This window comes from Ictidomys tridecemlineatus, chromosome 11 (genome assembly GCF_052094955.1).
Source record: "Ictidomys tridecemlineatus isolate mIctTri1 chromosome 11, mIctTri1.hap1, whole genome shotgun sequence".
In the NCBI taxonomy this organism is placed as follows: domain Eukaryota; kingdom Metazoa; phylum Chordata; class Mammalia; order Rodentia; family Sciuridae; genus Ictidomys; species Ictidomys tridecemlineatus.
In genome coordinates this window covers 101,626,157-101,698,245 of record NC_135487.1, presented here as the reverse complement: position 1 = coordinate 101,698,245, position 72,089 = coordinate 101,626,157, and the positions used below count along the sequence as shown (strand labels likewise).

The following is a 72,089-nucleotide window of genomic DNA, read 5'->3' as shown; positions in this document are numbered from 1 at the left end:
ACAGGGTCTCACTGAGTTGCTTAGTTCCCCACCATTGCTGAGGCTGCCTTTGAACTTGAGATTCTCCTGTCTCAGCCTCCTGAGCTGCCGAGATTATGACATAACCACAGCGCCCAGCTTCTAAATCTCTATTTTAATGACACTTTTTCATAACATTGATAATAATATTTCTCAAATATAAAATTCATAATTTTTTTTAAAAAACAAAATACTTGGATAAATGTGACGTGTTTTACTTCCTAGTTAAATTCATATGGACTGATATAGATTCTATAGGCTTATCATAATAATCTATTTTGAAATTTCTTCATTGAATTGTGATATTTCTGGTAGTACAACAATAATTCTATCAAGATATTGAATGTGAAATTTTCTATTAGCATCAAACTAGTGGATAGAAGAGAATTCTTAAAATAGAAAATGTATAATTGTTGAAATTTTTAATCATGTAAAGGACAGGATAAAATTTCTGATTTTATTTTATTTTTTTAAATTTAAAAATGTGTATGAATATGACTCTTCAAAGAAGAAACTTATTTTGTACCAGTTGGCATAGGGAATGAAAATGTTCTCAAGATGGTTTCTTTGCCCTGTAACACAACATGTGTGAGTGCACAGTTGTCCTCTGGAAGTTATAAGTGTCCTGAGATTTAGCTATTAGATTTTTTTCCTATGTGAAGCAATAACTGGGCAGGTTTTCTCAAATCACAGGCTGAGTTAAGTGATTCATGAGAGGAACATGTCATTGGCTGTCTAGATCTTAAATCACTGATTGGGTTCAAACCATATCCATGTTAATATGATTAGCCTTGGTAAAATCATTTTAGAGACTGAATACACATAGGCAGAGAACTTTAAACATTAGGTGGCAGCTCACGTTTTTGCCTGTTAATCTTGTCAATTCCCTGTCCATAAGCAACCTTTGCTTCTATGTGCATAATAGAACCATTTTAGAAAAATGGTTAAACTGGATTCCTGTTTAGTTTTTTTCTTTAGTATCTTCACCTTTTTATTTTAACCCCATTCCTCCACAGTGGGGATGGAAAAATTACCAAGAAATTTAGAAAAGCATAACCTATTCAGGTGATAAAAAGAACAGTCATTACAGATTCAGAGACAGGTCATTCCTCCTGGAAATAAGTGAAACTAATATAATTTTTCTCTGACTCAATTCTACAGCCTCTACATTATACAGCCTACTTCCCACACACCTATTTTCCAGAATGGTTGTCAGAAGCATCAATAAAAGTGCATTAATATTCTCAGAACTCATGCTGCTAAAATATTTTGACAGGTGATCAACTATATAGAATATTGTGAAAAGCTCTGCATGTTATTAAGTATTAGTTTCAATCTCGTTTAAAGGCAATTTACCTTTATACAACTTCCTAATATTTAAAGTAAATGCCTACTCTTACAATAAAAGTTGATTCATATTTATTTTTCAAGAATTTGAAAATGGGGCTGGGGATATAGCTCAAGTGGTAGCATGCTCACCTGGCATGCACAGAGTGCTGGGTTCAACCCTCAGCACCACATAAAAATATAATAAAGAGTTGTGTCACCGAAAAACTAAAAAATAAATATTAAAAACATTCTCTCTCTCTCTCTCTCTCTCTCTCTCTCTCTCTCTCTCTCTCTCTCTCTCTCAAAAAAGAATTTGACAGTTTGCTTTTATTATACCTATGCCTGGGAAATTCTAAACATCATCTATTAGAAAATATGTCCCTCTAAACACAGTCATAGTTTATTCAAATGACACTGAGTTAGATAGATGTTTTTCAAAAGAAGACATAAAATGGCAAAAAAATGCTCAGTGTCTTTAATTATCCAGGAAATGCACCACAAAATTACAATGAAGTATTATCTTATCCTAGTAAGAATGGCTATTATCAAAAGACTGAAGACAACATGTTTTGGTGAGAGTGTGAAGAAAAGTGAACACATGCACACCATTTGTAGGAGAGTAAATTAGTACAGTTTGGTGGAAAATAGTATGGAGTTTCCTCAAAACATAAAAATTGAATTACCACATGGTCTAACAATCACTGGGTAGATAACAAAAGGAAGTAAAATAGGTATCTGCATTCCCAAGTTTGTTGCAGCAATATTTACAATGGCCAAGACATGGAAGCAATTTAAGTGTCCATAATGGATAAAGAAAACTTGATAAGTATACATGATATTTAAAAATATTTAATAATAAAGAATGAAATTCTGTAATTTGTAATAACACAAATTCAATTGGAGATCGTTGTTAGCAGTAATTTATAGTAAAGCCAAAATTAGCTTTTTATGTCTTTGTTTCTAGATGGCTCCCAATTCTAAGAGGGACTCAGACTGGGTTTATTACATCAAGTGAAATAGGCCACATAGACAAATCAAGTCCACAGGATCTCACTCAGATATGGAGTCATGGAATTTGTGAGTTAGAGTAGTGGTTATCAGAGGCTGGGGAGAAAAATGTGTAAAGAAATGTAGGTGTATAAGCTGGGATCAGGGTGGATTGGCAATAAAGAATAATTGAATAGAGCATTTTTAGTGATTTATTTCAGATTATTTGCTCACTTAATTCAATAAACGCAAAACTGTGTGCTGTTGCAAGGGGATCAGAGTAATGATGTGTAGACTGATTAAAGCAGTTGGGATGAACTAAAGTACTTATGTATAATTTCATAAGCTGTTAAAAATAGAACAATTAGTATCTACCTGCTTGGTAGATTTGTCTGTCATATATCACAATGACATTGTAAAGCAAGGTATCAGGCCAGTGTTGTCACTGCTGTTTCTTCAAATCTCTGGCACCAAGATCAAAGCACTCTTGACTATGTCTTCTTCCACTAGGAATAAAATCCTCAAGCTGCCTGCCTACAGCAACTGCATCAGATACAGGATTGCCTTAAGATTCATGGAGACCATAGATCTCTTCTCAATGAACCAGGGTGGGAAAAGAGAAAGTAAAAGACACATGTTATGGTCTGGACTTCTACTTCCCTGGACTCAGGTAAGACTCATTTGAAACTAGGATGAATACCGAGATGAATATGGGATAAAGAAGATTAAATAATATTTGAGTCTTTGTTTTCTTGGTGGGTCTACTTATAGTTATAGGAAACAAACTCAAGCCGTTTTGTTACTTTTGGTTGTTTTAACCCTGGGCAATTTCCCCTCCTCTAATAACTCCTGCATTACATGTAGTAAAAATAATCATCCTTCTCTACTCTTAAACAAAGTGACCTCCCGAAAATATCCAGCATTCAAATCTTTTCTTTCTCAAAGAGAAATAAAATCTGACAAGGTTAGTATTATATGATACTGCAATTTTTAATAAAAAGAAAATTAAAATAGGGCTTCATTCTGAGTTTCTAAGGCAGCAGGTTTGGAAGCATTATAGATCTTTTGCAAGAAGAAAATGTAAATAAATTGTGCAAAAGTTCAACTTAAGTGAGTTCCACCAGAATCAATACTTAATATTTATAATTTTAAGGGTATCAGGTTAAACTTTTAGAAAAACAAAGCAGATTTTCTCCAAAAGTCATTATAAAATATATATTTTCTTTTCTTACCACATGTTTAAAGAATATGCTGTCATTATTAATATATTATTAGACATTAATTTAATAACACTCATAAACAGTTTTGTTGATTGCTAACCTTACATAATATTCCCACCCTCAGTTTATGTTTTTTGAAACTCATTTTAATATATTTATTAAAATTATATAGAGTGTAGACATGAAACATGCTCAAAACTTACATCCAAGTTTTGCAAAATAAGTTTAATCCTGATCTTATACACAAGTTTTGTTAGCTTTATCCTTGTTTTATTTCTAATGCACATTGCTGCCTTGTATGTGTGTGTGTGTGTGTGTGTGTGTGTGTGTGTGTGTGTTTTGTACCTTGTATCTCTTTAGGTTTGGGGATAGTATTTATCAGAAGTTTGTTCTTCCACATACCATACTTTTTGCATGAGTCCTGTGAGATCTTGGTTCCTTAGATTCCCTCAGATTTCTATGAAATTGGAACACCCCACATTATGAAATGAGTGAGTTCCTCTGTCTTTAGGGATGAAAAGACAAAATTGTAAAATTACCCACAGGTTTTTCAATGCCTTAGCCAGAATGTATCAAATCCTACCTACTGGTATTCCAATGTCCAGAGTTAGCCACCTGGCTGCAACTCAATTGTCAGGAAGAATAGGAAAGGAAAGGGAGAAAAGGAGAAATTTGATGAACACCAATCTCTTTGTTACTGCTCCTTTTTACTCCTGTAGCAACTGAACTTCTATGTCTAAGAAAACCAGCACAGTGTTTTGGATACTGATCTCTCATCCCTGCTTAGGTTCCAAACATTGTCTGCTTCTGTATTCTTTCCTGAATTTTTGAAATGCTCTCTTGATAATCATAGATAACTGTGAAATTTTCTTATTGCCTTTTATAAAAACTAACTATTCTCCCTGAATGTCCCTATCTATTTTCAATATGAAAAAAAATCTCAGAGCGGACATTAAAATAAATTTTTTTTAAATGTGACCCTATTCTAAAATTTGGAAAACTGTTTTATTACCAACTACTGCCTCTTGTCTTAATGACTCAGAAACTCTTGGAAGATTTTGAAATCCTGTAGCAATAGACTCTGGAAGAGCCATATAATAAGTGAGATTCATTTTTTTTTTTTTTGGCGGACACAGCATCTTTGTTTGTACGTGGTGCTGAGGATTGAACCTGGGCCGCACGTATGCGAGGCGAGCGCGCTAACACTTGAGCCACATCCCCAGCCCATAAGTGAGATTCTGATTCAAATATTTTTCTATCCTTTTATGTAATTTGGTTGTCCACAATCTTTCCTGTCAAGAATGTTATTACCCTATTTATATGAGCTTTTAATGTATTGAGGAGAAATAAAATAAAATAGAGCAACAAACAAAAAATTAGACAGAGTTGTGAAAGTTGTGCTTGATAATTTTCTTTACTTTTCAGGAGCTTTGCTCCTGGGATTTTCTTAATACATCATGTAGTGAAGACTCAGAACCAGAGAGACTCTCTTTCTAAAGATTTCATTATGAAGAGTAAAAGAGTATGGTCATGTTCTGAAGATTAAAAAAAATAATAGGAGAAATGAGGCTTGATTTCTTGCACCTAAATGTACTAATCCAATAAAGACCCCTTCTGACATGAGAAAGTGATAAAATAGGGCAGAACAGCACAGCATGTCCTGTGCATCAATACCAAAGAGAAGGTAGAACTAATGTTACCCTGTGTTTTTTTCATTCTTAATCATTTAAGATTTGGCCATTAAAGCTAGGACTAATCTGTGAAGTAGTCAATACCCTTTAAAAACTCCTGTTCTTTATTCATGAGGCCAAATACCTGGAATGAACATGGTTTCCCCTATGTATCATGTGAAAACCAATAGGCCATAGCTTGAAAGATGGAGGGTATGTATTAACTTAAAGTAAATGCTGTTAGTGAAAAATAGATTCCTTTATTAAAATATCTTCTGAAAGTATGACCAGAAAGTTCCTCCTTTGATAAAAATGAAGTACAGAGACTGAATAACCGCAGTAGAAAACAGGATTTCTTAATTTATATTTATTTTATTAACACATGTTAAGTGCATATTAATTGTATATATAAATGAGAATTACTCTGATATTTCTGTACATCTATTCAGCTTGTATTAATAATTTCTTGTTCCCTATCTCCCTCCCTTTGGCACCATTTTTTATCCCTAGAAACCTGCTTTTAGATTTATTTTTATTTATTTTTAATTTAATTTAATTTATTGAGATTCCACATATTGAGATAACAAATGATACTCATTGTTTTATTTCTGGCTTCTTTTGCTTAGTATGATGTCCTTCAGTTCCATCCATTTTACTTTAAATAACAGGATTTTATTCTTCTTTTTCCAAAACACTGGCCCTTGATCATGGAAGGTTAGAGAGATGAGTATTCATGTGAACACTGTATTTACCCAGCTTTTTGAAAAACTTTCTAAATTACTGTGTACAGTGAAATCTGAGTTGAAGTCTAGCACATTCTCCAAGTTGAGATGTCAGGGCTGAGAGTCTGGAGAGGCATATAAATTTCAAAAGATGGAGAGGATATCAGACTGTAATTCTGATTTGTATTTGTTTTATTGTTAATGATGTTTAGCACCATTTTATTCATCTATTGGACATTTATTGTTTGTCTTCTTTAGAAAAATTCTATCAGGCCCTTTGACCACTTTTATTCTTATCTTTTTTTGTCTTAAGGAGCAATTATTTTATTACTCCTTAGTTTCATCACATTTCATCTTGAAGTGACAGATTCGGTGGGAATTTATTTTAATTTGATAGGAAGCATACTCCTTATTGTCACATAAAAAGATAATAAATTGGGAAAAACTGTCTTTAAATCAAACAATGATGCATAATTCAATCATTGATGTGTAGATCTGGGAAATAGCACAGTGGAAGAGTGCTTGGATTTGATACCCGGCATTGAAAAAAAAATGATGCATAGTTGCATTATTTGCATAAAATTAAATATACCTTGGTTATACACATTTAATTTTTAATCTTAAACTATATTAGTTAACCCTTTACATTTCTCTGTAGGATATATTTGAAGAAATTGTAATATATGTTCACATTTTATCAACATGTTTCCTAAATCTCTAATTTTTTACCACAATTAATGTGTTAATCCTATAGTACTAAAACAGCATTGAAATATGAACACTGCAATAGGTGAATATTTTGTTTTCTCTTTCCAGTATAGTAGCCACCAGCAACATACTGCTGATGAACATTTGAAATGTGGTCTGTATGGCAACTTCAATAAAAGTTTTATCCACTTTAGTTTAGTTACTTTATATTTAAATAAACACTTCATCCTGTGACCCCTACATTGAACAACACAGCTCTTAACTATTTGAAGATAATTCCAGAAATATTACCTTATTCATTGTTTTCATTCCATTTTTGAATTTTATTTGTAAATGTAAATGGTTCTACATAATAACTATGTTCAGAGAATAAATGGTGATTTTTCTTCTTGCTTTATCATTGAATGTCAACATCAACACAAAGTATATCCATCTCATTCCTTAAATGGAATGAGCAAGCTGCTCTTTCTAAAAACCAAAAGAATCAAACTTCTCACCTATACAATTACAATGAAATGATGTCATATAAAATCAATAACAATTATTTCATGCCTCAGAACTAACCTTTCTTTACATTAAGAAAGCAATTAATGAAGACTTGCTCCACTTAACCCACTCTAATAACTTATGAGCCAAAGGATAAATAGTAAGTTTCATTCAATCATTTTCTTAGAGATTTTATTTCAGAACAATATTTGGGTTCTGCCTTGATTCCCTAAATTAATAAAATTCACTTTACTTGTATCTTGATGGATATTTTTATATGAGAATGAGTCTTTTCACATTTCCAAATTTTGGAGGGTAATGAATATCTATTCTCTTTTAGAATTTCTTCTCATTTAAGTTTGATAAAAATAAACAACATCTTGATAAATTTTTTAGTTAGATTTTATGAATCCATCCTGAAAAAAGAAAATAATTATGTTAAAAATATTTATGTATTTACAAAATATATATTATATATATACAAAATATATATAAATTTATATTTTGGTGAAAATTATATGTATGTAATATATACATTTGAACAGAATCTTTAGATCTTATCCATTAAAATATCAATGTGAACTATTAAGAATTTGAAGAATTTAAAACCTAAATATACATAACAACATATTTTAATAATTTTTATCACTTGATAAATTTGTAATTAAATTGAATTTTAACTTCAAAGAATATATGTCATTGAATGATAACTTATACTGAATATATCAGTTAAAACAATAAACAATTTTGCTTTAACTATCTTATTTTACCTAACAATTTTAAACAAATTTTCCTCCAGTTCACAAAGTTAAACATTAATGAAACTATATAATATCCCAGGACATAGATTAGACTCAGCACAATTCTGCTTTGAACTGACGAATTAAATGAAAAATATTCCAGTTGAAATTTGATTATTGATCTGTAACGATGTTATACGAATATTGTGAGTGTACATTTACAAATTTCCCAATATGAGACTTTTACATACAACATTCAAAATATTCTCCCAGACAGGAAAGAAGGGGTGGTTTAGTACAGAAATAGGTGAAATCCAACAACATGGCTTCAGCATTGGGAGTAAAGGTAAAAAACTAAAAAACAGATTAAAATGAACTAGAAATTCAAAGGAAGAGTTCTAAGGGTCAAGTCTCTGGAAGCATTAAAGTTCAGAGTAGCAAGAAACCAATCAACATCAAAGAAATTGAAGTGGAAGCTAGGCAAGAGAAAGCTGAAGTGTTTAGTTGGCAGAACATCAAGAAGTTTCCAGGAACTACAGTAGAAACAGAAAAAGAGCCTAGGGTCTCCTGATTTGGAAAAACTAACTGTTATAGGCAAGTTTAGAAACCACACATATATGTTGAAAGTATATGCTCTTTTCTAATTCTTTCCACATCTTTTTTTTCTCCACAGTGTCTATGTTCCCATCTTGAAAACCATTTCCCTATCTCCTCTTAAATGCTATTGTCTTAAATCATTTTTTTTTATTTTAATTTTTCTTTGTTTTAATTAGTCAGTAGACTGCACTTATGTACTTTGATATATCATACATAGATGGGGTATAATTTCTTATTTTTCTGAATGTACATGTTGCAGAATCATATTGGTCATGTACTCACATATGCATACAGTAATAATGTCTGTTTTATTCTACCGTCTTTCCTACCTCCATATCCCCTATTGTGAATTGAGCTGCTATAAACATTGCTATGGCTGCATCACTACAGTATGCTGATTTTAAGTCCTTTGGGTATAAACCAAGGAGTAGGATAGCTGGGTCAAATGATGGTTCCACTCCCAGTTTTTTGAGGAATCTCCAACTGCTGTCCATAGTGGTTGCACCAATTTGCAGTCCCACTAGCAATGTATGAGTGTACCTTATTTACCACATTCTCACCAACATTTATTGTTGCCTGTATTCTTGATGATTGCCTTTCTGACAGGAGGAAGAAAAAATCTTAGAGTAGTTTTGATTTCATTTCTCTAATGTCTAAAGATATTGAACAGTTTTTTTTCTTTTTTTAAATGAAAATCATAGTATAAAGTTTTATTTAGTGTTTAAAATATAAAGTATATTATGGAGAAACATGCATATAAATAAACAAGAGTTGCAGAACAAAAAAATGGTCAAAATAAAAAGTCAGAAATTTCTGGAAAGTAGTTAAATTTTTTCAATATCTCAGGGATAAATTCTTTTAATTAACAGATTTTATTATTATTATTATTTGGTGGTGCTGGTGATTGAACTCAGAGCCTTGTGCATTGGAGGAAAGCACTCTATCAACTGAGCTATATCCCCAGGCCTGGATTATATGTTTTTAAGAACAGCTTTAGATTTGTTGATCAATTGTCTTTCTTTTTCTGTGAAGTGTGTGTTCAGTTCCTTAGCCCATTTATTGATCAGTTTATTTGTTTGTTTTTGTTTTTTTAGTTTGTTTTTTAGTGTTACATTTTTTAGTTGTTTATATATCCTAGAGATTATTGAAAGTGAATGTGGTAAAGATTTTGTCCCAAACTGTAGGTGCTCTCCTCACATTATTAATTGTTTTCTTTGCAAAGCAAAATATTTTTTTTATTTGAATCCATCCCATTTATTGATTCTTGTTTTTACTTCTTGCACCTTAGGGATCTTGTGAAGGAACTCAAATCCTAGGCCTATGGGGTTTGTATTTGGGCCTACTTTTCCTTCCATTAGGTGCAGGGTCTCTGTTCTACTGCCTAAGTCTTTGATCCACTTTGAATTGATTTTTGAGCATGGTGAGAGAGGTTTAATTTCATTTTGCTACAAATGGATTTTTAGTTTACCCAGCACCATTTGTTGAATATCTCTTTTCTTCAGTGTATCTTTTTGGCACTTTTTTCTAGTATGAGATAACCATATTTATGTGTGTTAGTCTCTGTGTCCTCTATTCTGTACCCTTGGTCTCCAAGTCTATTCTAGTGCCAATACCATGCTGTTTTTATTACTATAGCTCTGAAGTATAGTTTAAGGTCTGGTATTTTGATGCCTCCTGCTTCACTCTTCTTGCTAGGGACTGTTTGGGCTATTCTGGGTCTCTCATTTTTTTCAAGTAAATTTCATGATTGCTATTTCTATTTCTATGAAGAATGTCATTGGGGTTTTAATAGGAATTGCATTAAATCAGTATAAATGTTTTGGTAGTATGGCAATTTTGAAAACATTAATTCTGCCTATCAAGGAGGATGGGAGATCTTTCTGTCTTCAGAAGTTTACTTCAATTTCTTTCTGTAGTTGTTCTATAATTTTTATTGTAGAAGTCTTTCACCTCTTTTGTTAGATTGCATCAAGAATCATATGATCATCTCAATAGATGAAGAAAAAGCATTTGACAAAATACAGACATCTTCATATTCAAAACACTAGAAAAATTAGGGATAGTAGGAACATACCTCAACATTGTAAATGCTATATGTGCTAAACCCAAGGCCAGCATCATTCTAAATGGAGAAAAATTTAAAGCATTCTCGCTAAAAACTAGAACAAGACAAGGCTGTCCTCTTTCACCATTTCTATTCAACACCACCCTTGAAACTCTAACCAAAGCAATTAGAGGGAAAAAATTAAAGGGGTACAAATAGGTAAAGAAGAACTCAAAAAATCACTATTTGCTGATGACAGGATTCTATATCTAGAAAATCCAAAAATTCCACCAGAAAACTTCTACAACTAATAAATTAATTCAGCAAAATAGCAGGACATGAAATCAACACCCATAAATAAATGTATTCCTATACATCAGTGATGAATCCACTGAAAGAGAAATTAGGAAAACTACTCCATTTAAAATCACCTCAAAATAAATTATTCATGCTTTTTTGTTTCAAACCAGTCATCCAAAACTAATCAATCAATGAAGCTAAAGTTCAAATTTCAATAATCTTTTTATTCTGGACATTCCAACATTTCTCATTCTTTGGATTGTTTGAAAAGTTTTGATTTCTTATTTCATATCTCTGTTTGCTTCCTCTCTAGTCTGAGATATCCTTTCTCTTCATAACATTCAGTAGAAAAAATACTCCAGACATCTTTCTTGAAACTCTTGCTACGCATCTGTTAAGCTTCACAATTTCAACCATCATCTTCAGCCTGCTGATTTTCAAATTGTTCAAATCTTTTACCTTATCTTCCAAACTCCAGCATCCTGCTATGGTCTTAGTGTTTTTGTCACCCTCTTGGATTGTATGTTGAAATCCTAACTTCCCAAATGATGGAATTAAGTGGCTTGGCCTTTGGCAGAGGATTTGATCATGAGGATGGTGTCCTCATGACTGGGATTGATGCCCTTATAAAAGAGATCAGAGATACCTGCCTTGATTCTTTTACCTTCTGAGGAGACTGTGAGAAGTTAGGGTTTATGAGAAACGGAACCTCACTAAACATGTAATCAGTTTTTATTATCTATAAGCTATCCAAATTTATAATATTTTTCCATAGCATAGTGAGCAGAATGAGACATTCTCTATTTGTAAAGGACAGGTAATTCTTACCTTAAATCAGTACTTCTCTGTTTAAGGAAATTTTTGCTGTTAAGAAGATATTTCAGAATGTCTGGAGGCATTTTTATTGTCACAACATTGGGCACTATTGGCATCCCTTGTGTACCAGGCCAGGAATGCAACTAAGCGTCTTCCAGTGCCCATAACCAACCTCCACATTAAGCAATTACCCAGCACAAAATGTCAATAATACCAAGAATCTCTGCACTCATACTTTCCGGAGGACTCAAAGACAGTATATCTGCATTCATTTTCTTTTGAAAGTACCAGAAATTTAGTAGCTAATTTTTATTTACTACATCACAGTTCTTTAGGTTAGAGATCTATCCAAACACAACTGGCTCTTTGCTCAGGTTATAAAACATTCTAAGTAAATGTAACAGGCAAGCTGAGTTTTCATCAGAAGGCTTCAGAGAATCATCCACTGCAAGTTTGTTCTTATTGTTAACAAAATTCAGTTCTCTGTGGGTACAGTAATCAAAGTCCATTTTCCTTGCTGAATGACACCCACAGACTGCTTTCAGTTCTCAGAAGCCAACTGCCATCCTTGCCAGGTAGCTTAAAGCTCTCAGTCTTCAAGCCAGCAATTCCAACGTTCAGTCCTCCTGATGTGTTGAACATGCTGATTCCTTTTCTGCCCCTAGCCAGGGAGAATGCTCTCCTTTTAAAGACTCATATGATTAGGTCAGATCCACCAGCATAATCTCCATTTCTTAAAGTCAGCAGTTCATACAACATAATCTATTCACATAGATATAATCACCACCCTAACAGCCTGTGGGATCATGCACAGTCTGAATTTGAGGAAGACAAAAGCTGTCCTAAAATTTTTGCTATCACAATGAATAGAACTGAATTCATAGTGTTCTTTACCAAATTACATCTTACATCTGCTTCTATTAAACACATCATATCTTCTCAATCAGCCAGGCTCAAAATTTGTACCCAACCCTCATAAACAATTGACTTAGTTGTTTGAAATAGTGTTTAGCTAATTTCTGGTACCACACAGCTTGTCTACACTGTCTAAATCTACTGTTTACCCACCCTGTTCAAGTCCATTTTATGTACTGCTGCAGCATTAATCCTTTTGAGGCAAATCTGTTATCTGAAACTTTCACTGTATCTTATTTGTGTAAATGATGAAACTCAAATTTTATGAAATTAAGTCTAAATTTTTAAATGTTATTGACTTTAAATTTCTCTTTCTTTCACACAAATGAACCCCAATGTTCCTCATGGAGGCCTTATCTTTTTGCTTTGTTTATCATGCAATTTTGCTTGGAATTAAAATCTACCTATCTGGCAACTCAAAACCTAATGGAGTTGTCCTTTTCATGAGAAATCCTTTCCAAATATTTAGAGGTAAAATCTCCTTTTTTCCCTAAATTCTGAAACTATTTTTTATCACATTTTTCTTATCATGTTATACCTTGCATCAGTTGATATTGTGTATATATTATGTGTTTCCACTATGGAACAACTTCTTTGTGAACATTATCCAATAAGCCATATATTTTGTACATTATAGAACTAAGATAACCAGATTTCCTTGTGCCCAAAATAAAAAGGTAATTGTAATGGGATAAGAGCGAATCTGTGCTTAACACAGGTTGGCTCTTGAAAGTGTGTATAGATTCTTTAATAAAGAGAAAATGATAGCCATTGAGAAATTAATAGGCATTTAGGAGATCCTGGGAGTGACTGACAATGACACCTAGCACTCACAATAAATTAGTGAAACCGGTTTTGTTGCCTTTATTATCTCTACTTTTTTCAAAAATCATTTTTTTGTTTCTGGTGACACACTTTGTAGTTTCCATCAACATACTTTGGATGTTGTAAAACTCTATTCTGTTCAGTTATTAATTCTCTTCTACAATGTATGACAATGGATGTTTAGCGTGAAGCAACTACTGAATCCGATAAATAAGTTGTACTATTATAATAATATAAATTAAGTGTGGTACCATTTAAAACTTTCACACATATCCTTGTAGAAAATTTCCACAAAATTTATTATGGTGGGTACTGTAGGGTAGAATAAATCAGATTGGAAAAGTCTGGAAAGTTTGTCTTTCTTCCTTCCTTTTTCCTTCCTTCCTTCCTTCCTTTTTATTACATCTAGAAAGCCTTTGAAATGTGTTTTATGTTATCACTGAATTTCCCTTCTCTGGCATTGTTTATATCTAGGCTTACAATGATTTAAGGGAATTGTGTTTTTAAAATATTTATCAGTTTCCTGAGTTATGTATCACTTGACTTATAAAAAACATATATTGTAATCATGATTGAGCAACAATGGGAAAAGAGTAGCTGCTATTGGTTGATTGTATCACCACCCCAAATATTATTCTGAAGTCCTCACCTTCCATACCTCCGAATGTGACCATATTGGAAATGAAAAGGTCTTTATATAGGTAATTAAGATTAAGTGAGGTAATGTTTGTGGGCCCTAACTCAATATAACAGGTATCATAAGGATGCCAATCTATAACTTGCTCCCATAGATTTTGTGTAGAAAAAAATACTATTTTACCCTTATCCTTCTTGAATGTTGAGTTTCTCTGTAAGAATAAACCCCCAAATAAACTTTTCTAATAATAATTTCCAAATACAAAGAGATTTAATACTTTTATCCTTTAATCAATGTAAAAGTTTCTATTGTAAGATTTATTACAGTACATTATAATAATATCTTTACATGTTAGTATATTTTGAAGACAATAAACTTTTGAAAGCAATGACCCTTACTATATTCACATTTTTTCTTAATACCTGGCAGCATATAATTAAATAATCAATAGCATCATTTATACAAATGATGTTATCATTTATACAAATGATGTTATCATTTGTACAAATGATGTTATTTTGACCACAAAAATACAACAGCATTGAGAATCAAGAGTAATTACATTGTAGATTTATGAGGCTTGCCAATAACAAATTACTTAGAAACTCAATTGTCCTATAATTATCTACTTTGTAGAGTCAAATATTCTCTCTATGTGATCTTCTGGTCTGTTTGTGATGACATAAGCTGTAAGATTTTTCTCTGAAATTACTTTAATATTCTCAAGTTATAGAAAAGCAGTATGCATTACATCCTATGTAATATTGATATAACCCATAGTTGATTTCTAACTCCTCCAAAAAAAGGTGATGATATTCCATTGACTAGATTTTGTTCTACAAGTAAAGATTGTGGGGTGTAATCAACTATAAGACTCTTTCTCAGTAGTCGGCAGTGAGAAATTCTGTTGGGCTTGAAGAACAGTTTTTTTTTCTGAGTTGTATATGGAGACAGACACATGTTATGGTTTGGATATGAAGTGGCCTCCAGAGACTCACATGTTTAAGAAATTGTTTTAGTATTTTTTTCACTGCTCTGACTAAAGGACCCAACAAGAACAATTTTAGAGGAGGAAAGGTCTACTCTGGGCCACACAATTTCAGAAGTCTTCATCCATAGAAAGCTGGCTCCATTCCTAGAGGAATGAGAAGAGATAGAACACCATGATGGAGTATTTGGCAGAGCAAAGCAGCTCACATAATGATTAGGAAGGACAGAGAGAGAGGTATCCACTTGCCAGATACACAATATATACTCCATAGTCAAGTCCTCCTTGAACCACTTCTTCCAGCCACACCCCATCTGCCTCCAGTTACCACTTAGTTAATTCCATCAGGAATCAATTCACTGATTAGGTTAAAAATATGATCCGATCATTTCCCTCTGAAGTCTTCTTGCATTGTCTCACCTGTGAGCATTTGGGTAACACCTCATATCCAAACCAAAATAGGTATAAATTACAATTCACCAATGCTCAGAGGTGAGGATTTGGGGATTGATCTTGAGGGCTTTTATAGTATCAATAGATCAGTCCATTGAGAGTGAGTATTAAGAGGTGGTAGAAACTTTGGGAACCTAGTTCAAGGCAATGGGTCATTGGGGCCATGCCCTTGAGTAATATAACTTGTCCCCAGCCTCTTCCTCTCACTTTACTTCTTGGCCACCATGAAGTGAGTGGCTTTGTCCAATCACACCCTCATCATAGAAGTAACATGATGGTCCTTATCACTGTCCCAGAGTGAACAGAGCCAGCTGACCATGGAGAAAAATCTCTAGAATCTTGAACCAAAATAAACCATTCCTACTTTAGGTTGTTTTTTCCTCAGTATTTTTTTCTCATGTTGATGACACTTTGACTTGTACCTCACATATCAGGTAATTAATTAAGAGGATCTGAAGGTGGATGCCAAGAATCTGCCAATAAGAACTGATGGCACTCATTCATGCAAGCAAAGGAAATTAACTTACAAATAATCCTAATAAGCATGAAAGTTGGTGCACCTTGATTGCAGCCATGTGAGACCCCAAGCAGAAGACCTTGCTGACTTGTTTTAGATCCCATGAAAACTGTTATATATTTAATGTGTGTTGTTTTAAGGTGGTAAATTGTTATATAGCAAGCACAAATTAATAAAAATTAATTTAAAAATTATATTTAAAACATCATATTAAAAATAAATTACCTTATCTGTATTTGTAGTCTAAGTATTGGTTTAGCAAAAAAATTATTTTCTCCCACTCTTTGCTTCTTCCTCCCTGAAATTTTCTGAATAGTCCCATCAATCTCTTTTTCTCTCTCCAAATATGATAAAACTTCCATGCCAGTGAGTGGTAATAAGAAAGATGATATGCCATTTATAATAAGCCAATAGCAAATGTTATACTGAGTGAGGAAAGATGATAACTTTCTCTCCAAGATCCAAAATAGTACAAGAAGGTCCACTTCTGCCACTTTTCTTCACTGTAGTTTAGGAAGTTGTGGCCAAAATAATCAAGCAAGGGAAAGAAATAGGCATTCAAACTGTCAAAGAGAAAATTGGTTTATTATTATTTGCAAATATCATGATCATATATATAAAAAATCCCCAAAACTTCACCAAAATTCATCAGAACTAATAAATGAATTCAACAAGTTTCAGGATACAGAATCAATATAGAAAAATCTATAGAGTAGGGCTGGAGTTGTGGCTCAGCAGTAGAGCATTTGCCTAGCATGTGGGAGGCCTTGAGTTCAATCCTCAGCGCCACATATAAATAAATAAATAATAAAGGTATTGTGTCCAAGTATAAATAAAAATAAGTAATAACAAATATTTTTTTTTAAAAAAATCAATAGAGTAGTTATATGTTAATAGCAAATTTTCTGGCATACAAATCAGGAAAGCAATCCTACTTATAGTAGCTACATATCATTAAAACATTGAAGAATATGTGTATTAAGTAAAAGATCTCTTCAATGAAAATTAAAAAACATTTATAAAAGAAATTGATGAGGAGATAAAAGGTGGGGAGGTATGTTGGATTCATGGGTGAAACAATCAAAATTTTCAAAATTGCATACTACCCAAAGTTATTTACATAATTAGTACAATCCCTATCAAAATACCAACAGCATTCTTTACATAACTAGATAAAATTATCCCTAAATATATATGTAAATACAACACACACACACACACACACACACACACACACACACACACACACCCAACAGAAAAGAGGCAAATTTATCTTGAGGCAAAATAATAAAGCAAGAGGCATTCCACTTTCTGACTCCAAATATACTATAAACTGTAGTAATGAAAACAGCATGTTATTGGCATAAAAACAAACACAGAGACTAATGGAACAGAATTTAGAGTCTAGAGATAAATCCATAATATATAAGCATCAGATCAATTTGAAGCAAATTAAAGACATAAATGTAAGAACTAAAACTATGAACTTACCAGAAGGGAACACAGGCAAAGTACTTCAAAGTTTTGGAATGGGTAAGATTTTTGGGTAAACACACCAAAAGCACAGAAAACAAATGTGGAAAGGAAGAGATAGAATTATCTCAAACTAAAAAGCTTCTTCACAATGAAGGAAGCAGTCAATAAACTGCAGAGACAACTTACACAATTGGAGAGAATATTTGTACACTATACCATGTGGCATTGGTATATAGAGTATATAAGGAACTATATTTTTTAAAAAACTCAATAGCAAAAAAATAAGTGATTTTTAAAAAATGGAAAATAGTTCTATATAGACAATTCTCAAAAGAAGGCACACAAATTGACAGCAAATACATTAAAAATACTGAATGTCATCAATGAGGGAAGTTGAACATGAAACCACAATAAAATAATTCCCAATCCCACTAAGAATGGCTATTTTTGAAGACTAAGGATAACAAGCGCTGGCAAGTTTGTGAGGAAAAAAGAACGTTTGAGCATTGTTGGTGGGAATGTAAATTAATTCAGTCATTCTGGAAGACAGTATGTATTTTCCTCAAAAATTAACATATTATCATACAACCCCCAAAATCCCACTACTGAGTTTATGTGCAATAAAATGATATCAGTATGTCAAAGGGGGATGTGCACTCACATTTTATTGCACCCAAATTTATAATATGCAAGAAATGCAAAGTATCTAAGTGTTCATCTATTGATGAATGTATAAAGAAATGCAGTATATATGCACAATTTAGCCACAAGAAAGAATGAAAATTCGGTCATTTGCCAGAAAAATGAAGATCATTTTGTTAAGTGAAATAAGCCAGACACACAAAAAAAGATCCTGCATAATCTCACTCCTATGTGGAATGTAAAAATGTTGATTTTATATAAAAAAAAAGTTGAAAGAAGAATCGTGGTAACTAGAGGCCAGGAGAATAAGAGTGGGGTCTGGGGAAAGGTTGATCCTGGGTACCATGTTACACTTAGATAGGAACAAGAAGATCTGGTTTACTCTAGATAATAAACATATATTTCAAAGAGCTGGAAGAAATTTTATGAAAGTTTTCACCCAAAATAAATGATAAATGTTTAAAGATATAGAGCTGTCTAACTTGATTTAATATACTCCATATCTATTCATCAAAACATCACATAGTACACCATTAGTATATACAACTTTTCAGTATCAGTTAAAAATAAATTTCAAAAACGAGAAGGTGAATTATTGACAAAACAAAACAGAAAACAATTAGACATATACATTACTAAAAAAAATGATCAGAGACTAGTATAGGCAGAAAACTCACTCTCAAAGATGTCTAATGTTCTGATCTTTCCAAATAAAGATATGGTAAGTAACATAGAAAATGGACGTTTTCAGGTAAGAATGAACTAATGATCCTGAGAAGGTAAGAGTATCCTGGATTATTAGCTGAACTCAATACCACTGTAGCCATTTTCTTAAGCAGAGGTATAAAGCAAAAAAATTTGAATACCTTACTCTGCTGTCTTTCAAGATGGAGGAAGGATCCAGGAGCTAAGAAATGTGGGTAGCCTCTAGACAGAGGCACCAGACAAGGCAAGGATGAGATTCTGCCTTGAAGCCTCCAGAAGGAAGGAACCCCACTGAATCATTTTTACATTTTTGACTTCCAGAAATATAAAGCAATGCATTTTTAATGTTTTAGCTAAGTTTGTGTTGCCTTTTTTTGCATAGATGCAATAAGAAAGTAATACAATCAGCAAATATTGCAGTGGGTCTAAGAAATATATTTGTTGAACTCTACATTACTGTCATAGCAAACATGTCAATGAAGATGCTCTAGCCATGATTTAAGAAATTCTCTTTTTATAAATACATACAGAAAAATAGATTCTTTATCATTACAAGTGCCATTCTTCTGTTTTCTTTTTAGCATTTTTCTTAAACGTAATGATAATATTTTAAGTCTGCACCTGTCCTTGTGTAGGTCTTAAAGTTTATTCAGGGGTTTTTATGATGTTCCTCCAAGGCTTCTCATCTACATGGTAAGGGACTTAAACTTTCATTGAAGAAGAAAGTATAATGTGAAAATATGATCAGCCACAAAAAAGCATGGTTAAATCCCAACAAACAAAGAGCAAGATAGTCCTTAGCTAAGCCTGCAGTGAAGCTGTTCTGAGAACAGTATATCTGGAGAAAACTAGTACTACAGCCAATACCTTTACATAGTGGCTTTCATAAGGCAAAAGATCAGGAAATCTTTGCTGAAGAAAGGAAGAAAGATTAAATATTTCCCATTGATAAAATACAAGCCACGTGGTGTATCATTTAGAGATGGAAGTGTGTTTTGCTGGGAGAATGAAAGGATCTAACAAAAAGTTGATGTACTCTTCTCCCATTCGTCTCCAAACTTAAAGCAACCATCACATTTGATTTCAAGTCTTTGGGAAAGAACAGGAATGTGAGATTGCCATCCTTTCAATGGCCACCACAGATAGGAACAAAAGCAACAGTGCAGAAATTCATTATTCTCATATTGAACTTCTTCAAATCTTAGATGTTATTGCTATTTCCAAAAGGGATAAAAAGCAGAACTGTGGTGAATAATCAAGAGAACTTCACTGTTCATATCTGTGAAGTTTTTCTTGCTTATAAATAACTGAAAAACTTCCCTAAATTGATCATGGAAGAACTTCAAAGTGATTGAAGAAAATTGATGCTTACTTAAACTGCATAATTTTCCTGTGCTGAAATAGAAATGAATTCACCAGATCAGCCTCTACCTCCTTCAATTTTACATTTAAGCCTGTGATTCAGGTAGCTTCATTGTAGATCTATATTCCAAAGGAGGTTATAAAGCTCAGGCTCTGTGGCTCAGAAACCCAAATAATTCAAAAACTTAATTATATATGATACACACACCAGATAACTTTTCTTTCCAAAATAAAATTTAAAGAAAACAATGCATTCATTAATTATCCAGTGAGACCAACTATTACACCAATGGGAGCTTGCTAACAGTTTGCATGAATAAAGATATAGTTGAGATGGATCATGCATATGGAGCTTCTTTTAACAAAGGAACTTCGTTTTTTCAGAAATCCCTGGTATACCAAGAATACCAACACATGTAGAATGACTACACATGAAACTAATAACAAGAAAAGAATGAATCCTGGACAATGTATTCCTGGTAATTGGTCTGGCATCTTTTCAGGTTTACTCTTGAATGAGTAAAACAGTGAGCATTTTCCATTTTGCTATAGCTCTAGGATTGAGTTTGTCTTTGTTAGCATATCAGGGGAATTAGCAATTCAAAAAATTGCCAGCCAAAATAGTTTAATTTAATACATTTTATCTCTAAGCCCCAGTTTCTTTTTCATGTGCAAAATAGGGATGATCACAATATCTATCTCACAGTTATTGTGAAGAATGCAAAAGATTAAGTACATAGAGAACATGTGCTAACACAGAACCTCAATAGCTGTTAGGTTATACTCACATTCTTAGTTGTAATTAAACTCAGATTGTCAACTTATTTCTATCTCCTGTTTTGACTGTTTCTGCCAGGGCAGGATGGCCAGACTGAACATCAGCAGTGCACCTGCTATCACTTGATTGGTTGCTGAAATTTGCTTCCCCTGGATGCTTTCATTAAAAAAAAAAATTGTCCTTATCTCAGTTATTCTCCTCTCCACAGACTCATGGTAAGCTATACTGAGAACTCTGTCAGAGAGAAGCATTTCCCCAAATGTACCTCTTACCCATTGTTCTTTAATAGTGACATTAATTGTACATAATTATTTGAAAATAATAAAAGGTCGATGTGGCCCAATGTCACTTGTGTTGTTGTTAGTATTATTATTATTGATTTTAGGATGAACTTTGCAAGTTTGGAAAGGGGTTTTATTCTTTTTTTCTGAAATTTCTCAACAGTAATTGAAAATTTGGATCAGGTGTTCTGTAAAGTTCCATCCAGCTTTCAGAATCTAATTCTATGTTTTCTTTTTGTTTTTGGTTGTCTTCCATTCTACACTTGGCCAGATGCCTTCTTTGACCAAAACACCAAGATCTTCCTCTCAAATCAGTGAGCAAATGAATTGTTAAATAAATGGATACTTTGATGGATTTCCATTAAACAGTCTCCAATCAACTTTGCCCTTAATCCCTTCTAAATATAAGTAAACTTCAAGAAAAGAACAATTTTTAAAGTAGTTGTGTGGTAGATGTCCCATTGTATCAAGTGAAACTAATTTGTCTCCACTGATTTGCCAATGGAATAACTATCACCTCTATGAATGTGTACTCTTCAAATTGGGGGTGTCTGGTCTTTAGCATACTGATGACATAGAAAAAGGCAGGCCACTCAGCTGTCTTGTTTATAAAACCTATTATACTGATCATACACTGTAAGAGTAATAAAAACAAATTATGGGGATTATAAAGTGTTCATGCCTACATTATTCTAAAAATTCAATAATTAAATTTTATGACTCTACCTGTACTTCTGTTCCTCTTTCTCTCTTTTATTCTCTTCTTTCCTCTCCACATTTCTTCTTCTCATTCCCAACCCTCTTTTCTGTCCTGCTCTTTAACTTCTTAACTGCCTTTTGGACAACTTTTAATATCTACTTGTTCCCTGATTAATTAACAAATGAAATAAAAATATTTGAAGCATTGATTTTTACGTTTACTTTGCAGTTATACATAAAGTCTGGAAGAGTTTAAATGTTTATTTGATCATCTACTGAGATACTCAGGTGAATCAAACTAATGGGGCCCACTAAACTGCCATTCTGAAGAAGTGCATGCACCCCAGATTGGGCACAAGACAGAACAATGGAACTTCAATTCTGCTAATTGTGGGTCTCTCCAGGTTCCTGTTTTGGTCTTTTCAATTGATAATTTCATTTCTGTTTTTGTTTGATTCATGTGGACTGAATATTTACTTTGCAATGGTGAAAACAAATAAAAACTTGAGTCTCATGGTTGGCCATTTTGTACCCTTTGTTAGGTGAAGAATCGAGATCAAGACTATCACATGAAAGATAAGAATCTCCTCTGTATTTTATTTTTCTATGTGTATTTGCTTATTTCTATATTCAGGAGTTCAAGTGAATTTAGAATATTATGTTGGTTGGCAAGGAGAGCTTTCTTTTGAGGTCTTGGCTGGCTGAAGCTGTAATTCTAAAGCTATTCCTGCTCTTGATGTCTATATGTCCGTAATTGAGACTTTACCTTTTTTCAGGTGAGTGTGAAGTGTTTTTCTCTCTCTAAGGCATATTGATGAATCATATTATTATATCTTTTAAATTAAATGAATTCTTTTCTGGTTAATTTATAGAGAATATTTATAAAATTTTCACAAAAATAAAGAAATCAGAATATTTAATATAAAAAATACTGGACTAAAACATAAGACCACTCGAAGAGAAATTGCTCTCTTAGAAACACTTAATGATTTCTGATTCACTTAATTAAAATGGATCTTTGGATAAATGAGAATCTTTAATGTCTGTTTTAAGGAAGTTTTTAAAAAGCTGCTTCCTATCTTTTCACTGCTTCACCACTTTTAATATGGCACTAGAGTACATTTTATTTTTATAAAAATAAAGTTTATTTTGTTATCCATTTTGCTACTTAATTTGAATTTTTAAAATGTCTTATGTAGGTTTACTAAAAAATGTAGGTTACTTACTCATTCATGTTCACAAAAGGTAAACAATGATTATTCATCGAACAATCATTTTGAAAAGATGTACAAAGGCTTCACCAAAATTGATCAGAGTGAATATTCTGATAAATATGTTTGCAGTAGTGATTATATTTTTTAGTGTTTTAGCTCAAACAATATTTCTAAGATTTTTATATAACCCAAAACCTCGAATAAGTGTTAAACAAAAATATGTTAATATTTCTTGGATATTTGCTTAATTTTTCAATGATATTAAATGCTAACAAATTGATTACTATTTTAAATTGGTATTCTTGGCATATTTTTCTGTTTTCAAGGGATTTACCTTTGAGTCATTTTAAGGTTATGTTGTTTATTTTTAAAAATATAAAAGAAATACATGTGTCAATAAAAATTGTGTTATATAAATTCAAGGCTGTTGAGTCTGCTAAGATGCTCACATATGACAGATATTTCTCAACGATTCATTACCAAGGAACCTCTTAAAGTGATATCATTTCTTTCAGCTGAATGCTATATTTAATACACATCATTGAGTTACTACTGGAAGAAAAGTTAATAGAGAAGCTTAACTATTTAGTGTGTTTTTACTTTCATCAATATTCAAATAAGATAGTCTTGTAGCACCTATATCTATAATGTGAAAGAGGGTCATGAAAAGCAAGATCATTAAAATGTTCACAATGTTATGAAAAGGAGGTTTTTACTTGCCTTGAATTCTATAGTCTTCAATTCTATAGTCTTTACTGGATCTGTAAAGACACAAAGGGTTGTGTAAGTATTTTTTTCCAGAGTTGGCTTATTTGAAGTAGTTATTCTAAAAATGCTATGAAGCATGCCAAATATTTGGAATTTTGCTTTCTCATTCTTAAATGATAAACAGTCATTTTTTTACCTTCTGTGCAATCTGTGCATATATGAGAAAATCTGTGGATTAACAAAATAGTTTTATTTTCTTTGAATTGACTTCATCATATCATTCTTTATTAAAAATAGAACTAAGTTTATTTACAAAAGGAAGAACTAAGCTTCCTCAAAATTGCAGTGCTCAAGTTTTCAGGATCCTATCTTAATCCAATGGCCAAATAATTTATTAAAAAATCTAATATTTAACATTAAATATTATCTTAAAAAACAGATGCTCTAATATTAGACCCTCTATTTAGGACAAATAAAACTTATAATAAATATTTCTTTAACTTAAAACAATATTTTATGTTTTTCAGAAGGCCCACAGAAAATCATATAGCTCTGTTCCTTCATTTTGTAAAGAGACACCAGATTTTTTGTTGTGTTCTATATTTTTAAATTAGCTCAGTACAATTGTAAGACTGCTTAGGAATTGTCAAATTAAAAGAGATAACTAAACTACCCTGAGTTAAATTTGTAGTAATAAATAATTTTAATAAAAACACTTTCAGTAATTGTATACTTTATATGAATACCTAGGGAATTTGTTAATGATTCAGCATTCTATAAATATTTTCATCTCCAATGGAAAGAAACATTATATTCTAAGAAATGTGTACATAGTCTACTCCAGTAAATAATTTCACACTTTTTTTTCTGTTATCATTGGTGGCCATAATTAATGGCCACAGTCTTTTAGTTTCATTTTCAAATAAGTTTTTGCTTTTCTGTGATGGTTAAATGAAGCTCTGGTACAAGCAGAAGTCTAGAATTTTTGCAATAAAAAAGAACAATTACAGTATATATGGAAAGACTATCTCACGTATTTTGAACTCCTAAAATTAAGAAAATACATTATTGTGTAAGACTTCGATGTTGACTTTTATAGTTGACTGAGTCATCATGTCTAGACTTTTATTCAGTCCAGAAAGAACTCCATAAAAACATACTGGTGATCAATTATCCAGAAAAACAAGAATTACCCAGGATTAAGCAATTGAGAGTAGAATTTAAGTATAAATCTTTGAAATACTGTTAATAATATTTTTAAGAATGTATTAAGAAGTTCTTATTGCTAATCCTCAATTTGGCAGACTTGGGTTTGGGAAAATGAAATACAGTTTTTTTTAAATGTTAATTTTAGTATTGTTGATTCCTCCTTCCTCCTCTAGACCTTACTTAGAATTAGAAAATACAGACACCTTCTCCATGCTATCTTACATTTTAGGGCAATAAAATCATTCACATCCTTTCAATATTTTTTTCTTCCTGTTTATCAGCATATAATTGGACAAAGTTATTGTGAAACCAAGGCTGTATCTCAAGAGTCACACTTGAGAATGACTGTCATTTAATTAGGCATAGCAAGCCCACTATGTATGGAGAGTCCTGGTTGACTTAACATCATGGGGTTTGTGAAAGGCTTTGTCCTGTAGCAGATGGAAATGTCACTATCCTGGAGCATGTAAGCCCCTCTGGCTTGAAATCTCCTTTGCAGGGTTCTATATTCATGACTGGTCCTATATTTATTTCTTATCAGTAAAGGGATATTTCTACATTTGTAAAAATTCAAGAAAAAAGGAATTTACACTAATTTATGAGTGTTAAAGGTGAAATCTGGCTGAGCAAGTTTCTAAACACTGTTTTTTGTTTTTTTTTAGATTCTTGATAGAAAAGGTAATTTCCAAATGATATCTGAGATTTGGTTTCAAAATTTTCAGGCAGAAGTCAATTCTTTGGTATTTTGCTTGCTCGGTTCTGAAAGTCTAGATTTACAGAGCAATCCCAAGATTCCATGTATAATTAATTAATATTCGTCACAATCTGTATACAAAAAGTAGAACAAATCTAAATTCACTAACCTTCTTGTGCGACAGGACAATCTTTGGAGATTGCATTGATCACAAGATGAGAAATTCAAAAATTATTTGAAGTTTAGTTAAAGTTAAAAGATCTTTTTCAATGTTGTACAATAAAAGGGAACTTAAGGGTTATCTAGAGAATAAAGACTTATTTATTATTGATTTAGAGTCCAAGATTTAATAACCTTACATGTTAATTTGCAGAGTTTTCCTCAATGAAGAATCAACATTAACTCCTGTCATGTGGAACAGAAAATTCCAATATTTATAGATTATGGCCTTATTGAACATTAAACAGTTCTGAATGTAATGGAGTAATCACAGTCTAACAGTTATTTATTTATTTATTAAAGCACATATATCACTTCTCCTTCATTGTTAACCTACTTAAACAAAATTTTGACATGAATTCTTTTGTATAAGAGACCATATTCTAATATTTTTCAAACTATAGCTTAATATAATATTAATATTATACACACATGGAACTAGAAGGAAAAGAAGGACCTATTCACTAAAAGTCTCAAATTATACCAAATCTTTACCACTATTAATCAGGGAGAAGTTATTTTTGGTTTATTAAGCTTTTTGTATCTATTTTACACATAAAGTTAAGATACCTGGGAAAAGATAAATAAATTCAGAAATTTCCCTATTTAAACACCTTCAAGAGTAAACAATTTTGGTGGGAATTTTTTTCTAATAAATATCTTCATTCATAATATATGAATTGATACATTTCATATAATTTATATTTAATTTAAAATTTTTGCTTTTGTGTTTGAGAACAATGTTTATTCTCCAGAATTCTTGTTTTGCTTAGATATTTGGGGATATATTTAAAGCTTAAAAACTGGCATGCAATGTAATTTATTGCATTGTCTTGTCTTTTCAAGTTGTACGCTGATTTTTTTCATGTTGCTATGTTCTGTTCATTTTTCTATTACTTGCTAGTCTAGTGGTATTCTACACACTCAGAATTTAGTGACTACAAAGGCCTGTCTATGGCCAGCACTATTTCCAGATACTCAAGAAATGAGTTTTAATCCCTCAAAAACCTTTAATTAAAGAATGAAAAGAATTCATTCTATATTTAGTCCTTGAGCTCTTTGATTAACTGCTATAAAAAATATCAACCATTTTCTCTTTTACCAGTTTCATCTTTTGTCCTTGTTCTTTTTTTATCTTCTTCATAAATTTTGTCTCTGCCTACAATGATACTATTTCAATTGCCACCAAAAATGCTGATGAGGATAGTTATTTTCTTCTTAATGTTACAATATCATTTTTTTTCTCTTTCTGAAAAAGGTTATTGAACTTTATTCCTGCGTCACACTTATCAAAAGAAAAACTTAATTTTCCCTGAAGGTACCCTTTCATTTAATATGATTAGCACCCCAATGTTTTTTGTAGTAAAAATGCATTTAAATATGAAACTGGTAAAATGTAGTGTATAAAACTCCATGCTGAGTAAAAATAAGTCCAAAAAATTACCATATGTCCGCAGAAAGTTCCCATTGTTTGTTTCCTATGTAAATCATATTTGAATGCAATTTTTAGAACCATATTTAAATGTATTTTGCAATTTAAATGCAAGCATTCATATTTTTCTTCTGGCACATAATTTGTTCCTTTAAGTTGGCAACATCTGCTAGGATCCACAGAATGTACCCCCCCAAAAGTTATTACTTAAGGTTTGAAAAATCTGGTCCACATTTACTATAGTTTCCTGAGATTTCTGCTTCACTGAAGTCAAAACCAGGATTTTCTTTTTGGAATCTCTCTAGTGTAAGTTTTCTCTGCATTTGGTCTTGTACAGAAAGATCAACTGCATACTCAGATTCTAGAAGTCCAACAATTTGCCACCTCTCTATTTGTCTTTGAGAGAACAATAGGAACGATTTTTCTATCCTCCAAAGTTCACATTCCCTCATCAGCTATTGTACAATCAAAGAGTTTGCCCCCAGGGCTTTTCGCATAGAACTACCCTACTGCAGTCCTCAACTGGGGCTGATGTGCTCCAGCCACTGCTGCACTGAGCCACCACCTTCAATATCAATTTTGACTTTAATACTGAGCAATGGAAAAACATTATGAATTCATTACACTAATTGTTCACACACTTCATAATTCCAACATCATTTTTTTAATTAAGAAAAGAAAATTAGAGGGTATCTTTTAAAATCCCACAAAAGTAACATTTCTTATAGTTTCTTTAGCATAATCTCCTTTTTGAGTTCAGCTTCAGTTCTTGAAGATGAATCCCTTGAATGTTATAATTTTAGGATATTTCTTTTCTATTCTTTATGAGAAAATGAGACATTTTATTTTAATAATATTTCACTGTAATTGTCAAACATTCAAACTGAATCATCTGTAAAATTTTAAAAAAACACAAAACAGAACTTTTTTTTTAGTAATGCTGATGATGCACTGCCTGTAAAATATTCTAAAAATTTATGTAATGGGATATTATTACCACATTAATCTAGTGTTATAAGTAGTGTCTAATTAGAATGGAAAATGTTATAGAAAGGTGAGATTTTTTTGCAAGTTTTCTCTAAGAAAGACATAATTTGTATTGATACTAAATATTTTCATGATCATAAGAGGCTACAATAGTTCCATTAGGTTTTACAAGGGCTTTGTCTTCCTGTCTGAATGATGGTTAATTTCAAGTACAATGAAACATGCTATTTTGAGAATTGTTTTTGTAACAACAGTTTTATCAGCCCTATAATTTAATAAAATGTTGAACCAATCTGTTAGCAATCAGAGAAGAGAGGTAAATCTGCTGAAACATGTCAGTGCTCTAACTCAAGGGGCTGGCAACCTTTCACAACTGTGCCAGATGGTGACACCCTAGAACATTCTGACTGATGCCCAGCTTCTGGCAGCATCTTGACCCTCTCTGTGTTTACTACTATTTGGAGTCTTTGCCACAGACCCAGGCACCATCAGCATCAATCTTGAATCCCACAAAGTTATCATGGCCTCCAGCTCACTCTACTTTGTTTGTTTTAAACTCCATGAAGCAGCATATAAAGGATGTTATTCAACGGCAAATGGTATTAAAAGCAATTTTATTCTGTCATTTTTCATAATGTCCAAGGCATGAGAACTTCAATGTCTCATTGAGCAATATCTTCATCAAGGTGTCATCTTGTCAAAAGTGACAACAAGCACAGTTGTGAGGAGCACTATGACTATAGCAGTTCCTTCTGTCTTTTTATATACAGTAGGTTGACTGTAGTTAGCATGTAGTACATTTCAAAATAACTAGTTTTAAATATTCTAAATATTCTAAATATTCTTGCAAACAAGAAATGATAAAATTTTTTAGATCATGGATATGCTAAATATCATGTTTTGATCATTATACAAGAGTAAAAATTATGGAGAGAAAAATGAATATTTAGAAACACATTGTCAATGACCTCTGGTGAAATATAAAATCACATATGTAAATGGAGACTCAGAAGATGATAAAAGGGAAACTAACACAGAAAAAAAAATCAGAATAAAGACTGAGATGTTTCCAAATTTGAAGGAAAATGTCAGTATATAGGTATAAGGAACTAAAAATATTTCAAGTAGGAAATCTATACTGTCAATTATATCTAGATGCATTACACCAGGACTGTTAAAAGCAAGAATAAGGAGAAAAATCTTGAAAGCAACCAGAGGAACAATGATACAGTACATATGGGAGCAGCATTGGCTTTTTTCATCAGAAGCAATCCTATACCAGAATACAAGAGAATTACTTACTTAAAATCTTAAAGAAAATATTCTCCCAACTTAGAATTCTATATCTTTAAAAGTATTTCGCTAATAATAAGGGAGAACAAAGACATGTTCTAAAAATAATATCTGAGGATTTTTTTCCTGTAATTCCTCACTTTAAAAAATTCCACAAGTTGTGTTTCCTTTTAGAACAAACTGAATAAAGTACAGATAGATAATCGAACATTAAGGAAAAAGTTATTCTTTAATAGTATAATTAATACAATAAAATATGGACCATACAAAAAAAATAGAATTTAAGAATCAATTAAAACCAGTAAACATGGCTACCTGTGATAACATGGATTACCTTCACCAATACAGGACAAAGCATAAGGTCTTCATGAAGAAAACATTTGTTAGTATGCCACAAAATAAAATTTACAATCAGGCAAAATTAATTGATATTGTTACAAGTCAGCACAGTGTTTCTTTTCATTTTTGGAGTGTATGTGGGCAAAGTAGGGTTAATCAGTGAACAATTATTGGAAAGGTTTAACTTACATGCTGGTAATTTTTTATATTTGCCCGATTTGGCAATAACATTTGCTTTAGTAAAAATTTTAGCTGTGTGCTTTTAGTTTTATGCTTTATACATGTGCATAAGATTTAAATATGAGTTGAAATTATAAAAGTGTACCTGCAGCTTTCCTCTAAAATGATAGTTACTGCTTATTGTATTTATAGTCTTTCATCTTATATGAAATATATCATAAGATTCCTCTCAAGTGCTGGGATTGTAACTCAGTGGTTGAGCACTTTCCTCCAGTTTGTGAGGTACTAAGTTTGATCCTCAGTGTCATGTAAAAACATAAATAAAGATATTGTGTCCAAATAAAAAATTTTTAAAAAAGAGATACCTCTCAATAAAAGATTTTGCCCTGGGTAATGTAGATAATAATTCCTATGTGCACACTGGAAAGCCTTCTAAATTGAAAAAGTAGGGGGTATATTTTATAATCTTGGCATTGTCATTAATTTACCTGGCATGCCATGGAGACGTAAATTAGCAAGTAGTACTAAGGAGTTGGTGGACTTTGGGAGAAAGAATGAAAGGAGCAATAGGAAGTTCTGAGAGCTGAGGCTAGACACCATACCATGGAACTCCATCAGGTGGTGTTCTGTGAGAAATGTTTAAAAATACGTGATTTATCTAAATATTCATGAATAACAATCAAAATATTTAAAATTTTATATTATAAAAGATACACTCACCAGATAGTAGAAGATAGTTTAGAGTATACCTGAAAGCAGAATACTCATCACACTATGGAAGAAGACCACAAAAGGCATTAGTAGTGCAAAGACAGAGAAATGGTGATGATTTGAGGAATATGAAGAGATGTAAACTATTGGACTTGATGACTATGTATAGCAAGGCAAGACATGAGAAAAATGGATGATTTATAGACTTGCATTTTATGGACTAAATTTTTTTGTGCTTCGCTGATATGGAGAAATACAAGAAGAGTAAGGGCAGTGACACAGAAATATATGACATTTCCCTTAATTAGTTAACTAGTAATTCTAGTTTGATGTTTTACTTGTATTTACCTGAAGTGATGCTCTGATATTTGTTATACTGGTCTGATAGAGTAATCAATTTAGATCTGTAAAGGACTTGTGATGTTGTATCCATGCTTTGCAGGAATCTTCACAAATGGAGAGAGACTTTTAGGAGAACAGAGAAGTTTAAACTAAATGCACTAATTTCACAGCTGATGGCTTCAATAATCTAACCAAGCTTTGTATGACAGCCTCTTGTCCTACATTTCAAGGGGATCCTATAGCCTAAAATAAATTTTCTAGAGACAAGCTGTCCATCTTTCAGTTTTGCTTGTCTGTAATCTGTGGTAATTATAGTGAAAGATTGAATGTTAAGATAATTAAAGGATTCAATGTATTTTTCATTTGTTTACATATTTCTGGATAAAGTTACTATGAAATAAATTGTTTAGTAATTTCTGTATTTATCTTTGACACAAAATAACTTTCCATCAATTAAAATGCATATTGAAACATATCATTTAAATTCACTTTGTGCTAATTAAGTTTACTACTAATATCTTACTTTTTAAATTTTGCTCTCCTGTTCACATTTTTAAGAGTGAGGGGTCCAAGAGAGTTTGTCTGTATGTCTAGTCACCATCAGTTCTCATCTCATCTTCCTTCAAAAATATTTGTTTGACACTGTGAAGGTATTTGGATAATGATTTATGTTCAGTGAGCAGATTTCTTCCCACAGAGAGTGATTTTTTTCTATTATATATGCTATGGTAAATGCCAATTCTAAATTTTATGGAAGATAATATTCTATGGTATGATGTTGTCATCAATCTCTTCTATTTATTTTCTGCATTATCTTTCTATATTTTACTTTTCTTACTCCTTCTTTCAAGTCACAAGTACTCGAACATGTTGAATTCAAGTTTAATAATGCACTTTCCACTCATTATTCTTTAATTTTGAATATTTTTTAAGAATACTGAAATAAAAAAGAACTTCTTTATCTCTATTTATTATTATTTGTCTTTCTACTTATTGGTTTAAAATAATGGTATTATATTAAAATGTGTTTTTAAAAATCAAGAAATCATAAGAATTTCAAATATTCTCTAGATGATGAAATTGGTACTATATTCATGTGATATGATGTAATTTGTTTTTTCCTACTCTCCAATACTTAAAGTGCTCCATTTCTCTTCTATATTAGTAATGAAGTTATAATGATGTCTATTAAATAAACTGTCAAAAGAAATTCTGAAAGTAAATTTATCTTGGACATGTCTTTCCTTTTACATTTATTTTGCATAAATAAGTTTTTTCCTGCCCCCAATCCATGATTTAATCATCACTGTTTGGTAACTTTAAAAAAAAGTTGCACCTAAATTTCAAGCCAGAAAACATACTGTGTTCAATAATCAAAATGTCCACTAATGTTAAATATGAAATGTTCTCCAAAAGCTCAGATGTGAGATAATGTCAGAAAGTTTAGAGCTGAAATGGCAAGTAGGGTGTGACTGGAGAAGGTGAGTCACTGGGGTGCATGACTTTTGGTTTAAATTTTTTGTCTGGTGAGTTGAATTCTCTCCAATTCCTGGTGGCCATGTTCTGAGCTGCTCCACTCTGACATTCTGCATCATCTCAGGTGCAGAGCAATGGAGTTGGCCGTCTATGGGCTGAGACCTCTGAAACTGGGGGCCCCAAATAAACTTTCCTTCTTCTATGTTACTCTTGGCAGGTAGGTAGGTTTGTTTGTTTTGTTACAATGGAACGAATATGGGTGTTCATGCTCAACCTCTAAGCCACATCTCCAGCCCTTTTAATTTTTTTTCTTTAGAGACAGGGTCTCACTAAGTTGCTTAGGTCCTCACTAAGTGGCTGAGGCTGGCTTTGAACTCACAATCCTCCTGCCCCAGCCTCCTGATCCACTGGAATTACAGGTGTGCACCACTATGCCTAGCTTTTTATGAGGTCTTTAGCAGGGAGGAAGAGCATGAGGAAAAGATTAATATTAAACAGAGACATGAGGTGGGAGGGAAAGGGAGAGAAAAGGGAAATTGCATGGAAATGGAGGGAGACCCTCATTGTTATACAAAATTACATATAAGAGGTTGTGAGGGGAATGGGGAAAAAAAACAAGGAGAGAAATGAATTACAGTGGATGGGATAGAGAGAGAAGACCGGAGGGGACGGGAGGGGGCATAGTAGAGGATAGGAAAGGTAGCAGAATACAACAGTTACTAATAGGGCATTATGTAAAAATGTGGATGTGTAAATGATGTGGTTCTGCAATCTGTATTTTGGGGTAAAAATGGGAGTCCATAACCCACTTGAATTTAATGTATGAAATATGATATGTCAAGAGCTCTGTAATGTTTTGAACAACCAATATAAAAAAAAAAGAATCTAACCGAATGAACTGCTCCCAACCCGCTTGAACCCAGGACTTGGAAACTGAGTCTGATCATTCCACCACTGAGCTAAGGAACACCGTTTCCTATTTCAAGTATTTTCAACTTGTATGGAAATAGGACAATAGGTCCAAATAGAAGCAGGTGTCCTGGCAAAGGATTTGGTGGCCAGTGGCTTAGAGTCACCTGAGGACAGAGAGGGGTCTTGCAGGGAAAGAGGGCCCATTGACCATGGGGTGGAGACTTCCAGTGCCAGCAAATATGGAGCCCTCAGAGTCACCAGGGACAAAATGTCCCAAGCTTGGACACACAGATTCCATGTATCCAGTTTCCCAGTGGTCTCGGCCTCAGGCACCCAAATTAATGAGGAGCCAGGGACAGCATTAGGGGACAGGGCTGAGTGGGCAAACAGCAGGGGACCATGGAGGACTCAGGGAGCAGCCATTTTTTTGAGCAGCCTCTTTCCCTGCCCTGCATCCTTCCTGTCTCCTAAAGTAGAACTTGGAGGGGAAACCAAGTCCCACTTAAGGAGTGAGAGAAAATGGACTTTACCCCAACTAGACAAAAGATTCCACTGACACTTGAACTCTGATTGTTGGACTTAAAGTGTCCAGAGTGCTCATCATTACTGCATGGAACCACAGTAATGAACAAGTCCCAACTCGCCCTAGATTTGCAAGCCTTTTCTCAGGCTCCATCATGCCTCAGTTTTTCTTCCTCAGTTAAGTACAGATATTATTCAGCTATTATTCTGTGGGTCGTCTAATGCATAAACACATTATATCACCTAATTTTTTTATGCTTTTAAAACTCTTTGACATTTATACCATCTAATATGTTTTTTGAAGTATTTCATTTTGGGGAAAGCATTTTAAATGGTATTGATTTTAAAAGTTTGCTTTCTAGTTGAATATTGCTACTAATAGAAATACATTTTATTTTTGTTCATGTACATTGCACCATACAATTCAGCTAATACCACTCATTAGTGTTAATATTTTGGGGAGTTTTCCACCCAGAATCTTTGGGATCTTCTATATGGACAATCATATCATTTGTGATAGAAACAGTTTCATCTCTGCCTTTCCCAGAAGGGATACCTTTTCTTGTTCTGCACTATCTCATTGGTTAGGACTGACATAGAATGTTTATATGAGTGGTGAGGGTGGAAACCTTGCCTTTTTACCAGTGTGATTGAGAGAGTTTTTTGATAGTGTGATATTAGCTGTTCCATTTTGTAGATATCTTTTATCAGTTTGAGGATTTTTTTCTTCTATTCCTAATATGCTATATTTTTTAATCACCAGTAGATATCCTCACTGAATTGCTTTTGAGCCTTTGTCAATAATCAATTGGCCATACTGATGGGGCTCTATTTGTGTAGGCTAATCTTTTTGTTATTTTCATTTATGTGTTTATCCCTTTGCCCATAGTACAATATCTTTTTAACTGTAGCATTATAATAAGTCTTAAAATTGGGTAGTGCAATACATATTGTCAAATACAGTTTTTATACCAACTGATATTATTATGTGGTTTTAGTATTTAAACTATCAACATAGTAAATTACAACAATTAATTATTTACAGAGAGCCAGTCAGACATCCCTGGGGTTAACTTAGCAATTAGGGAGATCCTCCCCCAACAAAGAGAACCAATAAGATATATAGATATGAGAGGATGCGTTACGAGAATTGACTGACAAATGTAAAGGCCAGGAAGTCCCATGATATGCCATCAAAGCTGGAGAACCATATGTGATTCAGTCTGAGTTCACAGGCTTAAAGATCAGGGGAGCTTTCACTGCAGAGTTGAAGTGACGACTGTGCCAGCTCCAGAAGACAAAGTGAATTAGTTATTCCTCCATCTTGATTATTCTTGATGTTTTTATTCTTTACAGTATTGGAGATTGACCCCAGGGCTTTCTACATACTAGCCAAGCAATCTGCCACCGAGGTACACTCCAGCCATTTTTATTTTATTTTCTGACAGGGTCGTACTGAGTTTTCTAGGCTGGCTTTGAATTTGAGAGCCTCTTGCCTCAGCCTCTCAAGAAGTGGCAGTACAGGTGTGAGCCGTCATGCTCAGTTCTCTATCCTTATTTTTTATGGAATCATGGATGCATTGAATAATATGTATCCACATCAGTGAAGATGAATCTTCTTTTCCAGTGCTGAATCAAATACTCATTTTTACACTGGTAGAAAAAAAATGTCTCACCAGTTACTAATGCAGTTGAATTCATATTAGAAAAAAACACACCCTCTTTATTGTACTGCTCACTTTGTATATTGCTGGAATTAATTTGTTAATACTTTATTAAAAACTTGCATATGTATTCATGAGGGTTATTGATATATAGGTTTTGGCGTTCTCTGGTAGTGTTTTTTTTTTAGAAAGCAGGGATCTCTTTAGTATTGTATTGAGGTCATGCTAACTTCACAAAATGAATCATGAAGTATTTCCTCCTTTTTCCATTTTCTGAAAAAAATTCTGTAGCTTTTATAATGTTTCTTCTTTAGTTAACAGAATTATCTCATTAATCCATATGGACCTAGAAGTTGCTTTTTTTATTAATACAGTTTTAATAATAGAATACTATTCAGGTTATTTGTTTTTAGTTAGTATAGAAGCTTGGGGTTTTCAAGAAATGGGTCCACAGAAATACTAATTTTAATTCAAGATATTTTACAAATCTTCCATGTTAGTGAATTAACTGTACATTTTATTCAACACTCTTGGGGATATAAAATATGCTACTTTTTTCTAATATTAATGCACTAAAGTTCAATCTCCTTATTCTTCTCAAACATTATCCAACTTAAAAAATAATAAGTTTCATTCCCTCTATTTGTGAACCCATCCTCCAGGAGTACAAAGATCCTTGGAATCTCACAGAGAGCAGAAAGTTCAACCTTTAAAATATCATTCCATAGAGGTCAGCGGTGATTTAGTCACTTCTAAAGGGTAAAGTACCTTGAACCAGTGATTTTGATAATCTCTACTCATTGAGGGGATCCAGTGTAGCCTGGCAGTACTGATTGTGAGGGTTCTCAGGCAGCTCTTGCCCTCTGAGGTCTGTCTACCTGGGCTGTGTCATGATGAAACAGAATGTGCTGTTTCTACTTATGGTAATAAAGCCTCCTCCATTTCCTATCCCTGTGGAGTATTACTCTTTCCTGTATAGTTTACCTTCTACCTTACTAGAATAGAACACTTTTCTGGGATACCTTAAAAAATTTTATTTTCTAAGATTTATTGGGACTGGACTGAAGAGGATAGAAGGAATGGGTGAAAGAAAGCCCAGAACACTAAATCATTTGTAGGTATAATTGGATTCATCCATGTAAGAAGGACATTTTTGAGACCAAGGAACATATTTTCTTGGAGCCTCTTTTCAAACACAACATTAAGTAACCACAAGAAAAGATGTTAATAACTGAAATCATGAACATCCTCTTTTCAACAACAACAACAACAACAACAACAACAACAACAACAACGTCTCATAAACCAGAAATTATATAACTCACCTTTCGTATACATCCCCAAATCCTAAAGAAAAGAAAAAATATAATATTAATAATGAGAGAGAGAAGGATCATCTCTAGTATTTCATCATGCCTATTTACTCATTTGGTTTGGGTGACATTTTCTTTTCCTCAGTCCCCTCTAAGAAATCACCTCAGGCTATGTTAATTCCAAAGCCCTCACTAAACATAAAAGACAGCCTTGGTGTACACTGAGAAGATGGAGCTAAAAAGGGGTGGGCCCCAAATGTGGGGTACCAGCATCCAAAGAGCTGTGGTGGTGCCACAACTAATTGTGATAGTAGAAGCAAATGTGACTCCATTTTGTTTTATGAGTTCATCCTGTAAAACAACCATGCCAAGTAGAAGGGTCATGATTGTGGCAAAATGGTTTTTTTTCATTTTGCTATAGAAATCTTTAAGAACATAAAACTACCTTATGGGGTATTGTTTCTGTAACTAGGGTAAAGGGCTCTGTTTCTGTAACTACAGTGACTGGGATAAATGTGATTGGTTATACTTTCCTCCACCTGACTGCACTCTTCTGCTTCTGTAACCTAGCTTGCTTGCATTGGCTAGACCCCCAAACAACCTTTTTGCAGTTTGCACGCTTATGAGGAATGCCCTTGGAATTGTTAGGGGCTGGTCAGGGGAACAGCTGTATGTTCTGGTCAGTCACCACTGGTGTGCTTCAATAAAGGCTTGATTCAATTATTCATGAGTGGTCTGGAAGTCAGTTTATGAGACCCTGGGACACAGTTTAACTATAACACTATGGCTCTGAGAGTCCAGCCAAGCACGCTTGCTGTAAGCTTGAGGTGGGGGATCATGGGAGGACTCTCTCAGGAGACCAGCTCAGCTGGAATGTTTTCTTGGTTAGTGCTACAGAAGGAAATTCATTAAGGACTAGCCCCAAATTTGGACTGAGGTCTGTTTGTAAACATGGACAGAATGTTAAAAAATAAAATTGCCAAACTAAATTTTTGTTTGCATTGTCAGCTCCTGCCATCCACCAACTAGCAACTTCTAAGCAAACTTTATTTCAGGGTTTCTGGTTCTAAGATGTCATAGTAAATAAATAAATAAATAAATAAATAAATAAATAAATAAATAAGCAAATAAAAAACATGTAAGACTTTGGCAAGAACATTGTCATATAACAATTCAATATTATTCTCATTTCTGTGGTGGCAGTAGACACCAGTGAAGTGTTCAAAGAAAAAGGAAACATACCTGAACATTTCTTCTGACTCTGTTATCAACTTTCAGATCCATCTTGAGAGGATCTTGGATAGATTTTCTCAGGGTAAAGTGGTGCTTATTTCTTTAGGTAATACTAAAAGTTTGCTTTCAAACCTTTGAAAACTTTAGGTGAATCATACATTATTTTTCTCCCAAACAAGGCAAAAACATATTTAGATTTTACTTGCAATTACACAAGAAACACATGAATTTAAATTATAAAGATTTTGTAAAATACCAAAAAAGAAAATAATAAAAGTAAATAAGTTTACTCTCATTACTTCTACAGAAACTTTATGAATACTTTGGGAAAATATATATAATAGTTTCTTTTATCTTTCTTTATTTCTTTCGTTTTTGTTGTTGTTGTTGTCTTTGAATCTAGGGGTATACTTTACACTGAACTACATCCCAAGCCCTTTATTATTCTAAAGATCAATTTAGTCTTTCTTTTTCTTTTTTTCTTTTTGGAATAGAAACTAGGACCAATAATTATTGTGCTAAATACCTAACCTTTTTTAAAAAATATATTTATTTATTTAAATGTTTAAGATACAGTATATCTGTTTCTTAGGTCCTCACTAAATTGCAGATGCTGGCTTCAATCTTTTGGTTTTCCTGCCTCACTCTCCTGAGTGGCTAGGAATACAGGCATGCACCAACACTCCTGCTTGGATTTTCATAGTATATATAATTTTTTATACTTTACTGAGGAGAAGATGGTGCTAGAAAGTTTGTTTTAGAACTGCAAATAAAGCCTTTGGGTCAACAATTTTAGATCCTGAGAGTGTAGAACATTATAATGAAAATGAGAAAAATACAGAATTTTAAAAGCCACAAAAGTAAGGAGTCAGATTATATATAGGGGAAAATCAACTAGGATAATGCAGATTTTTCAACACAGACACTGAAAGCTAGAAGATCCTGGGATAACATATTTCAAGTTCTGGAACATAATGGGTGCCAACCAAAAATTTTGTATCCAGCAAAATTAAGCTTTTTTTGAAGAGGAAATAAAAACCTCCATGATAAACAAAAGTTAAAAGAATTTATATATAGAAAACCAGCATTACAAAACAGCCTTGACAAAATATTTCATGAAGAGGAAATGAAAAGCAACAATAAAAATCAGCAGAGGGAGGTCATAACTAAAGAAAAAATTAATCAAAGAGGAAAACTGAATCAACTTAACTAATATGTATAATGCTAATACACTGGCCCTACTGTTCATAATAGTGATAATATTTTCTTGTTTTGAGATGCTTATGTAACCATATAAAGGACCCTGGCTGAAGTCCTTGCAGCATAGTCATAGTGCATGGAGTACTGCATACATGGCATATGTTAAGGGTGTCTGCATGGCAATCCACTTCCCTCATACTATATGCATGAGCAGCAGGCTGCTCTCCCTGTAGACATAGCCCTGGGTGTGAGGCCATCTGTTGCTGTCCCTGCCTTGGCTCCACAGCCCTTTCCTTGATTGGTTGCTGCAAGGACAGTTAGCAGACATTGCATTGGTGGCTGCCTGTAATCTGCTTAGCTATTGCCTGAGTATATACATGGTGACTGCACAATAAAATCAGACCTGCTTCCTGTTTGGTCTCTGAAGGTCTTGATTAGCAACTCCACAGCCACACTCTCCTCTACCTTGTTCCATGGACTTCCTCACTGGACAAGAAATAGCTCACACATATATCCTTAGCTTATTTTATTTTAAGATAGGATGTCAAGTAATTTCCAAGGTTTATTTCAAACTTCACTTTTTTATGCCTCAGCATCCCTAGCATCTGATTTTTATGACCAACTATATTTTATCACAGAATGTTTTAGCTGGCAGCCAGACAAAAAACTTATGTTTTCTTTGTATTTTCTTGTCTTTGATTTTCAAATTTTCCTTATCAAAATGCTTTGGTGTCTCTTTGTGCAACAAATTTCCATTTATAGTTTTATAGTCTGATATAAAATTATCTATTTGTTCACTGGTCAATTTAATCTATTTATATTAAATCTAGTTATAATCAGTTTAATTTTTAAAGCTCATTTTTCTTGTATCATTTTTTTTTCTTTTTCTTTTGGTACCAGGTAATGGATCCAGAAGTTCTCTATCTATCCTTGAAATACATCCTAAATCATTTCTAACTTTCTTTCTTTCTCTCTCTCTCTCTCTCTCTCTCTCTCTCTCTCTCTCTCTCTCTCTCTCTCTCGCTTTCTGAGATAGAGCTTGCTAAATGGCTAACTTTGTCTTCTATCTTCCAGACCTTTTGCTTCAGCCTCCTGAATCACTAGGCATACAGGGGTGCACCACATTGCCTGACCTTTCTTATTATTTCCCTTGTGGTAACATCAATCAATAAAATTATGCCTTCATGTCTATTTCCATTTTCAAAGAACAATTATGGGCGTATTTTTAAAATGTACATTTTAGTAAATATATATCTATTTGTTTTATTTGCTTTAATATTAAAGCTAATAAACTTTAAGGCATTTGATCATTTTTGTTTCACACATTTGTACATACTTTAATTTTGTTTTTATTTTATCCTTCCTAAAAAAAACATTAAAACATCTTTTTGTAGCAAACTTCTGAATCTAGTATACTTGAGAATATATTAACTGTGCCCTCACATTTAAATGTTATTTGGTTAAATTTATGATTCTAGGCTTTATGTTTTGTCTTAGTAATTTAAACACTACTCAGCTTTCCATTGTCAGCCACAGATATTATGTCAAAGTGTGATGCTAATCTAATTCTCATTCTTTCAAAATCATCTCTCTTTTTTTTACTCTTGAAAGGTTATGTACATTTTTGCTGCCTTTAATATTCTTATATTAGACCACAATATTTTTAACTTTTTTTGTTTTGACACTCATTGAAACTGAGGAGGCTTATCCACTGCCCCACAACACCAACCCTTTTTACCTTATGAGACAGGGTCTTGCTAAATAAATAAGTTAATAAATGCTCAAATAATAAACGGTAGAAGACAGTCACAGATCACACAATTGTAATGTAGACCACAAAAATAAGTCAAAGATAGGCTTAAATATTTATTGGTGAAGAAAAGTACTTTTATCACTGAGAAGTTATTAGAATTTAGAAATAGTAAGAATTAACAAAAAATTTTTAAAATTTATTTGTTTTAAATATTTCATTATGATTTTACTATAATTTTCTAAATTTCTCAAGTAATAATGAAGCATTTGTAATAATGTAATAATAAGTAATAATGACTCTAAGACTATGTATTATAAAATACAATTAGCATCTAACAACATTGAAATCTCTGGATTTTTAGAGTTTTTCTAGATTATGAAATATTGAAGTACCATTACTGTTGAAAAGCTCATAATGCATGTTTTCAAGAGTTCTCCCAAAAGTAAGAATTTGGATATTTTATTTTTATAAATGCGAATGGGGATAGAATTTGTGATGGTAATGCTATCTAGATTTCATGGGATTCCTTTCTTTAACAAATCACATTTAACAATTCAGAATAGTCAGATATTTAAAATGAAATAATAGTCTTTAAAATATTTTTTAAAGGTTTTTCTTTTTTTCTTTTTTCTTTCTTTTTTTTTCTTTTTTCTTTTTTCTTTTTTTCTTTTTTTTGCAGTTTTAGGGATTTAACCCAGGGCCTCATTTGTGCCAGGCAACAACTCTACAAACCAGTCCCTCATTTAAAGTTTATCACTTTACCTCCTGCCCTCCACAGAAATATTTAATTGTACGAAACAATGTGAACCTGCATGTTTGAGGTGAGGCTCAGCAGTTTAGCAAGTATTATTTTAAAAAATAATAATAACAAAGAGGGCTGGGGAAAGAGTTTAGGTGTGAATTGCCTCTGGATTTAGTCTCCAGTAATGAATCCATATATATAATCTTAATGGTAAATTTTTAAAATGATTCCCAACAAGTTATTTCCATCGAAGTATCTAAAGAGTTTAGTCTTCTAAATAATTTATTTTTCACATTTTTGTCTATGTCGATGTCAATCCATAATTTTAAAATGCTTCCAAAATTAAATCATATTTAAATATTTCTTGTTTGTTTCATTTTGTTGTGCTACTGGGGATTGAACTCAGGAGCATTTTCCCTTTGAGATACATTTCCTGCCCTGTTGACTTTCAATTTGGAATCTTTATGCCTCTACCTCCCAGAATAACTTGGATTACAGGCATGCACCCCTCTAATGTGATTTTAGTTACTATTTTGAAAAGCTAACCATTTATTCAAACATTTCATTTACTTAGTCTTTCCCAAACAAGAATTCGTTATTAGTTATAATGAGTTAATCACTACTTGGTAAATTATTCATATATAAAAATTTTAAGTTAATGAAATGTATCTAAAAACATGTTGAAGCTGCCAGGTGTGGTTGACACATGTCTGTACTCCCAGGAACTTGGGAGAATGATGCAGGGGAATCTCAGGTTTGAGGCAAACTCAGAAACATAGCGAGACACTGTCTCAAGAAAAAAAAAAAAGAGAGAGAAAAGTCCTTGTATGAAGCTCAGTGATTAAGTAGGCTAAGTGGCCCTGGGTTCAATCTCTGGTGTTTAAAAAAAATCATAAGAACAAATGTCTTTTTTTCACATGTCATTGTTTGAATTGTAACATCTTTTGACCAATTTAAGTTTATAAAAAATTGTTTTTTTAACAAGATTTTTTTTTACTTTTAAGTGCTTATTTCATATTCCTAGATTCCTAAATTCAAAACTAAATAAATAAGGATACCAGAAATTTAGTCTCTTCTTTTACTTTTGTCAAACTATCTACAATAGTCATTGGTATTTCAATTTTTAGTTCTAAAGGCTGGTAGAAATTGGCCAGGAGTGAAAGAAATTAAATGGCCTGGATAAAAGTGAAGATGATAAAAGTTTCTAGGTAATAATGAAGAAATGGCATAAATTTTTGAGAAAGAAAAGTATTTACGTTAAAATATTATATTAAAATACTATCAAATAGGGAAACAGGATTGGAAGAATGTGGTACTATACAAAAATAGAAATAAATTTTCCTGGGAGTATACTTTTAGAAATCAGAGGGAGTAGAAATGTGATTCAGTGGTAGACTGCTTGGTCTGGGTCTCATCCCCAGTGCCACAGAGAGACAAAGAGAGAAACCAGCAGTAAGACAAGATTAAAATGTATTGAGGAGATTAATAAAGAAGATAATTGGTTCAAGAAATGGTCTTGACCTTTTGTCCTTTATGCTAATCCACTGCCCTGCTGAAATCTAATCAGGGTGGTGGACTTTAAGGATCCAAAACAATATTAGAGTTTACTGAAGAAAAAATGTGTTCTCTTCAGAGGCACTTGAGGTTAACTAGACTTTGGAAACATAAAGAGGTTACAGCTGTTATTCTGAGAGCTCAGAAGACGCAGAACCCCTGAGCCACTTGGATGAATTTTCCTGCAAGCACTGAAAAGGCCAACTAAAGAGTTTTCAGGTGATTACCAAGTTCTGGGTAAATAAACTTATACTTTTTCCTTTTATTTAATTCAGTTTTAAGAGGGCTTTCCAAATACATGCTGAAGTCTATTAAATAAAACCATATAATTATTTCCAGTTCATGACTGAGCTACAGAATTTTAAACTATCATTGTTTTGAGATGTAGAAATCCATATATTTTATTTTATGATCCATGTGTTCCTAAATGGTGAATTTATGGAGTAAAAAAAAATCTTGATGTCTTATGCCTTTATTTTGGGAGTGGGATCTAAGCTTAATTGGAAAACATTGAAGAATGTGGAAAATGTTGTTTTCAGGAACTTCAGGTTATGGCTTTGGTCTATGAAGTACCCAATGGCAATCCAGGATATGGTGATGACTGTGGAAGGATGACATTCATTAATGAAAAAAGGAGATGCAGAACGTGAGAGTGTTTTTAGTATTCATTCTAGTTTAGAAGTGAAAATTTTGATGACCTCCACTCATTCATTGTAAAAGGACAGTGTGTTGGATAACACCAGTTGCCATTTAAACATGGGGCTTTCCTATTTCTAAATGTGGATGATTTTTTTTATATCATAAGTCTACTATGATTGTTGGTGCCTTGCTCTTACACATTTCTTTAAAATGGTAATTTTACACATCTCTTTTTGAATACAAACACTCAGAATATATTCTATACTATTTTTATTTTTAATAACCATCACTTAAAAATAGCTGGAGGCTTAAAACAAAATTTTTTTGCAATTATTTTAGTGTAAGTTTTGACCATAAATACAATATACAGGGGTTTTTTAAAATTTGTTTTTCAACTTTATTGGATTAATTGTTACTTTTAACTCAGCTATGATCTCTCTTCTATGATTACGTTTTTTTTTCTAAAAATATTGATGAAGTAGGTATTACACTAGAAAAGACAAGATTGGTAAGAGAACAGTAGTTACAAGACATGCCATGTGTCTAAGTTCTCTTAGGTAATAGGTGTTCTGGAGTGACTATAGAAGGGGCAAAATTTTCACTGAGATTTCAATTTAAGAAACAGAAAGCCAAATAAAATTGTGAGTGTTATAATTCTCATTAAAATGGGCTAACTTGACAGGAGTTTTTCTAAGACATATTTGTTTCCATCTGCAAGGTCCAGAAGCATCTGTCAATCAATGACATCAGGTTCACCTTCCACCCATAGATCACAGTTGGAAGCATGTCTGGAGAGTTCATTGGAGTTCATTGGATTATCTTGTTTCATTTTCAGTTTCTTATCTTTAGCATTAGTGATATATCTTTGGGCTGCACATAGAAAGTGGCTTCTCACTTAGGCCACTACAGAATGAAAGTCCTTTTCCTTTTAGTTAGTTCTCTAGATTTAGTTCTTTTACTCTGTATTCAGGGTTTTTATGTTATCTGAAGATTTTTGAATGAATAGACCAACATTTGTATTATTGAGTTCTATTAAAGTGGTCTCTGCTAAGAATTGGCAGAAGCAACCAAGGTTGGAGAGGTAGAGATTTTAAATATTGCAAGTGCAGTATATAAAAAGCAAGCACATATTCCATTTTAGAAGTAGATAATTTTCCATTTACATTGTTAAGTCTAAACTATTCAAGTAACATAATGTAAGTGAGGTTTGATTTTTTTCATTAACCCCTAATGAAAAAAAAAGTAACTTTCTCTTTCTCTTTAGAAATAAAGTATCATATATGCTACAGGGCTTCTAGAAATCATTTATCTGCTGAATTGTGAGACTGAATGAATTTGAGCACTTGTTGAGATGTTTGCACAACTGAGAAATTTTCAGTGGCCCAGGGAGAAATATCAAAATGGCATCCTATCAGAGATAAGGCCACAGGTCAGAAAAAAACATCCTGAGATTACTGAAATTGGAGAATAGCATCCAATACAATGATGGAGAAACCTTCAAGACTCCCCTGTCACATATGGAAAGGGAAAGAAAAGCTTTTAAGCTTTATTCACAGAAATGTGCAAAAGCATAAGGGTTAGAGTTTTCTTGAGGAAGTTTCATATATTGAAAGAATTAGTTCTGGAAATCAAAGAATGTGTTAAAATTCCCATGAAAGGCAAAAAATATGAGAAACATCCAGATTTTCCCCCCTAAACCTCTGACTACCTATATCTACTTTTAGAAGGAGAAGTGGACCCAGTATTGTGTCCCCTGAGCACAACAACCATGAGTGAAACAAGGTCCTGTCTGAGAAAGAAAAGGAGGTCCCCAAACAAATAAAGATGAAATATGTTGAAGATTTCCAGAAAGAGAAATGGGAGTTTGAAGAAAAACGGGTTCAATTAAAAAAAAAATCTCCCTGATCTAGCCCAGAAATCTAAGACATCTGATGTCTACATGAGGTACCAAACCAAGGGCCCAAAGAGAAAAGCTATGGTAAGCCTAAGAACATGACCAGGACAGGAGGTCCATTATCCAAGTATGTAAGAATAGACCAGAGGTTCTCATAAGCTTGGAGTCTGCAACAAGGCCTTGGAGAGAAGCAGGGGCTGAAGTCTCAATGGAGGGATTCCCTGGAGATTTCTCAGATGTCACCATCTATCAACCATCATCTCTCACCAAGATCAAAACAGAACAATGAGGAAAAGTTTGAAGAGGAAGAAATAAATGACTATTTAAATTCGAGCAGTGGAGATGAAGATGCAGATGGTGGATTTTGAGTGTTTAAATTGTTCTTAACTTTAATAATTATTTTCAGAAAATAATGGTGATATTTCCAATTGCTGCACTGCTGCTGCCTTTTTACTACTAAAATTTTTGCATGAATATCCAGAACATTGTTCACCAAAAACACTGATATGACTTTATTCTGATTTTCAAGATAACTATTACTGAATCTTTATTATGAAAATAATGCTGATATACACTTTAAATAAATTATGACATATGAAGGACATGTCTAAAGTTTCATTATTAATCAGTTTGAATATATAGTTTTTACTAACTTGTCTAATACCCTTTCTCAGAGAGTGACTTTTCTTTATGTAATAGGCAAAAACAAAACAAAAACAAAACAAAAGAAAAGAAACTACAGACAGAGAGATTGCTTAATTATGAGGACCTAGTTCACACAGTCATGGAGATTGAGAAGTCACCTGATCTCCTCTAGGCAAGCTAGAAGCTCTGGAAAGTTGTTACTATAATTCAGTCCAATCTGAAGACCTGAAAACCAGTAGAGTCAGTAGTATAAATCACAGTCCAAGGTGGAGAGAAATATATGTCTTAGCTCAGGCAGTTTGGCAGGAAATGATAAAACCTTCCATCATTTGCTTTTTGGTCTATGTAGTACCTCAGTGATGTGGATGATGTTCACTCATTTGGGGTAGGGAAACTCCTCTACTAACTTCATTGATTCAGGTTGAAACATAAAACTGTCACACTTAGTATTATTAGTACAGAAATTGAGTTTTGACATGCCTACTGTTAGCTCTTTGTCACATTCTAGAAATGAACCACCTTAATTTTAAAATTATGAGTACAGTTTATGCAATTCTTTCACCTTTCTTATGTTGGTTTTCTTTTGTTTTGACACTTCTTATGAATATTAAGCTTGACAACTCTTATTTTTTACATTTTATAATCTAGATTGGTATTAATCCCCACCCCCAGTAATAAGATTCAAGGGGTATGAAAAATCTGACATGTACTATATATTTACCTAAATCCCAAAGATGTCTCTCACTCTCTACCCTAGAAATTTAAAAGAAAATGTAAAAGGAGAAAAGGAGAAAATTCTCTCACCAACTGTTCCATACTCAGAGTCTAAATACCTTTTTTACTTTGAAACAAGTGGGACAAAGAACTGAATGACAAATATACATGGGTTCCCCTTGGTGCTCTATGTTCACAACACTTAAAATACCAGAGGAGGGGCAAGTTCTCCTTCTTCCAGTGATGATTGAGCTAAGTCTTAAGGAACTGGTAAATTCAAGAGGACAAAGAGAATACAGAGTTATTTTGGCTCTTATAATTAATTTCTTGGCAATGATACCACACACACACACACAGTCCACATCCTTTCAATTCTACATTCAGTTTTATCTCCTCTCCTCTTCTCCATCATCACAGTGAATGTGACCTGCTCTCTCAATACATAATCATAAAATGGACCCCAGGAAGGGAATCATAATGCTGACAAACTGCAGTAAAATTTTTTCTCCCTTTTCTAAATGTTCTTTAATATCCATTTAAACAGCAGAGGGCACAAGCAGAAACAAAACTTTATTTATTTTTCACATTGCCATGCTGGTGTGTGTCCAGATGCTTGTGGCCAATGGCTATGGCACAGTCAGTCCTTTGGTGCTGATTGCTGCTGATACTCAAATAACAAAAATTACTCAACTTACATATGGGAGGAAGAGTCCCCTTCTGACAAAACTTATCTAGAGCATTTTCCCACTCTTATTAGAACAATTTTCTTTATTTTATAAAATTTTCACTCTGACAAATATTGATTAAGCTAGGATTCCACACTTTCTGTTGTGTCAAAATAACATATCTGGCCAGCAAGAACCCTGTGAATAATTTTTCACTACATTGGCATCAGGGTCTTCATTTGCAGTTTAATAAACTTCTGCTATTTATTCCATTTACTTTTTGTCTCAGACCTTCATTCTGGGCATATTTTCTTTCTTCCTGCATTACACTTCTTAAATGTTCTTTAAGAGAACGTCTATTAGAGGTACATGCTTCCTTCCTTGGCTTAAAATTGCACGCATTAAATTGCATTCATTCTTAAGAATTCTTTTGAACTAAGAATGGTGGCACACACCCATAATCCCACAAACCTGGGCCATTGATGCAGTAGGATCATGGGTTAGGACCCAGTCTCAGCCAATTTAGCAAGACCCTGTATTAAAATACAAATAAAAATGATTGGGAAATACACCCCTGGGTTTAATCCCCAATACCAAATAAAAAATTACCATAGCTGTGCAGAACAGTGGTGCACAAGTGTAATCCCAGCTACTCTTGAGGCTGAGGCAGGAGGAATGTGAGCTTAGGTTCATACTGGTCTACTAGAGACAGGGTTTTAAAAAGTATATGGAGAAATATGAATCCATAATCAATTCTGATAGAAATTAAAAATTATACAGTAGGCATAGAAAATAGTTTGATCTTTTATTAAAAATATACATATTTTTTTCATTAAAAATCTATATACACCATTTCCACTTCAAGGTGTTTACCAAATAAACTGAAAACAGAAACTCAAGCACTTATACATGTATGTTCACAAAAGCACCACTAAACCTAGCAAAAAGTTGAAAAGTATCAAAATGTCCACCAACAGATGCATACATAAACTATGTGAGTTAGAACATATACATGTAAGGTAGATTATTATTGACTTATAGAACTTAAAAAAAATCTCAGATAATTTTCTCATGTGTAGTAAAATAAGTTTAGAACATCTTTTCCTTAGTATTCAAAGAATTACTACCTATGGAGCAGAATGATAAATAATGACTGTTTTTTAATTAATGTATAAGCACCTTTTGAATGTAAGGTACTAGTTTGTTACTAAGGGTTTATAGTCACTCTTCTCTAAAAGGATAATGAAAATTGTAAAAATAGATTTTCCTTGACTTTCTTGTAAGAAAAGACCAGCAACACTTCACAGAAAAATATAAAGAAAGAGAGAAAGAAAGAAAGAAAGAAAGAAAGAAAGAAAGAAAGAAAGAAAGAAAGAAAGAAAGAAAACAAGGTTGTTGGAAATACTTATTCTCAGTACAAATTATACTGTTGAGGGCCAGTCCTAAGGCAGGGCATGTTTGAGGCTAGGAAAATCACCAAGCCTTCTCTCATTGTTTTAATGAACAGACTTTATTTTAAGGAGAGTTATAGATTTACAGGAAAATGAAGCACCTAGTACCATGTTCCCATATGCCTTCCCTTATTCAGAGTTTCCACTATTTTTTCTTTGTATATTACTGAGAAACTTTTGATGTAAGCACAAAATGAAAATATTTTGCCAATAGTGATGATATTAAATATTAATGACAAAAAATAGTTTAATTATTTACTAAAACACCAATTTTACATTTTTTTAAGCATTGACAAAGAATAACGTCAATTTTCACCATGATGGCATCTTACAAAGTAGATTCACCTCACCAGAAGTCCTTGTTCTTACGTCTTTAGCATCTTCTACTCCCCCTGATTTCTTGGCAATGTTTAACATTTTTAAGTATTCCAGAAAGTCATAAATTTGGAATCCCACAAATATGGCATTTCAGACAATATATTTTTTCTGGCAATATGTATTTATGATGCCTTTATGTGTTTTCATGTTTGATAGTAAATTTTATTTTATTTTAAAATTTTGAATGACCCTCCAGTGTATGGATGTATCACAGTGTTTACATTAATATCAGGTAAATAACTACTGAAGTCTCTCTTAGCTGCTTCCTGTTCTTGGCAATCATGAATGAAGTAGCTGTAGACATTTGTATGTGGGTTTTGTGTGGACATAGTTTTCAATTCTATTGAATTAATACTAAGAAATATAATTAGTGGGCCATATTAATTGTATATTGTGATTTTTAAGAAGCTACCCAAACTGTCTTCCAAAGTGGCTATCCAATTTTGTTATCCCAACAGCAACATGTGAGAGTTCTTCTTGTTCCCCATCTTTGCCAGCTCTTTATATTGTCAGTTTTGAAATTTTATAAATTTTTATAGGTGTGTTTAATTTGTAATTCCTTAATGACATATAATATTCAGCCATCTTTTCCTATGCTTTCCAAAGATACTTTTTTTTAGAAACATGTTTATTTCTTTCATTCAAATTTAAAACAATTTTATTAGAGTAATCCTAAAATACAATAAACTATACATATATAATTCACACTTTGTCATGATTGGACATACCTATTTACCAGTGTAACAGTGACCATAATCACTGAACATGAATATCAATGGCATCACCATTTTCACTAGGAAAAATATGAAAATCCAAATTTCCTTCAAGAATCATGCAGATTATTCTTGGTCCCCTATTGTAATTTATACCTCTTACTTTCTCATCCTACCAGGGGAAAAAAGACAAACCAAACCAAACCAAAACAAAACAAAACAAAAAAACAACAACAACACGGACTGACTTTGTATTGTAATACATGATACAGTAGATTGTAAATCACACAAATTGATTGTCAGAGCTTTAGTCTGCATAGATGGTGACCTTGGAACACTCAGTCATTCCTCAAACTAAGTGTACTCATCTGTAAGATCAGAAGTCTTCCAATCAGGACTCAAGATACTGGAAAGATAAGGACAAAGTAAATAATGAATCAACAATACTGCCTGACACAGAGAAGGCTCTTGAATTCTGGTATCCAGTGCAACAATTCATGCTTTAGTTTGGTGATGCAGAGTACATGTGGGAGACTATAACTTCATAGTTTCTTTATTTTATTTGTCCTTTTTAGATATGCATGATGACAGAATATAAGCATATTACACATACATGGAGTATGACATTGTATTTAGGATTCTATTTTTGTGGTTCTACATAATGCAGTTACTCTGGTCATGTGTTCAAATACAAGGATAAGGAAGTTATGTCCAATTCCATAGTTAATTTATATCACCTCTAGCTATAATTGTATAGACTTTAGTGTTTTCAAATTTTTTTTCTTATTGGTGTCATTGAGGTTGAATTCTCTAAGAGTGTCCATCAAAAAAGAAGTTAAGTAGTACATTTACAATGTGTGGTTTAATTAACAAAATTACCTTCTTTTAAACATTTTAATTACTGAAAATAAATTATGTAATCTGTTAATCAACCACTCACTTACATGCCTTCCATGCCCCTGGCAACCAACGCTCTCCTTTTTAACTCTATGATTTCCAGTTTTGGATATATAATATAAATGTAGTTATAGCACAGGTAAAATTTCATGTCTGATTTTGTTTACTTTTCATAATATTTTGAGATTTTCTCTAGATTGTTGCCTGTTTCAGTACTTCATTTTTATGGCAGAGTAATATTCATACATATATATAGATGCTATATAGATTATATATATTTGTTTATATGAATATATCTATATGTACATGTGCTTTCTCAGACATGGATACATATAAATACATAGATACATTTGTTTATCATTCTTGAAGGAAATTTGGATTTTCATATATTTCCTGGTGGAAATGGAGATGCCATTGATATTCATGTTCCAGTGTTTGAATATCTGTTTTCAGTTAATTTGGGAATATAGCTAGGAATGAAATTGGTAGGTCATCTGGTATTTCTATGTTTAAAATTTTAGCAATCATCAAATTTATTTCTATACCTATATACCATTTTATATATTTAACAGAAGTGTGTGTGGCTTCCCATTGTTTTCACATGGTGCCCAATACTTCTATTTTTAAAATAATGAAGGTATTCTCTTGTTCATAAAGTACTCTTTCATGTTATTTGTTGGATTTATGTTGTTCAGGTGTTGTTGTAGTATTATTGGAGTACAGAAGTGAACCTTAAGGTTGTCCACCAATGAGATACATCTCCTACCTGTTTTTTTCACAAAGTCTCACTAAGTACCCAAGGTTCCCCAAAACTTACAATACTCTTGCAGACTCCTGAGTAGTTTTAATATGAGCATGAACATATTAATAGACAAAAAAAGATTTCAATATTCCTCTAATAGAATTTCATTGAAAGAAATATAACGAACTGTAATGCAGGAAGACAAAAAAAATAGATCCAATATAAATGTCTAAGATACAAAGTATATAAAAATTATAAAAATTTATGATATTCAAATGGTGGCAGATATAATAAAAATTAACGCAAATGTTGAAAAACTGATCCAGATACAGAAAAAAATCCATAAGCTACTTGCTAGCTATTTAGATAACTTTGTTCTAATAGAAATTCTGAATTCTATATTATTGATTTTTATAAGAGGTAAAATGTTCTGAAATAGAGAATATTATTTTAATAAGAGTGACAAAGTTGCTTTTAATCAGTTTTGTCAGAAGCTGACCTTTTTATCCATTTAATTTGCATTGTTTTATTAATTGTATGTCAACTTTGATCAGCACCAAAGGACTGAGCATGCCATAACCATTGATCAGAAGCCTTTGAAGACAAATCAGGATGAGATAAATTGTCCACACTATGCCTATTAATAGTGAAATGATGGAGTCCAAACAATACTGTATGTCAAGGCAGATGATGAGCAGCAGAAGAGTGTGAGTGGTTATTTTTTTTTCTGAGGAGCTTCATGGAGAAAATATGAAGCTTTGAAAAAAACATGATTGTTGTTTGTTTATGTCTATGAAAGAGAATTATTATGTATCTGCTTGAAAGAAGCATACAGTCTCAAAACTAGTGATCACTGAATGCCATCAGTGCAAGAAAGGGGCTCCTGTGCTTGTAGCTTATAAGCAGAAAGGAACAGTGGTCAGTGAGAAATAAAAGACCAGGCTAGATTTTATTTGGTGTTTGAATATCTGTTTTCAGTTCATTTGTAAATATAGCTAGGAATGAAATTGGAAGGTCATATGGTAATTCTATATTTAAAATTTTAGTAATCATCAAATTCTTTTCTATACCTATTATACTATCTTATATTCTTAACAGAAGTGTGTATGGTTTCTTATTGATCCTAACCCTAACCTAACCCTGATCCTAAGGATCAATAAGAAAACAATTAGCCACAGGATGGTCTTTGTGGATTTTAATTTGAAGCTGGCCAACTAGGAGCCACTGAGGCTGATAGTGATGGCTTAGGGCACACCCAGCATGTGGGTGGTGTAGGTGGAGAGTTCCCTCATGACCTTGGCCAGGAAGACAAGCACTTTGCATTTGAACTCACATGAACAGTCCTACACTTCACAAAAATCTGTTGATACCAAAAGTTCCATGATAAGGATCATGAGGATGTGTGTTAGAACCATGTGGGTGATGGGGAGGTCAGTAAGCCTGGGCTTGGGGCCCACAAAGACAGTGGCAATGTAAAGGCAAAGCAGAAATGTGTCTGCTGAGATTCCAATGCCAGCTTGAGGATAGAAGGTATTTCTTATGGAAATAAAACTGAAATACTTGTTCATCTTTATGGGGATTATTGGAAGGAAAACAGGAGCATTTGATCACAACAGGATTTTTATTGACATGCTTTCAATCAATCTACTACCCTCCATAATCTCTACAATTATCATTTTCCAAAACAACAGAAAAATTTGAATATAAAGCAAGGTCTTATTCTTGATCTTAATTTCAAGTCAAGAGCTGATGTGGGGTTCTTTCTTTGCTGTTCTACCACAAAGAAAGCCTTTTGCATCCCCAAAAATGAAAGAAAAAAATTAAATAAAAAGTAAGTAAAATGAATTTTAACTCAAACATCCCTCATTCTTCAGAAGAGTTTTTTTTTTTGCTTTCATTTGCTCAGGTCTTACCTTTGTTTTTGAGCCTGTGTACACTATGTTTTCCTTTGTATCATAAGTTATATTATTTAATGGTCAGTGTTTGATTTTCAATCTTCCCCGCAGACTTCTTAAAATTAAAGATGGTGTCTTATTTGGGTTGGATCTATAGTATCTGAAATGCTTTTGCTTACGTTAAAATTATTCACCACAAACTGTGGATTTCATAGTTGGATAAGCAGAAATAGGAATATTAGGCTGGGGTGGTAGCTCAGTGGTAAAGTGCCTGCCTAGCAAATGTGAGGCACTGGGTTCAATCCTCAGAAGTACATAAAAACAAAATAAAGGTATTGTGTCCATCTACAGCTAAAAATAGTTTTTTTAAAAAAGATATAGGAATCTTCTAGGGAAATAATCCAAACATACCCATTTCCAAGTTTTTTATTTTTATTCAAATGCAGTATTGAAATAGTATACTTTTTTTCCTCCATCCACATGACCTTCATTTAAATCAGATCCTATCAAATTCAGAACCTATTGAATTCAACCTGGCACATTGCAATTAGAATATCCATCACCAATGGGAAAAAACAAACAACTGTCTCCCATAAACAAGTTTAAAAAAATGAAAAATTTGTGTTTGTCTGATACTGGAATATTTGTTATATGACATTATTTATGTGACTTTTTTACATCATATTCATTGAGGCACTGAAACACCCAGGGTATTATTTCTTCTTTATAAAATCTGCCCATGTTTTCAAATTTAAAGTCATTCTCCTACCAATGACTGTATTTAGATAGTTGCAAACCAGTGTGCAAAACATCTCCACTCTTATGATCTAGTTACCATGTTCTTCTTAATCTAAATCAAACAAATTTCTGAAGGTTTTGGTTTATGTACCTTCATGAATAGGTAAATATGACTGGATTGAAACTGCACTTGGAAAATATTTGTTTGAAATAAAAATTAACTCAGAATACCATCAGTCAAGATTTGGATGGAAAATAGAAGAGAAAGTAGTTATCATGAAGAAAGAAAATATAGTTTCTCTAGGTTATTATAAATTGCTCTTCTTTACTTCAGAAAATTCATTGAAATTATAATAAATTAATTTTAGTTCTAGAAGCATTTATATATTTAAAATAAACAAGGGGCTGGAGTTATCATTCAGTGATAGCATGCTTCCCTAAGACTTGTGAGGCTCTGGGTTCAATCCTTGGCACAATATTAAAAAAGATTAAAGTTATTAAAAAATAAAATAAAGGATTTTTTATTATTGGGTCTCTTATACATGACAGGAGGATGCACTTTGGTATAATTATATAAGCATGGAATAAAATATATCTCATTCTAATTGGGACCCCACTTTTATTAATTTACTTAATGATGTTATTCACTGTGGTAGATTCATATATGTACCCAGTAAATTTATGTTCAGTTAATTCTGCTTATTGAAAATTCTCAGAATTTTATAAAATATTTCAATGATTATACATTAGTAAAGAATAACTCTAAAGCTTATAAAACAGATGGTAGAATAAAAGAATTCTAGAAAATTTTAGGTATCAAAGAAAAAAGTTTTATAATAGAGGGGGAAGTTAGCAATATCCATTTAAATGAGCCTATGTTTGTCTGTGATAACAGCACTCTGTCATATCATGATATGCCACATTTTTTTAATCCATTCATCTATGGAAGGGTATATAGTTTGGTTTCATGGTTAAGCTATTGTGAATTATGCTGCTGTAAACATCGATGTGGCTGTGTCCCTACAGTATGCTGTTTTTAAGTCCTTTGGGTATACAACGAGGAGAGGGTTAGCTGGGTCAAATGGTGGTTCCATTCCCAATTTTCCAAGGAATCTCCAAACTGCTTTCCATATTGGCTGCACCACTTTGCAGTGTATGAGTGTACTTTCCCCCCACATCCTTACCAACACTTATTCTTGTTTGTCTTCATAATAGCTGCCATTCTTACCGGTGTAAGATGAAATCTTAGAGTGGTTTTGATTTACATTTGTCTAATTGCTAGTAATGAGGAGCACTTTTTATATATTTGTTGATTGATTATATATCATCTTCTTAGAAGTCTCTATTGATGTCCTTGTGCCATTTATTGATTGGGTTATTTGTTTTTTGGTGCTTAGCTTTTTGAATTTTTTATGTACCCTAAAGATTAGTGCTCTATTTAATGTGTGAGGGGTAAAGATTTTCTCCCAAGATGTAGGCTCTCTAGTCACCTCACATATTGTTACTTTTGCTGAGAAGAAACTTTTTAGTTTGAGTCCATCTCATTTATTTATTCTTGATTTTAATTCTTACACCAAAGCAATCTTATTAAGGAAGTTGGTGCCCAATCCCATATGATAAAGATTAGGGCCTACATTTTTTTTCTGTTAGTCCTTGATTCTCCAGTTTTAGTCCTTGCTCCATTTAGAGTTGAGTCTTGTGTGTGGTGAGAGATAGGGATATAATTTCATTTTGTTAAATATAGATCTCCAGTTTTACCAGCACCATTAGTTGAAGAGGTTCTTTTCTCCAATGCATGTTTTTGGCACATTTGTCTAATATGAGATAATTGTATTCATGTGGGTTTGTATCTGTGTCCTCTATTCTGTACCATTGGTCTACCAGTCTGTTTTGGTGCCAATACCATGCTGTTTTTGTTACTATTGCTTTGTAGTATAGTTTATGATATGGTATAGTGATGCCACCTACTTCACTCTTCCTACTGAGGATTGCTTTAGCTATTCTGGGTCTCTTATTTTTTCAGGTGAATTTCATGACAGCTTATACTATTTCTATGAGGAATGTCATTGGTTTTTTTGATTGGAATTGCATTAAATCTGTATAGTGCTTTTGGTAGTATGGTTATGTTGATAATATTAATTCTGCTTATCCAAGAGCAAGGTAGAACTTTCCATCTTGAAGTTCTTCTTTGATTTCTTTCTTTTGGGTTCTGTAATTTTCATTATACAGATCTTTCACCTCTTTCTTTAAGTTAATTCCTAATTTTTGTTTGTGTGTGTTTTTTTTTCTTTTTAGACTATTGTAAATGCGGTAGTTTTCCTTTTTTCATTTTGTGAGGATTTGTCACTGATATACAGAAATGCCTTTCATTCATAGGTGTTGATATTATATCCAACTACTTTGCTGAATTCATTTACTAGTTCTAGAATTTTTCTGGTAGAACGTTTAGGGTATTCTAGGTATTGAATCATATCATCAGGAAATAATGCTAATTTGAGTTCTTCTTTTCCTATGTGTATCCCTTTAATTTCTTTCATGTGTCAAATTGCTCTAGCCAGTGTTTCAAGAACTATGTTAAATAGAAGTGGTGAAAGAGGGCATCCCCATCTTGGTCTAGGTTTTAGAGGGAATGCCTTCAATTTTTACTCCATTTAGAATGATGTTAAGATATATTCCTGTTATCCTTAATTTTTCTAGTTTTTTTTTAACGGAAAGGGGTGATGTATTTTTTCAATAGATCAATACATTTTTCAAATGCTTTTTCTGCATCTATTGAGATGATCATATGATTCTTACATTGAAATCTGTTGATGTGATGAATTACATTTATTGATTTCCATATGTTGAATCAACCTTGCATCCCTCTACTGGTTTTCATCATTGTTTTTCATTTCCTCTTCTTGGAATATTTAGTTGAGAATGTTGTGTTGGGAAGGCTTTCTAGTTGTAAATTCTTTTAAGTTTTGTTTATCCTGGAGGGATTTTATTTCATCAACAAATCTAAAGCTTAGTTTTGCTGGATATAAGATTCTTGGTTGACATCCATTTTCTTTCAGAGCTCTGTATTTATTGTTCCACAATCACTGGGCTTTGATGGCTGGGTTGAAAAATCTGCTGAGATACGAATTGGTCTCCCCATATATGTGATGTGATTCCTCTCTGTTGCAGCTTTTAAGATTCTATCCTTATTCTATATGCTAGGTATTTTCATTATAATGTGCCTTGATGTATATCTGTTGTAATTTTGTACATTTGGTGTCCTGTAAGCCTCTTGCATTTGGTTTTCGAATCCATTCTTCATGATTGGGAAATTTTCTGACATTATCTCATTGAAGAGATTGTGTATTCCTTTGGTTTGAAACTCTGTACCTTCCTCTATACCAATAACTCTTAGATTTTGTCATTTGATGCTGTTCCATAATTCTTGTATGTTCTGTTCATGGTTTCTTACTATTTTCACTGTGTGATCAACATTATTTTCCATATCATATACTTTGTCTTCATTATTGGACATTCTTTCTTCCAAGTGATATCTTGTCTGTTGGTTATGCTTTCTATTGAGTTTTTATTCAATTTATTGATCCTTCATTTCAAGGATTTCTGACTTTTTTTTCAGAGTCTCTATCTCTCTCTTGAAGTAATGTTTTGCTTCTTATATTTGCTCTCTTATCTCTTTGTTGGAATGATCAATTTTTCCCTGTATTTGCTCATTGAGTTCATTGTTTAATTCACAGATTATTTTAATTATGAACCTTCTGAACTCTTTCTCTGACATTTTATCAACTTTGCTGTCCATGGGTTCTGTTATTATAGTATCCTGGTTTGTTTGGGGCACTTTCCTTCTGTGTTTGTTTTATGTTGTCTATGTATCTTCCTTTCTTGCAGTGTGGATCTGAAATATTACAGTTTCTTCCCTATATTCTTGTAGTACCTGTGTAGATTGTCTGTACCTCATTTTGATGTTGGGCTTCCAGACCATGCTGGTGTCTCTCAATGCATGATACTGTATCTAAAGTTGGTGGTAATAGCTGAGGTAACTTGAGATAATAATTAAGGTGCCCCAAGAGCTGGGGATGAAAGGGTGGGCCTCACACTCCCTTTGGGATGCCTGCTCTGAGATGTAACTGCTTCTAGGCCCTGTCTGCTGCCAAAAATTTAGGGGATACAGTGTTGGGAAGGCTATGGCTATGACTGTAGTGTCCTAAGATGGAAGTGCATTAAGCTTAGGCTCCAAGGTCTGGAGGGGATGAACTCAGAACTACCCTGGACCTCAGTTCTGCATAAGTCAGTGTAGACCAATCTGGGCCATGCCTGGCCTCCCACAATAGTCTGCTGGCCAGAAGAGATGGTCCTGTGCCTGAGGCTGGGATCTGGTGGGTACCTGCTCGTTGAGGAGTGGACCTGGGCCTACTGTGAGCCTGGGTCCTACACAGTCTGGTGTGGGTGGATTTGGGGCACTTGGCAGACCTCCCACAATAGTCTGCTGGCTGGAAGTGGCTGTCCTCTGCCAGAGACTAGACTCTGGTGAGTGTCTGCCCTGCAAGTGGAGGGGTGGACCCAGGCCCAGGTCTAGATTTTCTTATTGCCTCTGATGAAGCAAACACTTTTAAATGCCCGCTCATGACTTTTGTCTTCTATTTGATTTTTTTTTTGGCCTCTGAAATCCACAATAATACTAAAGAAGGAAATTTTAGAAATTTGCCACCATTATATCAAAGCACTCCTAAACTCAGTTTATAGACTTCCTTCTCAAAACAAAGTGATGAGTAAGAAAATTCCATATGAATATGCTGTAATTCTCAGTGCAGCTCATTGCCATTTGGAAAGTTAGTATCAATTTGAGGGATATACTGTGAAATGTGTAAGGATACTTATGAAGGATTGGGTTTTTTTGTTTGTTTATTTGTCTTTGTTTTCAAATTGTTAGTGCATTTTCTGTTTCAGAATTTCAAATGCTTTTGAAAATGAGATGTCAAAGAAAGTTAAACTTCATAATATATTTTTCCACCTGTGAAAGTGCATGGATCACCCATATTTGGTTGAAGGTGAAGCAGTGTCCTTTTTCCCAACATTATTTTTCAATAGTACTTCTATACTATTTTCAATAGTAATTCTGTAACCAAAATCATAGCAGAATTATTCAAAAGAACTACCTGTATTTACTGTGCCTATTTTGCTTATTATCACTTTCTCTATATTGTTGGTATCTAATGTTATTTATATTCAGATTTCTTCATATATCCTGTAATATCCCTTATGGCTATGTTTTTCCTTTTCTTTCTTAATCCATGATCCAGTCAAAGATTCTGTATTGCATTTGTCATGTCTCTAATTTTCTACTATCTAGAAATGTTTTTAGCCTTTTTTGAGGGCAAGGAGCTGTTGTGTCTTTCATGATATTGAGAGTTATGGAGAATAAAAATGGTAGTTTTACAGAATTTTTCACAATATGGATTGATCTGACTCTTCATGATTAGATTTTTTTATCTTGAACCCACCAGACACTATGCCAAGTTCACCAGTGATCTCTGTGATGCCCTGTTGGGGATACAAATCAAGTTAAGATGGCACCTGGCAGTTTGCCAGGAGGAGTGGTTTGTGAAGCTACGCCAGCGAGCCATTAAGATGATGAGGATTCCTTATTGACTAACTGCTGTATCTAGATAATGTTAATTGAGTCAAGCTGTGTGTAATTAGTTAGGTATATAAACCTCTGCTGTCCCACAGAGAGGCTGTTCCACTACCTTGGGAGCCTGCTACTTTGGGTTCTCGCTCAGTTCATGCTGAGTTAACTCACAATAAAGTAGTTCCCATTTCAACCTTCAAGTTGCTTGTCACCTCCCAGTTATTTGCTCAGCTGGACTGCGGCATATGGTGGCCATATGGGGAATCTTCAGGACGTTTGGGAGCATGTGACAAGGTAAAAGGATGGGTGACCATTTCAGGAAGCAGTGTGTTCTTGTTTTGTTTTGCTTCATTTCATTTTTAAGCTGCCTGTCCCTGAAAATAAATAGGATGGGAGAAAAGCTGCTAAAAGGCACGAGTGTGGCCGCACCCACAGCGATGCCTGCCTGCCTCGGCAGAAAGCCCTGGAACGCCATGGTGTTGTCCGCCATCGCACGTGCCCTGCTGGGGTGGGGCTCACATCGCAGGAGAAGAGATAAGGCAAGAGGACGGATGGACATTTCAAGAGAACAGAAAAATTGAATTTTTGTTCCATTTTTGTTTCGTTTTGTCTGTTTTGTTTTGCATTATCTTAGTGAGCAGTATCTTTGTCAAGGAAATATGGGATTAAAAATTAGTAAGAACCAAACCGAAAGGGTGGTAAGTAAATTGCTAAGGGAAGGAGACATCTCAGTAAAATCAAGAACAGTTAGGGCATACGTTAAGATGATACAAAAATGTAGCCCATGTTCATTAAATAGGGGTTGTTGGATATATCACAATGGAACCATCATGGTGAAGATTTATAAAGGATAGAAAAGGAAAGCCCAGGAACTATGCCAGTTGGCACATTGCCATTATGTACATTGATAAGATCTTGTTTGCTTAGTCAAGGAGAAGACATTTTAGATCAAGTAAAACAGGAAGTCTCTGGAGTTAGTCTGACAGGGGAAGAAAGTTTAGAGGAGAAAGGGCTATCAGGGGAAAAGTTACAATGGGAGGTTGCTACTAACCCCTTTCTATCACCAGAGGGTGTAAGTATTCAACCAACAGCTCCACTTATGTATACAGAGACAGCATGTGCTGGGTGGCCCTCAACCCCCATAGTTGATAGATGGGATCCTGAGACAGGACCTCGAAGATTGGCATGCCCTGTATTTGAGGAGGCAGGAGGGCAGCGAATTCACCATGCCTTAGATTTCAAAACTATGAAGCAGCTGAAAGAGGCTGTAACAACCTATGGTCCTTAAGCCCCTTTCACTGTTAAGTATGGTTGAGTCCATTACCAATTTGAATATGATGCCAGCAGATTGGGCTAGCATGTGCAAAGCTGTGCTAAATGGAGGAAAATATTTGCTATGGAAGGTTGTCAATCAGGAATTTTGTATTGAGATGGATAAGTGAAATGCAGTAGCCAGTTATCCTCAGAGAAATCTGGATATGTTGCTAGGAGAGGGACCTTATGAGGGTCAGCAGCAACAAATTGGATATGATCCTGCCATATACTCACAAATTGCTTCAGCTGCAGTTAAGGCATGGAAAACTTTACAAGGACATGGAGATTTACAAGGTTAATTATCTAAGGTAATACAAGGAACTAATGAACTTTTTTAAGGGTTTTTTTTTTTTTAGAGAGAGAGAGAGAGAATTTTTTAATATTTATTTTTCAGTTATTGGCAGGCACAACATCTTTGAATGTGGTGCTGAGGATCAAACCCAGGCCACATGCATGCTGGGCAAGCACGCTACCACTTGAGCCACATCCCCAGCCTGAACTAATGAACCTTACACCGAATTTGTAGACAGGCTTATACAAACAGCTACAAGAGTCTTTGGGGATGTAGAACAGGCGATGCCATTAGTGAAACAGCTAGCCTACGAACAAGCCAATAGATGGTGTAGGGAGGCCATTAGACCACGGAAACATAGAGATTTAAACACATATATTAAATTATGTAGAGACATTAATGAATAGGGGCAAGTTTTGGCAGCTGCAGTACAACAGGCCTTAGGTGCCAGGCAAAAACATGTTATAATTGTGGTCAAGCAGGACATTTTAGAGGGAATTTCCTCATAGGAGGAGGGTTTAATAAAAATGGGTATGATCAAAGGGGAAGAAACCGGATGTTTTCCCACGGTGTCATAGAGGAAAACATTGGACTAATGAATGCCATTCTCAGACTACTGTAGAGGGTACTCCATTGTCAAAAAACGGACAAGGACCAGGTGTTTACTGTTGAATCTGTAAACAAGTCAGGATGGCGCCTGGCATTTTGCCAGGGGAATATTAGAGTCTGTAAACAAGTCTGGATGGCGCCTGGCAAAATGCCAGAGGGAGTGGTTTGTGAAGTAAAGCCAGTGAGCCATTAAGTGTGGAGATTTCTTATTGGTTGACTGATGTATCTAGTTTATGCTAATTAAGATAAGCTGTGTGGAATGTATAAATACCACTCCTGTCCTACAATAAACGGATCCCACTCCTGCTGTATCAATCTACACAAGCTGCTCATCATCACCCGGCTATTTTGCTGCAGCCGGACTGCGGCAGTTTACCCATGATATCGTGGAGGAAAACATTGGACTCCATTGCAAAGAAACAGACGGGAGGCCCAATGCTCTGGGGCCCATGACCACAAATATACGGGGCATTGGAAGAACCCAGCAACACCATCAGGGTAGTGCCCAGGACACATTATCCATTAAATCCCTTATCAGACAAACCAGAGGGAGCACAGGGTTGGACATGTGTGCCTCCACCAGAGCAGTACTAACTCCAGAGATGGGAGTTCAAATTATTCCCACAGGGGTAAAAGGACCTCTTCCCCAAGAAACAGTAGGCTTAATATTAGGACACAGTTCTTGTCCTCTAGAAGGACTTATGATAAGTCCTGGGGTAATTGATCCCGATTATGAAGGTGAAATAAAAACTATAGCCAGTTCTCTAAGGGGTATATTAGTAATTTCACCAGGATATAGAATTGCACAGTTATTAATAATACCCAGCGTAAATGATAAATTTACCAGTTGTACTGTAGAAAGAGGTTCCAGGGGATTAGGCTCTACAGGTATAGATTGGGCTATGCTTTGTTTAAATTTAGATTCTTGCCCCATGCTAAAACTAAAGATTCAAGGACATAAATTTAATGGGCTACTGGATACAGGTGCAGACCTTAGCATCATCTCTCCTCAATAATGGCCAAAACATTGACCATTACAACATGCCACTCAAACGCTTCGAGGCCTAGGAATGGCAACTAATCCTCATAGAAGTGTGATGGTATTAGATTGGAAGAATTCTAAAGGATGTGAAGGAACTATACAGCCATATATATTGGATCATCTTCCTATAAATTTATGGGGATGAGATGTTCTAGATCAATTAGGATTAACATTAACAAATAACATCAATTCATATGTGCCCACTATTATGGCAAGGTTTTAGGAAAGAAAAAGGATTAGGAGAACAAGGACAAGTTATACTGGCACCAATACAAATAGATCAAAAAACAGATAGACATGGATTGGGTTTTCAGGAGGGGTCGCTGAGACAATAAAAATCACTTGGAAATCAGAAAGGTTCCTCAGTGTCCCCTGACTAAAGAAAAGATACAAGCAGCCCATGACCTGGTCAAACAACAATTAACAGAGGGACATATACAACCTTCTGTATCTCCCCATAATACTCCCATTTTTGTCATCAAAAAGAAATCTGGTAAATGGAGATTATTGCAAGATTTAAAAGCTATTAATAATGAGATGGTTATCATGGGACCTGCTCAATCAGGGATTCCTCAATTGTCTGCTTTGCCAAAAACCTGGTATGTTATAGTTATAGATATAAAAGATTGTTTTTTTTTCAATTCCAATTCATCCTGAGGATAGTTCATGTTTTGCATTTACTGTCCCTGCACTGAATCATGAAGGTCCTGATAAGAGGTATGAATGGAAAGTACTCCCTCAAGGGATGGCTAACAGCCAACTATGTGTCAAATTTATGTTAACAAAGCAATCCAGCCACTTAGAAATCAAAATCCTGAACTACAAATATTTCACTATATGGATGATGTATTATTAGTACACAGATAAAAACACTTTGCTAGAATGTTATGCCACACTTACAAACTTATTAAAAAATTATAATCTAGAGATAGCAATAGATAAAGTACAATTAAATTTTCCAATTCATTATTTAGGAGGTTTATTATCCTCGACCATGGTCCATCCACTAAAAATTCAAATACGAGTAGATCAACTCAAATCACTTAATGATTTTCAAAAGTTGTTAGGAGACATATATTGGATAAGGCCTTATCTAGGCATACCAACAGAAGAGTTGGGACCTTTTTTTGATATCCTAAAAAGTCCATCAGATCCAAATTCACCCCACATGTTAATGCCTGAAACAAGAAAGACATTAAAACTCATTGAAACATATATGGAAAATATGTATTTGGATAGAATTGATATAAGTTTGCCTTTATTATTTATTGTACTACCAACAAAAATATTCCTACAAGAGTATTTTGGCAAGAAGGTCCATTATTATGGATACATTTATCTTATTCTCCTAACACTATTCTTACTAGGTATCCTATGGCTGTAGAACAATTAATACTCAAAGGAATAAAAGTATCGAAGTGAGTGTTTGGAATTTCTCCAATAAAATTATCACTCCATATACTATGGATCAAATTAATGAGTTAGCAATGAGTTAAATACTTGGGCAATAATTATGTGCAAATTTATTTGTTCATTTGATAACCACTTACCATCCAATCCTTTGTTATCTTTTTGGTCCTCGAATCCTGTAGTTTTTCCAAAAATGACAAGAAAAACACCTATCATGAATGCTCCAAATATATTCACTGATGGGTCAAATAATGGTACAGCAGCAGTAATTACCCCTGATAAGGCTTTTACATTTTTAGTACTCGAAAAATCAGAGCTTAATGCAGTATCACAAGCTTTTGTGATGTTTAAAGATTACGTATTTAATTTATTTTCTGACAGTTTGTATATAGTTAATGCTATAAATTCCCTTGAAAATGCTGGTAGGATTTCCTCTTCCTCTACTGTTTTCTCTGTTTTCTGCTATGCAAATTTTAATCTGGGACAGAAAAGATCCATTCTTTATAGGACATATCAGGGCACATACAGGATTGCCTGGAGCCCTTAGTTTGGACAATGATTTAGCAGATAAAACCACACATGACATACATATTTTTTTTATACTAGAAGAAGCTAAAAATTTTCACGAATCCTTCCATATCAATGCTAATACCTTGCAAAAGCATTTTAGAATAACTAAGGAACAAGCTAGACATATAATAAAACAATGTCAAAATTGTGTGACCTTTTTACCACAAGTTAATCTTGGAATTAATCCTAGAGGACTAATATCTAATCATATTTGGCAGATGGACATCACACATTTGCCAGAATTTGGAAAATTAGAATATTTGCATGTTACAGTTGATACTTCTTTTGGATACTTAATGGACTCCCTTGATACCAGAGAAAAAACTAAAGATATTATATCTCATTGTTTACAAAATTTTGCCACTGTGGGCATTCCAAAAGAGTTAAAAACAGATAATGGCCCTGGTTATACTTCTACTTCTTTCAAGCAATTTTGCTCATCATTTGGCATTACTCACATAACAGGAATCCCGTATAATCCACAGGGACAAGGCATAGTTGAAAGAGTTCATCAAACTATTAAAATGTACTTATTAAAACAAAAAGAGGGAATTGGGAAGGGGTATATATCCCCCAAAGATAAACTTAAAATAACCCTTTTTACTCTAAACTTTTTAAATTTGGATTCATCAAGTCTTAGTGCTGCGGAAAGGCACATGTGTCCAAAAAATGTACATAAGCCAAAGGTACTTTGGAAGGATATTCTAACTGGACAATGGAAAGGTTCTGACCCAGTGATTGTCTGGAGTCGGGGGTCTGTCTGTGTATTTCCACAGGGAGAACAGCAGCCAATTTGGATTCCAGAGAGACTAACTAAAGCGATTTCTACAGACCAAAAAGAAGATGATTTGGCTTAAATCCATAACAGCTGATATCCAGAACTCCAGTTTAGCTATCCTTACATCTGCAATAATGGTTCTCCTACACCTGGAGGCTAATGAATAATAAGCACCATTAAGGCCTATTTCAAATGTAAAAATCCTTGTGGCTTACTTGTGGGAATACCTTCAAACCCATATGCAAGTTACAGGAAAAAGGATGGATGTCAAAAGAAGAGTCAAAACCAGGTGGTACCAGGATGCTTTTTTCTATTTAATTTTTTGAGCTCATACAGACCTAGGTTAATGTTTTTCTCATCAGTTTTATTTTTTAATCAACTGTGGAGTTTTTAAATATTGCAATGGAGATTTCAACTGTGAAAAGCTACAAGGCCTTTACTATTGTGTTATGTGTGCACACTTGTGTTATGTGTTGTATATCTGTATTGCGTATGTCCATATATAAGGAGCACTCATGAAAAAATTGGATCCAAATATCTTTTATTCATGTGATTTAAACAGTTTAATTTAAATTGGGTATTGTTTTAATATGTGAACAAAAAAGGAGGTTAACAGATCTGTTTACTTTCACCTTTCCTTTTCATTATGTCTAATAATTCTGTTCAGAATAATGTACTGAATTGTTGAGAAAATTTTTTTCATAGTGCCTGCTGGAGTGTTGCACAATTTTCTTTAGCCATTATTGCCAGAATTCCTACCTTAAGACAAAAATAGAAGAATTTCCAGTATTACTGAAAAACCAAATGATACTTTGGAATTACAGCTACCATCATCACAGCTGTTGCTGTTTCTGCTGCTACTACTACAGCTCCTGTGACAGCTATCACAGTAACTGTACAATCTGTTGCATCAATATTTACTTCAAGAAGAAATAGACATATTAATGGATTCCTTTTCTTTAATCTGCTTGTGGAACTTACCTGGACTGTGTATCACTTATATGCGTTATGAACTGATACAACAAATTGTAATAGTACCAGGGTATCTTTGTTGACATTGTCATCTGTGGTACAGTTTTTGCAGGGGTTTCTCACTTGGAGCAGTCAATGGCTTGGTATTGTGGCATTTTGTATCCTTCTCTTTCTGCTTGTGGCAGGTTGTTTATGGTGTTTGTGTAAAAACCACTATGGTCATTATCCACAAATATGGCTAAATGTGTTGGGCCGGTAGTCAAAGATGGGTAAGATCCAATTACAATGGTACAAACCTAAGACAGGAGACTGACAATTTGAGGTCAGACCATCCAATGACGGGTAAGAACCATATGTAGTATTGGACAACCTAAAACAGGCATGGTCCCTAAGCCACATACTTGTTGTTTAATAAAACAAAAGGGAGGAGATGTTGGGGATGCAAGTCAAGTCAAGATGGTGCCTGGCAGTTTGCCAGGAGGAGTGGTTTGTGAAGCTACGCCAGTGAGCCATTAAGATGATGAGGATTCCTTATTGACTGACTGCTGTATCTAGATGGATGATGTTAATTGAGTCAAGCTGTGTGTAATTAGTTAGGAATATAAACCTCTGCTGTCCCTCAGAGAGGTGATTCCGCTACCTTAGGAGCCTGCTACTTTGGGTTCTCGCTCAGTTTCTGCTGAGTTCACCTGCAATAAAGTAGTTCCCATTTCAACCTTCAAGTTGCTTGTCACCTCTCGGTTATTTGCCCAGCTGGACTGTGGCAATGCCCAGTGATAGTCAATTCACAATTCAATTAACCTCTCAGAAACCCCTTTACACAGTAGATCATGTCTTCTTGAACTACTCTTCACTCAGCTTCTGGGGTAGCAGTTTTTCCTGCTTTTTCTCCTGCCTGTATGCTCCTTCTCAGTGTCCTTTGCTGCTTTCCGCTCATCTCATTGACTTCTGTATATAACATTCTAAGCACTGCTTTCATTTTCCACCTTACAAATTTGATGTGTAGTGTTTTCATTTGCATTCAAATTGGGGTTTTTAGATACACTCTGATAGAGAATTTTGTGGTGATGGAGGCTCTAGTATACAAAGAATGCAAATGATTTGCTGTACTTGTTTTAAGGAGTCTTTGCCAAGTAGCATTATAAACTTTTAAGTTTAACAGAATCTTAATCAGATCCACATTACAACTTTTTAAAGTTTTTTAAAGAGAAGAGGCATTAGGAATGTAGGGTTTTTTTTAAGGAAACCTTCCAGAATATTCTGACTGCCCTCCTATACCTTGAGAATCCCTTTTATACACACTGAAACATACTTCTTGTTTATTTATCTAGAGTGAGAACCTTAGGATTTCATTTTTGGATCTTCTTGACCTTTAGAATCTCCCTTTGCCTCAGTTTCCTAAAGACTGGTTTTATTTCTTAGGTAAGTATGTATTAGGCTTTTGGGATGTGCCAGGCTCTGCAATTGGTGTTATGCAGCACTGAGATAGTCATGCAAGCAAATAAGTATAAAATGCCTCAAATAGATGAGACTGAGGAACATAATGCATTAGAAAGAACTTGGGCTCTCTCTCTATTATTGCCTAGCGATTGGCTTTTCTCTTCAAGAAGTTTGCCCTGACTCAAGGCACATGATTAACAATGGGCTCTTTCTTTTCCAGGTGTAGAGCCAAAGCCTTTTGTAGTTGGAGACCACTTAATTGATGCTAGTGGGAAATTTCACCTGCTGGATAAGCTGCTGGCATTCCTGCATTCCAGGTAGGTAATTGGTTTACATGTAGTGCTCTGAGATAGTGACTGGTTAAAACCTGAATAATGAGGAACTTACTGATTTCTTGAGACTGAAAGAAGTTTTCCATTTACAAGACTCTAATTCAGAGTCTACTTTATCTGCAAGCCTACACTCAACCTTGTTCCATCTCATCTCACCCTACTCCTCCACCAGTATACTTTCTTCCTGAATTCCAACAGCATTTAGGATATCACTCCAGGACTTGGCAAGCATTTCTTAATCTGCTACCTGGTTAATTATTGTGCATTCACCTCAGCAGTCCAACTATATTGTTTGGATCCACAGAATAAGCCAACATTGAGCATTTATTTTATAATTGCCTGCTGGTACCTTGTGTTGAATTGACACATAGTAAAGACTCAGCAAACATTGGTTCTTGTTAATGTGTGGGATTTGATTTAAACTCAAAGGGAACTTGTGATACTCTTTCCCAGAAATGCAAGTTAGGTATCAGAAAACCAGGTTTGGTTAATGTTCAGCAACCTGGTATCCAGCATGTACATCTTCATCACCACAGGAAAGAGGGGGTCTAAGAAAAGACCATATTCTCAAGAATTTCAATATTTTCCCTTTAGGATGACCTAAAGGTGTGGCATGAACTAACCTAGTCTTATTATATTGTATTGCCTTTTAGAGATGGAAAGAACTCTTAATTATCTTCCATAAAGTTTTTATATCACAGACCCAGAAAGGTTGTGTTCCATGTCATATTAGCTAGCAAATGGCAGAGATAAGAATTGAGGTACTCACATTCACACTCAATGCTTTTTCCAACAATTTAGGGCTAGAGTCTGGCAGCAGTTCTCCCTAACTCTTGATCTTATTTTTTGGCAAGCTTAAATTTAAGTTTGTTTTCTTACAAAGAATATTGTTTTGACAACACTGTACATATTTGTTTAGGCAAATTTAAAGCAATGACAACAAAGGCTCTCATCTTGACTTTGTTCTTACTGCATTATTTTGAATTATCCTTTCCTCTATTCACTGTCTATATGTAAGTTTCCTTATGTATCATGGGGGATTGCTTCTCTAAATTGATATCTCTCAGATGACTTTCCAAGATGATAGTGGCTTATACCCCCAAGTAGGGCATAGCAGTACATAGCTGACCACCATTGTGAAAAACACAGATCCTGGGACATCCAGTAAATGCCATCTATCATCTGAACTAAGAAAGTTTTATTAAGATTAGCTTTATCCCTTCATTTGAATGAAGCATCTTATTCAAACTAAGTCTAAATCCACTAAAGGCTCATGAATTTGCTGATACCATTTCTGGGCGTATGGTATCATGCACTTGGTTTCCATCAAGTGTAGCCATAGTTGTGTGCTTCTAAAACAGCTTTCAGAACTTCAAACTGGTGTTAAGGTGCCTTGATTAAGGCAGAGAGATTGCAGACCCAGCAAATGCAGTTGTATTCAAACTGCCTGGGTCCTCTTTCAATAAGTCCTGTGCTACAACATGTATCACTTGGATTCCCAGGGAATTATTTGGCTTGTAACTCTTCTGACCAAGTGGGTCACAAGAAACACTCCCTTGGGAAGCCACTGTCACTTGTGCAGGCAATTTGGTCTCCCTTGAGGTCATCTGTGTGCACATAGTGTTTATGCATGTGTGTATACCTGGTTGCTTCTGCACACAGTCACCCAGTGACACACTGTGCTCACTGGAGCACAACAAGGGCTGTGCTTTGCACAGTCTTATTGAAAGCTGTGTCAGAGTGAGGGAATTGAATGTGCAGCACTGGCATTCAATGTCCCTTGAAAATCAAGTCAAATCAGTGCAGAGAGTGATTTTGGTCATCCCCCACCACCATTTCTTTAAATTAAAAAAATGCAGAGGCATTTTTTAAGCCACTTATTTAAAATTTTAATGAAGACAAGTTAACTCAAGGGCACAGAAATAACTAGCTGACTCAAGAGTTATTATACAGATGCATAAAACAAGTTCTGAATACATGCAGAAGTGTCAACTTGGGCAATTCACATTTTAGGAATAATTGTGTTTGTTGTAAGTTCTTTGTGGCTAATGAAATCCCACTGCAAAGGTCCTCGTGTCTCAATGACCATGACTTAGTTGTATTATAAGAATCTATCATGATTGATGCTTTTTTTAAATAATAATCTTGCATGACCAATGTTCCACCCTTTCTTTCTTTACAAGACTGAGATCCTCCAGGGGGTTGTCTGGCTCAAAGCAGGGCTGACATGATGTACCTAGTGGGCAGGAAACCAAGAACTGGGCAGCAGGGTTCAGAATCCAAACAACTACCCTCTGTTGAGAACTAGGACCCTAAGCAAACCAGTGACAGATGTGTGAGACCATCCACAATACTGTAAAGGAAAAGCATTTCATTACATCAAGACCAACTGGGCTGGAATTTTACAGCAGTGCCCAATCACATTGAAGCATGTGGGAAATAACTGTAGTGTTAACAGAGAAGCCAATATGTCCCTGCAGGTGCACTTGGGGAAAGGGCCCAGGAGACTTGCATCAGGGTGTAATTCAAGCAAACTTAGGTCAAGGCAAATTATACAAAAAGGTCTTTCACCTATAAGGCTGAGCATGGAGGGGCTACCTTCTCCTTGCTTTGGGTTCATTCCCCAGCCTCTATGAGGCATTTCTTCATGAAACTTGGAAGTCCTGATGCTTCCCAACTGTCTGGGATAGCAGGTTTTGCATCATTTTAGGCCTGAGATCT

The 72,089-nt window shown here is 33.9% G+C and overlaps 1 pseudogene; it reads right to left on the bottom strand.

Moving 5' to 3' along the window:
- Positions 1–27,594: 27,594 nt before the first annotated feature.
- Positions 27,595–61,099, bottom strand: LOC144368636 (nudC domain-containing protein 2-like; annotated as a pseudogene).
- Positions 61,100–72,089: the final 10,990 nt, after the last annotated feature.